This window comes from Oryx dammah, unplaced genomic scaffold, assembly GCF_014754425.2.
Source record: "Oryx dammah isolate SB20612 unplaced genomic scaffold, SCBI_Odam_1.1 HiC_scaffold_5, whole genome shotgun sequence".
Classification (NCBI taxonomy): Eukaryota; Metazoa; Chordata; class Mammalia; order Artiodactyla; family Bovidae; genus Oryx; species Oryx dammah.
In genome coordinates, this window is record NW_024070189.1 from 89,015,384 (window position 1) to 89,085,803 (window position 70,420).

General features: G+C 50.6%; 1 protein-coding gene across 3 annotated transcripts; it reads left to right on the forward strand.

The window, feature by feature from the left end:
- The first annotated feature begins 385 nt into the window (after nucleotides 1–385).
- On the forward strand, nucleotides 386–50,568 carry CELF5 (CUGBP Elav-like family member 5). Of its 3 annotated transcripts, none has more exons than XR_005721232.1 (13): nucleotides 392–650; nucleotides 18,845–18,927; nucleotides 29,359–29,410; nucleotides 31,215–31,343; nucleotides 32,758–32,837; nucleotides 34,495–34,641; nucleotides 35,517–35,658; nucleotides 35,762–35,908; nucleotides 37,690–37,752; nucleotides 38,518–38,601; nucleotides 41,292–41,394; nucleotides 47,178–47,345; nucleotides 48,648–50,568. XR_005721232.1 is itself a non-coding variant. In XM_040241912.1 (13 exons), the coding sequence occupies exons 1-12, from the start codon at nucleotides 392–394 to the stop codon at nucleotides 47,303–47,305; spliced, it is 1,458 nt and encodes a 485-aa protein (XP_040097846.1). In that variant the 3' UTR covers nucleotides 47,306–47,345; nucleotides 48,648–50,568. The 3 variants fall into 3 exon arrangements, 2 of the variants coding, with proteins under 2 accessions (XP_040097847.1, XP_040097846.1); XM_040241912.1 differs by having other exon boundaries at nucleotides 41,251–41,394; XM_040241913.1 differs by having other exon boundaries at nucleotides 386–650; nucleotides 41,251–41,394; nucleotides 47,178–50,568.
- The last annotated feature ends 19,852 nt before the right edge of the window (nucleotides 50,569–70,420 follow it).

Below are 70,420 nucleotides of genomic sequence, written 5' to 3' on the forward strand. Positions count from 1 at the left end.
TCGGTCCTGCCTAAAGATTTGCCGTCACGCACCCAGAAGGCAAGGGTTACGAGCCCGCTGGCCTCAGTTTACCGGTCCGGACTGGGCGGCCAGGCGGGATGCCGGTTGTGTGGGATGCAGGATGTTCCAAGTGCGATTCGCGATAGAAGGTGCGCGCGGGGGCGCCGCCGCGGCGAGGCGCGCTCTGGCCGCCAGGGGCCGCTGCGGAGCCGCCCTTTTGTGGTCCTGATGCTGGCGCGAGCGGGCGCGCGGAGGAGGGAGGAGGGCGCGGGGACCGGGCGGGAGGGAGGCGGGAGGCGGTGTCCGTCGCTCCAGCTGCGAGTCCGCCCGCCGCCCGCCGCCGCCGCCGCCGCCGGCTCGGTCCCGCGCCCGCCGCCCGCCTTCGCCCGCCATGGCCCGCCTGACGGAGAGCGAGGCGCGCCGGCAGCAGCAGCAGCTCCTGCAGCCGCGGCCCTCGCCCGTGGGCAGCAGCGGGCCCGAGCCCCCCGGGGGGCAGCCCGACGGCACGAAGGACCTGGACGCCATCAAGCTCTTCGTGGGCCAGATCCCGCGCAACCTGGACGAGAAGGATCTCAAGCCGCTCTTCGAGCAGTTCGGCCGCATCTATGAGCTCACGGTGCTCAAAGACCCCTACACGGGCATGCACAAAGGTGGGCGCCCGGCTCGCTCCCCTCCCCTCTCCTCTCCTCCCTCGGCCTCCCCACCCCACCTTCCGGCATCTTCTCCCCGCCACCAACCTTCCTCTCCTCATCTCCTCCCTCCGTTTGCCACTGCCACGGCATCATTTCTTCCCCCCCCAACCCTGTTCTACCCACCCCCTCCTCCCCCCTCTGGGGGTGCAGCTGACAGATCCGAGCTGGCCCCCTCCCCTCCTCCGCCTCCACTCCCTCCCTCCCCACCTTCCGGCATTCTCTCTCTCTGTCTCTCTCTCCCTCTCCCTCTCTCTCTCTTCTCTTCCCTTTTCTCTCCTCTCTCATCTCCCCCTACCTCCCATCCTCCCCCACCCCCAGCATTCTTCCCTCTCTCCCTCTCCCTCTTATTCCCTCTAGACCCCCACCCCTTCCTCCCTCCCTCACCCACTCTTTCTTGCCCCTTTGCTGGGAAGCTGCCTAAACACTGCCACCCCCCCCCGGCCCCCCCCCCCCCCCCCCCATTCATTCGGCCTCCCCAGGCCCCGTCGGGGAAGTTTGCACCACTGGATTTCATTGCTTTGGTCATTTTCACAAAGCCAGGCCGGCGGGGCAGGTCCAGCCGGCCGCGGGGGACACGGATGCTCAGGATCTCTGGCTAATCGGTAACTACAAAGAAAGCGGGTGGGGGGGTGGGGGTGCAGGCAGCTAAGCCAGTCAGGGGGAGCACCGGCCTCTTGGGTGGTTCAAAGGCTACCGTGTGCCCTCCCCGCCATGCCCACCCTCTCTGTTTGGATCTGCATTCCCCCTCCATTTCTCTGTGCCCCCCACTGGCCCCCTCCGCACCCAGACTGCCGCCTCCACCTTTGGCTCAAGTTAAAACTGGCCAAGCCTGTTAGCAGTGTGTTGAGGGCTGAGGCCAAACACGATGAGCTTGGGCTGTCCATCTGGCAGATCCCAGATCCTGGGGTGGACGGGGAGGTGTGGGCGACCTGTGAGCCCAGCAGAGGAGGCAGGTCGGGTAGGAAGGCCTGCCTGCCTCCCTGCCACCTGATTTTCTGTTGGCATGCTGAGAGGGGGTGCTGGGGACTGTGGCCCCAGCCCTGGGCTCAGATCACAGCACAGTGTCTGGATTGGGGTGGCCCTGGCAGTTCTCCTGACAGGGGATGGGAACTGGGGGGTGGGGACGGTGAAGACTGTGCTGACACCCTCGGTGGGACCCTGGAGGGGCCTTGGGGTTGGATCAGGGCCCGTGACCTATTTCAGGCTGCATTCATCCCCGTCTTCCTCTCTGTGTGGCAAGCATGGTAAGCATGAATACGTGTTTGTTGAATGAATGAATGAATGAATAATGAATGAATGAATGAGTCAATGAATGATAGGTTGGGACAGGCCATTGGGAGGATCTGGTGGGTTGAAGTCCAGGCCTGCCACTTCAGCTAGCCCCTCCAGCTGGTACCCAGGGAGAGGAAAGCATTTCCTCCCATCCCCCATCTCTTTCAAATCCAACCATCACCAAAAAAAAAAAAAAACTGGGCCTGGAAAATCTAACCGCTCCCTGTGGCCTAGGAGGGCAAAGGGCTTGTGCTCACCCATGAGTCAGGCTGAGGGATCCACGGCCGTGTGAGGGGTCTTTCCACAACCCGAACCCCCGGTGTGTCCCAAGGGCTCATTTCTAGAAAGATTCTGATGGAGGTGGTGTCCATGTGCCCCCCCCCCCGCCAAACGTTGAATGAAAGGCTGCGGGCGAGCTCTGGGTCTCGGAGACAGATGGGGCGTGGGGAGATGGAGCCACCCGATGGTCCTCCCTTCTTTTCTCATTTTTAAATCTCTCCTGGAGAACCCTACCACCCCCACAGCATGGAAGGGTAAGGGAGAGACTGGCTGGATTTTCACTGACCTGAGAGCCTCAGTTTACCTGTTGTCGACAGAACAGGGTCTCATGAATGCAGGTTTTTTTTTTTTCTGGCTATAGAATGTTGGGACTGGGGGTGCCTCAGTGTGTTTCCCATTTGCAATCTTTCCTTGAAGGGTGAAAATTAAGAAGCTGGGTGTCCATGACATCTACTTTGCAGGAGCCCTAGGCAGGTTGAAGCCCCAGATATAGGGCCTGGGGGTAATGGGGTGGAGGGCCTTCTCCCCATATCCACCTGCCCATCCCAGTACCCTCAGGACACCAATGGAGGCTCCTCCTTATCCCACCTGTGCTGGGCCTGGTAGGAGCTTATCTGTGGGAAGAAGTTGAGGGGGTGTTGAAGGTGGGAGTTGTCTCAAGGGCCAGAAGCTGGGCTGGAGGCCTGTTGTGGGGGTGCTTAGCTGTGTGACTTCTGGCGAGTGGCTGTCCCTCTCTGGGCCTCAGCCAAAGGGAAGTGGAATGATGCGTGGGGAGTTGTGGCATGGTGGGGAGGTCCAGGCACCTCCTGCTAACACTCATCTGGTTTTGTTTCTGGGGAACCTGCAGGGTGCAGGGTGCCTACTGAGGGTGCTGGCTGAGAGCCCAGGGGTGGGAACGTGGACGTCAGGTTGTGGAGAGAAATCCCCAGAGAGCCTTGGGGGTCCCTGGAGGCTGGGCACCAGGGGAGCTGAGAACACCGACTGTGGCCCCGTGGCCCCTGCAGCCAGCAGGAGAATGGACATCCAGTATTCCCACGATCACTGTCTCACCCTTAATTTTCACACTGGGGGGCCTGGTTGATCACTGCTGATGGGATCGTGACTCCCACGGGCTTGTGAGCATCTGTGCATTTCATGTGGAAGGGAAACAGGCCAGAGGGGCAAATACTGGGTCCCAAGGACTGACCAGAGCTGCCCCTCACCCAGCTGTCACACACCTGTCTCCCATCCAGGCCAAAGAAGCAGAAATATATCTGTGGGATGAAGGAGTGACAAACTGAGGCAGGACCCCCACCTTCCCCAGGGGTGGTGTTGGAGAGGGGAAAGGAGGGGGGCGGGCTATGACATCGGACGGCCACAGCCGGGGGGGGGGGGGGGGGGGGGGGGGGGGGGGGGGGGGGTGAGGTGGGGGCATCCCCATTCCTAAGGGTCTGTGTAGGGGGCCTCCCTGCTGGGACCAAGAGAAAGGCAGGGAAGAAGTGGAGGTTTCTCTGGAAGAGGGCAGATCCATGGGTGCTGGCTGTTGTTTTTCAGATAGAGAGATGGAGACAGAGACAGAGGTGGAGAGACACGGCAAGAGCAGAGGAGAGAGATACACAGAGACAGGGGAGGGGGGACTGAGAAGCCTCCCCGCACCCCCACCCGCAGGGGAAGGCAGAGAGAGGGCGGGAGTGGGGAGAGAGCTGGGGGGCAGGGAGGCCGCGAGACCGCTTCCCTCCGCTCAGATTTGCGCCTCATCTAGAGAAAGGCCTTGCCTGGTGCCCCCAGCCCAGCCAGGGGCTCAGGCCAGGAATTAGGGGGGCTCCCACTGATCAGGGTCCCGTCATCGCCCCCTCCAGCCACCTGCTGTGGGGACGGGCCCCCTCTGGGACCCTCCCTCGGAGAGGGCTGGGTGCACGTGCCCTCCCTTCCTCCCAGGTGCCTGGTGTGGCTCGGGCCCTCTGTGGCGCGATCGGCTTGAATATTAATACCCGCCCTGCCCGGGGCAGGCGCCCGCGATCGCTTCGTCCGCTGCCGCCGCGCGGCCCTCTTTATGGTAATCGTATATGCATTTGCATGTTAATGACAATATTTGTCTTAAAGCGGAGGTTGTGAAGGGGGCCGGTGGGGGGGGGGCGCTGGTGGGGGCCCGCAGTTTCCATGGGAGCACCAGCTGCTCGGCTGGCGGTTGGGGGTGACAGAGGGTGGGGGGAGAGGCTGGAGCACGCCGAGCTCCAGGCATGAAATTCCGTGTGTGACGTGCCAGCCCCAGGGAGCCGGCGGGCCGGGCGGCCGGCAGGCGCTGCCCGGTGGGGAGGGACGGAGGGAGGGGACAGCGGCGGGTGGGCAGGGAGGGGCTGGGGGGCAAGCCATCAGGGCTGGCTGTATGGCTTCGAGCTGGGCACGCCTCCCTCCATGCCTCAGTTTCCCCAACCACTCCATCCTCAGGGGGTTAACAGGCTTTTATGAAGCGCTGGGGGCCTTATGGGTGACCGTCACATCGTTTCTGCCTTCCGTTAGGTGGAGTGCATTGGTTGAGCGCCTGTTGTGTGCGGGTCTGAGAGTCCAGGCAAACATGAATTCCTGGGGGGCATGATGGAGTCAACAGGCTGTGAAGCCACCTGCTAATAGAACCACTATTTCTTCCAGACTCAGGGTACTGTGTCGGGCAAAATAGAGAAAAATCCTCTCCCAGACTCCTCCCACCCCCAGATCCCATTTGGTGGTGATGTGTGTGTTTGGTGGGGGGCGGGGGGAGGGCACGCAGTGAGGAACCGGAAGTTCCAAGGCATTGATGTCAGGGCTGAGATGGTCGACGCACATCCGCAGGGACGATCCAGAGGAGGCCCCAGCTGCTGCAGGTGTGGAGACCAGGAGGGCTTCCTGGAGGAGGCAGTTGAAAAGGGAGAGCAGTTAGGATGTCTGATTTTTCTGCATCTTCTTGGCTATGGAAACTTGGGCAGCTGCTTCAACTTTTCAAGGCTCAGTGTTGTCATCTGTAAGAGTCATGAGACCAGTGGGGACTCCCATCTTGAGGAGAGTTAAGGGAGATGAGGGCCAGAATAGTGTTTTAAGCTCTTGACACAGGGCTGAGTGCAGAGCCTATGCTTGTTATGCTACTAGGCTGAGACCTGAAGGATCTATTGATGGGGAAAAGTGATCCTGGCAGAGCATGTGCAAAGACCCTCCAGGTTAGGAGTGGATGGAGTTTTGCCTTGGTGGGGAAACAGCAGAGGGTCCCTGGAGCCCCATGGTTCCCTTTTGATGATATTTGGTCTCTCTTTAAACCCTGATATTGGCTGATGAGACCCTGGCCATTAGGAGCACTCAGTAGGACCACGCTCATTCATTTAGCCAACACTTCCTGAAAGCCTTCTGGGGCTTTGCACCAGGCAAGAGAGATCTGAGACCCTCCTAATGAGCAGAGCTACACATTGGCACCTACAGCTGGAATGGTCAGGGTGTTTCAAAGGGAAGGGATGCAGTGTTGAGAGAACTGGATAGGGAGTTGAAGGCTCTGCCTGGGGAATCCAGCTGGGTGGAGGAAGGAGATTAGAACTGGGGCTTTGAAGAGTGAATAGGAACTTGCCAGGTGGAGAAAGCATTTCATGTATTTATTCACAGAAGCGCTTTCTATGTTCTGAGCCCTATGGTGGATGTGAAACACAGCAGTGAGCCAGCCAGGTGAATGTCTCTGTCCTTGTGGATGTGGGCAGAGGGAACTGGGTTTGCAAGGGCCTGGAGGTGTGAAGGAGCACAGCTGGAGTCAAGCAGGAGTTAGGTGAGGCATGGTAGCTGAAGGGCTTCCCTGGTGGTTCAGAGGTTAAAGCGTTTGCCTGCAATGCAGGAGACCTGAGTTCAGTCCCTGGGTTCGATCCCTGGATCAGGGAAGATCCCCTGGAGAAGGAAATGGCAACCCACTCCAGTATTCTTGCCTGGAGAATCCCATGGACGGAGGAGCCTGGTGGGCTACAGTCCACGGGGTCGCAAAGAGTCAGACACGACTGAGCGACTTCACTTTCACATGGTAGTTGAGGCCAGGGAGTCAACCTTGAAGTCATGGACTCAGCCCTGAAGGGCCTCTTATGCTGGACTGAGCCTGGACCTTTACTGAGGACACTGGGGAGCCGTGGAAGAATTTAGAGCAGAGGAAGATCTCAGAGCTGTGTGGAAAGAAAGCTTCATGTCCTATAAACTGTCATTGCTACCATCAGCCTCTTTCCAACCTCTCAGCCTTATTTGTAATACACACACTTCTCACACACCTGGGCAGATACAACAGAAGCTTCCCCTTGGGGTGAGGCTCACAGTGTGGGATGAAAGGGACACAAATAAACAGACATATGCTTAGGTCACAGTGATTCTTAGAGAACCAGGTTCCCCGCCCCCACATGGATAGACAAGGAATTGGGGCTCAGAGACAGGCGACACCCACACTCAAGTCACACAGCAATGTAGTTAGGTGTCACACCTCCCAGCCTGAGACTTGACCCACCTTGGAAGATAAATAAGGGAAGTAGGGAAAGAGATGTGATCGTGGAGATGTAGACTCAAGGTGAAAGCCATCTAGGGTTCCTTGTTCTCCTTGGACTGAAGGTGACCAGGGCCAGAGGGAGGGGCTGCTAAGTTTGGAAGACATTGACCTGGCAATAGTCCTGTTGATCTGGGGTCATGGTGATCATCATTGACATGTAAGTTCTGTGAGGATAGGAACCATGTCCTGTTCACTATTTTGAAGTGGAGCATGTGGATGTACAAAGGCCTAGGGGAGGGAGAGGGTGAGGGGGTGCTTGGGTGTGGTGGGGGGTGGCCTGGCCAACAGATGATATGTAAATGGCTGCAGGCACGAATGGATAGATGGTGATGACTTGGCAGGTGGACAAGTGGATTGCTGGATGCAAGAGTGGGTAGGTGGATGAAAGGCTGAATGGATTGATAGATATCTAGGTGGATGAATGGGTGGATGAATAGAGGGATGGATGGATGGAGGAATCAATGGATGGATAGATAGATGGGAAGATGCTTGGGTAGACAGATGATGGCGAATGGAGGAATAGAAGCATAGAGGAATGGACTAGGTGAGTGGATGGATGGATGGGAGGATGGAGAAATGGATGCATGGAAGATGGGTGGATGGATGGAGGAATGCAGGGTCGATGGGTGGATGGGTGGGTGAGTGGATGGATTGGTGGATACTCCTCAACATTTACCGCCTTCCTCCCCACCAGGTGAACGGGAATGACCATCAGCTTTGCAGCCCAAGAGGCTTTGTTTCTATTCCTGACTCTACTTTTCATTTCTGTGTGATCTTGGACAAACCGCCTTATCTTTCCTGAGCCTTAGCATCCTCACTTGTAAAACAGAAGGAGTATTGAGAGTTCTCTTACAGAGTAAGAGGCCTAGGGGAGGGAGAATTACCATTAATTTGTAGAATGCAAATAATGACAGGGTTAATGCAATCCCTGTCAATAGCGTCTTGCACATCATCGGTGTTAATAAATGGTCAGGTAGTCAGACGGTTAACAATTGTCTGTCCAGTCTCTGGGGTGTGCCAGGCATTGTGCCTGGTTTGGGAGGACACAAATCACTCTGGGAGAGAAGAGGGATTGACACCAAATGAGCAAACAGGTAAGACTTGGGTAGGAGCAAGTTGCTATGGAGGAAGTAAAGAGGGATGTCTGTTGAAGGGTGACAACTTACTGCGGGTGACCAAAGATGTCAGGAGGTGACATCTGGGATGAGCCCTGCATGGCAGATGAAAAAGCTGTTGTTCTAAAGCCAAGAGAAAGCCATTCCAGGAAGTGGACACAGCATGTGCAAAGGTCCTGAGGTCAGAATAAGTTTGCAGCTTTGGGAGAATGGGGTTGGAGCAGAGTGAGCCAGCAGGAGAGAGGGAGGAGGGAAGGGCAGGGAGGGGACTTTGAGCTTTTACAGGTAGGTTGGTGGGAGCCCTGGAGGGCTGTGGGTAGGGGAAGGTCAGGGTCCCTTAGGGAGCTCTGAATCTGGGGAAAGTGAACTCTGGGTCCTCCATTTTTGAGGTGGGGAAACTAAGGCACAAAGAGTCCCAGAATGTGGCTGGACATTTCTGCCACCAAAGTTGAGCTCAGCTCCTCTGAGGGGCTTCTGGAAGGTGGCAAGTTGCCTGGAGGTGCCATTAGGGTAGATTGTGTGAGCTCCCTCACCAGTCCTCTCGCTTCCCCCAGCAGCCTTTGGGGGTGGAGTTCCCCACATCCAAGAGGTGAGAAGGGGACACTCATCACATTCTTGTCCCTGACCCTTTGCTAGGAGGAGGGACCTGAGGTGTTATTCCCGCCCCAGCTAGGGGTCTCCAGAGCAACATGATATATGTGGGAAGTACAGGCTCAGAGAGGGGAGAGCACCTTCCCAAGGACACACAAGTTCATCACAGCAGTGTCTGTGCTGGAAGGGATTTGTCGTCATCTAGAGCTACCCCATGTGGTTAGGCAGGGCTGCAAGGTTGTTTACTCACCTACTTACCCACCCCTTCTCTCAACTGGTTTTGGGTTTTGTTTTTTTTTTTTTGAGTCCCTGCTATGTGCCACCTTTGAGTAAACCAGATGCACTGTGAGAAAGTGGACAGAACGCTGAGCAGTCCTAAGAGTGGTGATGTGTAGTGATTTAAAAAGTCAAATCATCTCCTGGTGGGATCCAATAGGGAGGGATCTGGTGAAGTGTGCCTCACCCAGGGCAATCCTTATTCAGGAAACACTGGGCAATGTCTGGGGATATCTGTGGTGGTCATGACTGAGGGGCTTCTGGCTTTGGGTGGGGTCAGGGGTGCAGCTCCATCCCCACAGTGCCCAGGACAGCAACTCCCCCCACACACAGAGGATGACCCAGCCTGGATGTCAGCAGTGCCGAGGGGGATCCTGACCTAGGATCACACTAACATTCTGGCCTGAGCAGTTGGTGGTCAGCGTGGTGTCATGGAGACAAGCCCTCAGTGTGTCAGAACAGGACCGTAGAGTCACTCTGACTCTCCCTGCCTCACACCTCTGCTCCCCTATCCCTCCCTCCTGATGGCTCTGCCTTCTAAACCTCTCCAGCCCATTCATGTCTCCCCACTCCTCTGTCCACCCCATCATCACCCCCTGGACTAGCCTAGTCTCCTCTCCCCTGATCTCCTAGCTCCCACCCTCACCCACCACAGTCTGAACTCCCAGCAAGCTGAAGGTCCCTGTGAGCACCTGAGTCAGGCCCCACCCCTCCTCTGCTTACAGTCCTCCAGGGCTCACACCTGCCTGAGGGTAAGACCCCAAGTCCTCCCCATAGCCCATAAGGCCCTTTATGACCTCTCCCCTCCTTTATGACCTCTCCCCTCCTTCCTCTCTTTCCCTCTCTCACTCTGCTCAAGACACACAAGCTCCTTGCTGTTCCTTCCACTCCTTCCAGGAGTGGTCCTGCCCCAGGGCCTTTGCACAGGCTGTGCCCACTTTACCATACTTCCTCCCTTATCCTCTGTAAACCACACCTTCTCAGTGAAGTCACCCTGCGGACCTAATTTATAATCTCAGCCACTCTCCAACACTCCACATCCCTTTTTCCTGCTTCCTTTTTTTTTCCTCTGTGAAAATGAAAACTTCTGATGTACTGTAGAGTTTATTTATTTTATTTGTGTTTCTCTCCTCCCAGTAGACTAGAAGCCCTATTAAGATGAGGTATTTTTGCCTTTTGTGTTCACTGCTCTGTCTCCAGTGCCCAGAACAGTGAGTGCCTGAAACTTAGCAGGTGGATGGGTGGATGCATGGATGTATGGGTGGATGGAGAGATAGCTTGACGTATGGGTGGATGGATGAATGGGTAAATGAGTGAATGGTGGATGGATACATGAATGGATGATAAATGAATGGATAGAAGGATGGTTGAATGTATGGATGGATATAAGGATGGACAGATGGATGGATGGATGGACAGGTGAATGGGTGGATGGATGGGTGGGTGCCCTGATGGAGTAACCACTGGTACAGCGATGATGACTAAATCAAATCCATGGGAGGAGTCAACATGAGTGCAGGCAGAAAGTCATAGGTCCAGATGAACCCTGAGAAGCCCTGTTTGTAACATGGAGACAGAGGAGGAGGCAGAAACAGAGGCTAAGGAGCAGCAGCCAGGGAGATAGGAGGTCAGGCTAGAACAGTGTGCCTGATGAGGCGTGAGCCCTGGGTCCTAGGTCTTGCCCTCCTGGACAGGAGCCAATGAGTCCATAAGTGGAGGGAGGGACAGTGGATAGGGGAGTGGGGTCCATCAGCCCCTCTGTCCCCAGTTAAGTGGGGGACAGCTTCAGGATGAGAGGATGGAGGAGGAGGTGGAGAGGGTGGCCAGGGGCAGGGGTGGTGGAGAGGTGGCCCCACAGCGGAAGGGAGTGTCGCCTATAGTGCTGAATGGATGATGTTGTGATTTTATGGATGAGAAAGTGGAGGCTCAGAGAGGTTAAGTGGCTGGCCCTAGAGCACACAGCAGGAAGGCATTGGGCAGGGTTAGATCCCATCTTTAGTTACCAGTTTAGAGCTGAATTTAAAAAACTAGAATTAGGGGTGTTAGTGTGTGGTGAGGGGGTGGGCTCAAAAGGGTTTGAGATGAGGGTTTCACACAGTTGGTTATAGCTGGCGAGGGGATGTTGGTGATCAGAGAGAAATGAAACAGGTTGTCTTTCCTGCCTCTGTTTTCCCAGCACACCTGGTGCATGATCGGTACTTGGGAATACTGACTGACCCCATGCTGGGCATGGTGAGGGCGGGCAGGCAGGAAAACAAATCAAACGGAGTCGTTGCCCACCAGGTGGTCTTGATATTAGCAGGTCATCTTGGAAGCAAAATCATTCATTTTGCAGTCAGTATTTACTGAGCACCTACTGTGTGCCTGACACTATTTAGGTACTAGGGACCCCAAACTGAACAACCTCCCCCCGCCCCATTCTCTTGGAGTGACATTTCAGTAGGGGAGAAACAAGAAAAAAAAAAAAGTGACATTTGAGATGGTTCTAAGGGCACTGGAAAATATAGAACGGGGAGGGGGGCATGTTTGAGGACTGTCATTTGAAACGAAGTGCTCCAAGGAGGTTTCACTGGGGGAGGTGACATTTGAGCCAAGACCTTAAGTAAGAGAGTAAACTGTGCAGAGATCAGAGGGAGAATACATCCCAGAACAGCTCATGCAAAGACCCTGGGGCAGGACCATTCCTGGTGTGTGGAGGAACAGTCAAGAGGCCTGTGTGTCTGGAGCAGAGTGAGCGAAGGGGAGAGAGGAAGGAGGGGAGGGCAGGGAGAGGAAGGAGTTAGTTGTGCAGGGCCTTGTGGAAGGACCTGGGCTTTTCCCCCAGGGAGGTGGGAACCCTGGAGGGCTGTGGGCAGAGGAGGGGCGGGGCCTGACTCAGGCGCTCACGGGCGCCCTCTCGTGGCTTCTCTGGGGAGGACAGAATGTGGGGACTAGGGCGGAGCCGGGGACCAGTGGGGAGGAGAAATGAGCAGTCCAGGTGGGGCTGGACAAGGATGCAGAGCATGTACAGTGGCCAAATTCTTCCTGGGCACGGACTGTGTATTGGGCCCAACGCTGAGTACTGGGGACACATCAGTGACATGGACGCTACCTGTCGCCAATCCTCCTGCCCCAGCATCAGTCGGGGATGGGGAGATTTCCTGGAGGAAGAGTGACTCAGCTGGGACCTGAAGGTTGAGGAGAAATGAGCCAGGTAAAGATGAGGGTGAGGATGTATGGACCAAGGAAATGGCAAATTCAAAGGCAGGTCAGCGAGGGGCCAGGTGTATCTGGGATCAGGGTGCACACAGGGACACCACCAGGGTCCATCGGGATCAGTTCCTAGACCTGTCAACCTCCCTGGGAAGTGACAAAAATCCCAGACTTATGCCTGAATGTGAGAGCTATGAATAGTAAAAAGGAAAATAATTGTTTTTCCTTTTATTTATTTTTTGAGTGTATTTTGTGTTTTCTTGGTGGGGTTTTGTATGTTTTGTGTGTTTCTTGGTCACACTGCATGGCTTGTGGAATCTTAGTTCCCTGACTAGGGATTGAACCCAGGCCCTCCACAGTGAGAGCACAGAGTCTTAACCACTGGACTTCCAGGGAATTCCCTGTTTTCATCTTTAAAACAATTTTTTTTTTAGTTCATTAGGTCAGTGTATTAAGCTCTCAAGACCTAAGTCATCCCCAGTGCTGTGGAATTTTATGGGACTCAGAAGCCCTTTAGCCACCCCCAGTTTGCCTTTAGTAGCAGGGGTTGTTTCCGACTTGCTGTGTGACATCAAGAAAGCAGCTCAGCATCCCTGGACAGGGGTTTGCTCACCTGTAACATGAGGATAAAAGTAGTGTGAAGCTCCAGGGATGATGGAGGAGGGGCTTCAGCAGAGCTTGGCTCCATGTACACAGCTGGTACATCTTCCTGGGCCTCATGGGGGGTTTTTTAGTCAGTCCTGGAGGGTCCTTTCCATAAAGACCTGCAAACCCTCAGATTCAGCAGGGCCCAAATTGGGTTCCACATCTTCCTTCCAAACCGCTTCTCCTACTGGGTTCCCATCTGTACTGGTTTGTTGGGGTGGCCGTTACAAATGACCACAGATTCTCAGTCCAGAAGGGCAGACGTCTGAGATCAAAGCTCTGCTCCCTCTGGAGGCTCAGGGAGGGTCCCTCTGGCCTCTTCCAGCTTCTGGAGGCTCCACGCATCCCTTGGCTTGTGTCTGCATCCGTCCAGTCTCTGCTTTCATCTTCCCCTGTTCTTCCATCTGTCTCTCCTCTTTTGTCTCAAATAAGGATGCTTGGCATTGGATTGGGGTCTACCTGGTTGTCCAAAATGACCTCATGTCAAGATCCTTGATTACATCTGCAAAGACCCTTTTTCCAGATCAGGTCCCATTCACAGATTCCTGGAGTGGATGTATCTTTTCTAGGGGGATCACTATTGAGTGCCTGAAGATGCTCCCAGCCCTGTATCCCTCACTGTGTCTTCCAGGCTGATGACACACAGGGAGGTGTGTCCATTTCTGTCTCTACCCAGCCTGGGAGCCTTAGCATCACCCATCAGTCAAAGTGTTGTCCCCAGAGCCCCAGCTGAACAGAGGCCTGTTGCTGTGGAGGGACCATGGCCACTTCTGCTCCCTTTCTCAGAGAGGAGCATCTCCAGGGCTGGAGAGAGGAGCATCCTTGTGGGCTGGGGGGAGAGCCCTTTGTCATGGGTCATGCAGATATGGGCTTAAGTCCCAGCTCTGTCATTTCTGTGGATGACCTGGGCCACTGGGAACCTCAGCCTCCTCATCTATAAGATGGACACTCTCCTCCACCCCCTCACCATTGAAGGCTCTGTGGGGTCACCCTGGGGCTCCACTTTTGGGAAACCTGTATCGTTAATGATTCAGTTTATTCATGCATCAAACAACTGGTGTCTAGATTGTCCATGGCCCACAAGGGTCTTTTCATGGAAACACTTAAGGCCACCTTTGTCTTGGAGTATGAAAGGTTTGAAGTGAGTTTTATGGAAGATGGTAGAATTGGGTGACTCTACCACTCCAGGGACCAAAACCCTAGAGGTGCAGTGGATGGGAGGGAAGCCCACGGCATCAGATATTCTTGGCTTCAAATTCCGTCCCCACCCCTTACCTGCTGTGCAGTTATAGGCAAGTCACTTTACCTCTCTGAACCTCAATTCTTCCATACTGTGCATCACATCCACCCCCAACAGGATTCCTGCAGAGAAAAGAGGGATGTGAAGTAAAGTACCCAGGACAGCGACTGGCCTAAAGGCTCAGTGAATTGGCTGCTTACTGGTACTATTATCATTATCTTATAATAATGGGGGATATTGTGGTACAGAAGGGTTAGGACTGGGGTTAAATTTCAAGGGTTCAAATCCTACCTCTGTGTGACTTTGGGCAGACAACTCAATGTCTGTCTGGTGTTTCAGTTTCCTCATCTTAAAATGAGGAGAAAGATAGATACAATGGTATCAATTCTTTCTTTTGGGCTAGGCTGAGGGTTCAAAGGGTTCATATGAGTGATGTCCCTGTAAGATGCTTGGCACTCACTGGACTTCAATTATTACTATCATTGTTACAACTTTGATTCGTGAAATCCCAAAAGCTCTGATCTTGGAGCAGAGAACAGAGGATCTTGGTGAGAGGAGGGGTCCTCAGGATTTCCCAGCAAAGAAATTTCCTCTCTAGGGGATCTGCTGCTTGCTTAAGCAGCAGTGACAGGGAGCTCCCTCCCTACAAAGAGCATCATGATGAGATAGATCAGTTGGTAGACCGCTTTCATACATTGAGGAAATCTCTTGTTTCCCAAAGACTGCCCTGCCTCATTAGTCCCTGCTCCACCTTGGGTATCAAGAGGTCAACCTTTGTCCAGAGTTTGAAGATAAGGGTGTGTGTGAAGGAAATCATAGGGTTGAGCCTTTTGGGCAATTGGTTCTTGGAGGTAGGGCTGCCTTCTTGACTCAACCCACCTCTAGAGAACCCCAGGGCTTGGCCAGCATGGGGCTTGGGGTGTGTTTTGCTGAATACCTGACCCTACTCTTGTCATGGGGCTTCCCTAGTGGTTCAGATGGTAAAGAATCTGTCTACAATGCAGGAGACCCCGGTTCTATCCCTGGGTGAGGAAGATCCCCTGGAAAAGGAAATGACAACCCACTCCAGTATTCTTGTCTGGGAAATCTCATGGACAGGGGAGCCTGGTGGGCTACAGTTCATGGGGTCACAAAAGAGTTGGACACGACTGAAAGACTAACATACTCACTCTTATTGTGGACAAGTCTGGTGTGTGGAGTGAGGGTAACCAGGGTTGGAATCTCTGAGAAGAGGCTCACTCAGTGTGGGCATTGGCTGGGCTGAGAGTTCCCTGCGAGGGTCACTCTAGGACTAGGACACAGCAAACCAGACCCCCAATCCCCAACTGAAATGTGTTCCACGGCCTCTTCCCCATTGGATCCAGTCCCAGATTATCTCAGAAAGGTGAGACTATTTTAAAGTTCCTTTCAGGGCAAGGTAAGGCAAGGGCCTGTGGTCCTCCCCATAGGCCCTAGGAGAAATTTTTAGAAAAAATACAAATTCCAGGTAGTTGTATCCAAGTGGTTAGCACACATTTCACAGTGCCTCTGATGTTCCACTGTGTGACCCTGGGCAAGTCGCTTCCCCTCTTGGTACCACAACCCCTCATCTGCAGAATGAGGACGATGCTAACAGCTCCTTTGTGGGGTTATTGTGAGGGTTAAATGAATCAATATTCAGTATAAGCTTATTAGCATTAAAAACTAGGGAGCTTTAGGAACTTTCCTGGTGGTCCAGTGGTTAAGACCCCACACTTCCGATTCAAGGGGCCTGAGTTTGATCTCTGGTCAGGGAACTAAGATCCCACATGCTGTGCAGTGTAGCAAATAATAATAATAAAGAAAAAATCTAGGGAGCTTTATTAACATCATTAGATGTCTGTAGTCATTGGGAACTGTATTTGTTTGTTAGGGCTGCCGAAATAATGTGCTTAAAAAACAGAAATGTATTTTCTCACAGTCCTAGAGGCCAGAAGTCTGAGATCAAGGTGTTGTTGGCAGGGCTGGCTCCTTCTGAGGCTGTGACTGGGAATCTGATCCAAATCTCCCAGCTTCTGGTGGTGCTGGAAATCCTTGCTGTTCTTTGGCTTGTCAATATATCATCCAGATTTCTGCCTTCATTCTCACATGCCATTCTCCCTGTGTGCCTGTCTCTGGATCAAAGTTTCCCTCCTTTATAAGGGTATCAGTCATATTGGATTAGGGTCCACCCTAAGTGTGATTAGGGTCACACTTCCAGTATGACCTCACCTTAACTGTTATATCTGCAACGATATAAGATCATGTTCTGAGGTCCTGGAGATTAGGAGAATGAGTTGAGTAGATGGAGAAGGGAAACAATTCAGCCCTAATAGAAACTGAAATTCAAGGCTCTGTTTATCAAGAAATGGGTAAATATGACACATTTTCACCAGTTAGAAAAAGAAGCTAAGAGGCTGGAAAGATAGGGCCAAGAAAACAAGGAGACATTTCAGTACCAGGGACAGCAGCTCGCGTGGGTTTTTTTTTTTTTTGGTGGTTGTTTTTTTCCGTCTATCTGGCTGCAAGCCTTCCCGACAGACCCACAGGCTGGCAGAAGGTTGTTCAGAGGTTATACCTACCCTCCTAGAGCCGACACACTCTGTCTTCTGCATAAAGGGCTCCACGGGAAAGAAAAGGCTCAAGCAGAAAGGGCTTTGCCCCTCTTTTATACCTCCCAATTTCTTTCCAGCCATGCCTAATGTCTCTCAGGCCTTATGGCTATTTTCTTAGTACCTCTGCATTCCTTGAAGACCCTGGAGATTCAATGCAGAAAATAGAAACGCAAAAAAAAAAAAAAAAGGGGAGGAAGACGTGTATTGGGAGAAGATATGGGCATTGAATATAACCAAAAAAGGATAAGCACACACAATATATAAAGAGGGTGTGTTTGTAGTATCTCCCATTACAAATTTTTATTCTGGTAAAATATGCATAGCAAAATCTGCCATCTTGACCATTTCTAAGTCCACAGCTCAGTGGCACTGAGCACATTCATATTGTTGTGCAACCATCCCCACCATCCAGAACTTTCTCATCTCCCCAAACTGAAACTCTGTCCCCATGAAACACTGACTCCCCATCCCCTCCCCCAGCCCCTGGGCCCACCATCTACTTCCTTCTCTCTGTGGATCTGACTCCTCTAGGACCTCCTTTGAGTGGAATCATACTCTAAATGTCCTTCTGTGTCTGGCTTATTTCACTGAGCATCATGTCTGCAGGGTTCATTCATGTTGTAGCAGGTGTCAGAATCTCCTTTCTTTGTGGTCCTTGTATAGATGGACAGCGTTTTGTTGTCCATTCATCTGTTGATGTGTGTTTGGGTTGTTTCCACCTTCTTGCTGTCCCGAATAACGCTGCTATGAGCACCAGTGTGCAAATATCTTTTCGAGTCCCTGCTTTCAATTCTTTGGGGATATATACCCAGAAGTGGAATTTCGCTGGATCATATGGTAATTCTATGTTTAACTTTTTTGAGGAACTGCCAAACTGTTCTCTACAGCCGCCGCACCATTTTACATTCCCAACACAATTTTTAAAAAAATGAATGTTAGAAGCTGTCCTCAGCTCTGCCTGGTGCCCCTTCCCCAGGGCCCCAGGGCCCCTCTCAGGCCTGGGTCAGAGACTCCTCCCCACCACCAGGCCCAGCTGGTGGGAGCAGCCGGCGAAGTGAGTGCAGCCCAGCAGGATGCAGCTTTAATTAACTCCAGCCTGGGGCGAAAGTGGTGCCCCCAGAGCTGTTCCCAGGGGCTCTGCACAGGGGGTCCCCGTCGGGGGAAGCTGAGAGACCATGGGAAGGGAGCTGGGGGTGGAGGACCCAGGACTCGACAGCATCACAGCATCAGAGCAGCCGACAATGGTCTCATTTCAGTCAGTGAAACTGAGGTCCCCTGGGGTTAGAGAGCCAAACCCAGCTCTGAGGCCCGGATCCCTGTGTCCATCCCAAAGAACTTGCCTGCATCTCCCGCCCCACAAAATCTTTTAAAATATCTTTAATCTCATTGGCCTTTCTCTGGGCGCCTCCCTCTGCTCGGTTCTCTTCGGTCTCTGTCTTTCAACCTTTCTTGTCTCTATGGCTCTCTTGCCTCGCACCCCCTGCCCCCACTCAGGACGTCTTCCAATCACACCCCGGCTCTGGACCACTTTAGAGCCGGCCCCGCCCCTTGCCTCTCCGGATTGGTCCTTCCGTTTGACGCCACGCCCCACCTCTCTAGCTCCGCCCCTGCACCTAGGTTGGTCCATTCCACTGCACCCTTCGAGCATCTGTTCTGATGGGGAAAACTGAGGCGCCCACACAGGTGCAGCGGGCCATCCGAGGCCACAGAGTTGGTTAGTGGCAGAGTCACTGTGCTCCTCACTCCAGTGCTGAGGCCTCTTCTGGTTCCTTGGGGCTGCTGGTACCCCTCACTATCCTCCTCCCTGAGGTGGCAGCTCTGCCGCTTCCCCCTTCCCCCACCCCCCATCTCACCCCGCTTTTTAGCATCAGCCACAGATTTAATTGACAGCTGAATCGTCTCTCTGCCTTTCCCGTCTCACCCTTTGGGAAGTGTGAGTATGGGAGGGGAGAGCTGAGCTACTCCTAACTGCCCCAAAAGGGGGCTCCAGCCTCCTTTTTTCTATTTTTAAAATTATAGTGAAATATACATAATTTAAAATTACCACCTTAATCACTTTTCCTTCTTTAATTTCCTAAGTTTTAAAAATTGTGGTTAAATACACATAACAGAAAGTTTGCCATTTTAACCATTTTTAAGTGCAGAAATTAGTGGCTTTAACTACACTCCCATTGTTGTGCAACCATCTCCACCATCCATCTGCAGAACTTTCTCATCTTCCCAAACTGAAGCTCTGTCCCCATTAAACACTGACTCCCCATCCCCTTTCCCAGCCCCTGGCCCTCACCATCAACTTTCTGTCTCTGTGGATCTCACTCCTCTACGGATCTCCTGTGAGCGGTTCACAGTGGAACTTCCTGTGAACGTGGGTGCACGGCCTCCTTTTCTCCTAACACCTCTATTTGTCTCCCCTCCAGGCTGTGCCTTTCTCACCTACTGTGCCAGGGACTCCGCCATCAAAGCTCAGACTGCCCTGCACGAACAGAAGACCTTGCCCGGGGTGAGTGCTGGATGCTGCTGGGAAGTGAAGGGGCAGATGGAGGGGATGCTGTCAGTTCGGGGAAGGCTAAGTTCCTTCCTGGGATCAGCTGTGAAGCTCATCTGCCTCTGAACTCAGAAAGAGACGAATGGAGCAGAGACAGACATCATCACCCGGATGGGCATGTCTTGTGCGTTAACTGCATCCCAGGCTGTGCACTTCATGTCAGGGTGGTTGTGTGTGGTTGTGGAGGCTGCACACTGCCCAAGGGCACCTGACTTCACATGAGAGTGTCATTGGAGGATAAGAAAGCATTAGCAGGCAGAGGGTCAGCAGGGGCAAAGGTCCGGGGGCAGGATGGTGCCTGGTGAGTTGGAGGATCAGCCAGGAGGGCCGTGTTCCTGGAGCAGAGAGAGTGAGGAGGGGAGGTCAAGGAGAGAATGGAGGCAGATGGTCAGGGCCTTGTGGGCCTCAGGGAGGAGACTGGACCCTACCTACCTCTCACCATAAGAAGGGAGGGGATTTTCTTTCCTCTTGTCCTTATGGAGCAAGTAAAGCTATGGCTCTTTATGAGATATTTCCTCCCTAGTGGAGGCTGGCCCAGGCTCTGGGCTTACTGGTTCTCTCCTGTCATCCCTGTCCTCTTTGGGTGGGGAGGAGGTCCCTGCCCCCAGGAAAGGATGGAAGGTCCGCCTCAGCCTGCCAAGCCAGGTCTTCAGTGAGATCTGTAGCAACCCACTGCATGAGTTTGGGGGCAGGGGGTGTCGCCCTTCCCTCTAGAAATCCCAGGGACCCTTCAGGATCAAGGGGCTTCAGAGGATGCTAGGGTGGCATCTTGCCATTCCTGCTGGGAGCATGGATGCTACATGGCTGAGAGTGGACAATCTGGGGTTCACCTGCCAGGAACAAGAAGCTGTAGCATGAGTTTGACTCAACTCTGAGCAAGCATCCAAAGGTTTGGGGGGTGGCCTCAACCTTCCCTTGCAGAGCAAAGAGCCCCTCTTTGAAAGATGAAGCGGCAGAAGCGAGAGCATATGCTGTGGTGGCCACATCAGCGGGCTCCTTGCTTAGTTTCCACCTGGTGTTGCCATGTGGCAATGAACCAGTAACTCAACCTCGCTGGTCTTCAGCAGCAGAAGAGTATAATGCGGTGGGGCAGAGGGAAGAAACTGTTGAGGAGGTCACTGAGGGCTTCACTGAGGAGGTGGCATTTGAGAAGAGACTTGAAAGATGAGGAGGAAGGACATGCTAGGAGAGGGGACAGGATATGCAAAGGTGAGCAAACACCGTCTGGAATTCACTCTTCTCCCTCACTTGGACCTTCTGCCAACACCTCCCCAAACCAACAGGAAACTGGAGGGCAGGTCCATCCATAGCACCCAGGGGCACAGTGGAGTTCTGTGGATTCTATTAGTTATCTCCCGATGTGTCACAAATTACTCTTCAGGGATTCGCCTGGCTGTGCAGTGGTTAAGACTCCACACTTCCACTTCAGAGGGCACAGGTTCGGTCCCTGGTTGGGGGAACTAGGATCCTGCATGCCTCACTGTGTGGCCAAGATTTTTATTTATAAAAATAAATAACAAATTACTCCTTAACTTAGTGGCTTCAAACAATCAGCATGCATTGTGTTACAGCTGCCAAGGGTCAGGAACTGGGACATGAGTTGGCTGCATGGTTCTGGCTTCTGGTTTCTCCTGAGGTTGCAGTGGAGTCATCAGCCAGAGCTTACTGTGGCTGGCAAATCTGGCCCAGTGCATGGCTATTGGCTGGAGGCCTCTGCTCCTCTTCATGGGCATCTCCCCAGTGCTTGCTACTTGAGGGACCTCACAGCATGGCGACTGGCTTCCCCCAGGGCATGTGATCTAAGAGTGAGCCAGGAGCAAGCCACAACATCTTTTTTTAAAAAGTTATGTATTTATCTATTTATTTGACTGCACTGGGTCTTAGTTGCGACATGCAGGATCTTTAGTTGCAGCATGTGGGATCTAGTTCTCTGACCAGGGATAGAACCTAGACCCCTGCATTGGAAGCATGGAGTCTTAGTAACTGGACCATCAGGGAAGTCCCAGTCTCAGAGCTCTTTGTCCTCTCTCTGCTCACTCTCCTAGCACAATCCAATTCTTTCATCCATATCCATCCTGCCAGCCAGCCAGCATCCTTTTATTAAGCACCTACTTAATAGGCCTGATGCTGCACTTCTCTCACCAGTTCTGTGTACAGAAGACGCCCCTTGGTGACTCCTTCAGGCACTCCATACCCAGCAGAGCTCAAACTGCCCACAGCATCCCCTTTGAATCAGTTTTTCCTCCCTTCCCCTTACCCCGCCCTAGCTTCTTGCAGTCGCTGGCAGTCCTTGGCCTGTAATCCTTCCAATTCCTGCCTCTGTTGTCAGGTGGCCTTCTCCTCCATGTCTACATCTCTGCCATCTCCACCGCCTTTCTCTTCTGAGGACACCAGTCCAGTCCTGGACACCTAAATCCAGGATGACCTTGTGCACAGATCTGTCACTAATTACATCTATAAAGATACCATTTCCAAATAAGGTCTCACTCATAGATTGCAGGGGTTAGGTATCAGATACGTTTTTGGGGAGGACAGCCATTCACTTCACTGCATGGGGTGACCACAAAATGAACAGCTGGATGGAAGGGTGACTGGGGAACTGCATCTCAAGGGAGAACCAGGTGACCTGTGGTGATGACCTCATGGAGGGCAAACAGGGCAGCTTTCTGGAGGGGGAAGCATTGGAGCCTAGTCTTGAGTGATGGGGAGGGTGGTGGCAGATGGGGGTGGTGTGAGCACGGAGCGTACTGAGACGTGGAGGCAGGAGTGCGTGTGGCAAGCTGAGTGTGGGAACGCATGAGAACCTAATGGAAGTTTACTGCCCCCAGAGACACTGGGCAGTGTCTGAGGACATTTGTGATCATCTTGACCATGGCATCTCACGGGTAGAGGCCAGGGCTGCTGTTCCACACCCTACAGTGCGCAAGACAGCCCCCCACAACAGAAAATGATCCAGGCCAAAATCAGCAGTGCTGAGGTTGAGGAACCCTGTTTAGGAGAATAAGGAGCTGGTGAATGTTCTAGAAAACTGCTAAGATAAATATATAGAATGCATACCACACAGCATTTAGATTTTTCTAGGAGCAGCATTTAAAGAGTAGAAAGAAACAGGTGAAATGAATTTTAATGCTTTCTTTTATTCTAACCCACTGTCTCCAAAATTCTATCAAGAGGCTGTCAGTAGGGCCCATGTAAAACTTACTAATGAGATAGTTCACATTCTTTTTATTTCATCCTAAGTGTTTGAAAATCTGGTGTGTGCCTTGCACACACTCAATTCCTTTCAACCAGAACACTTAGTGGTTATCAGAGATGCTCAATGTGGAGTTGCATTTTATAAAATTGACAATTGAAAAAGTAGATTCCTTTGCTCAAGTTGTTGTGAACCTACTCAGAGCTTTTCCAAGAATGGAGTCAGTTTTTAGACTTTTCTGTAAAGGATCAGAGAACAAATGTTTTCAGCTTTGCCAGCCATATAGCCTCTGTTGCATCTGTTGAAAGCACAAAACAATCACAGTGAGTGTGGCTAAGTGCCAATAAAACTTTATGAACAAAAATTGTCTGGGGTGGGGTGCAGAAAAGGGCTGTAGTTTGCCCATCCCCATATTGGGCTATCACCATCCAATAGAATTTACTGGATGTTCCGTCTCTGCTGTCCAGTAAGGTGGATACTTGCTCCGTTTGGCTATGGAGCCTTTGAAAAGGGGTGAGTGTGCTCAGGGACTGAGTTTTTAATGTTATTTAATTTTAACAGATGTAAATTTAAACTTCCACTGGCTACATGTGGCTAGAGGCTACCGTCCTGAACACTGCAAAGTCTAGAATGTTCTAGCTCAGGGATCAGCCACCACGTTAGACAGTGCAGATCTAGAATGTTCTAGACTGTTTGACAGTGTAGACCTAGAATGTTCTAGACCCAGGAGCGTGGTGCAGCATCATTATATGTCTAGGTTAGGGAGTTGTCTGTCTCTCTTTGACACCAGATCACAGCTGAGGAGGGGTCAGGGGCCTCAAGCCATCTCTTTTCCCCTCAGGGCTCAGTTTCCCCAGTATTATCATTGTCCCCCAGCACTTTGGGGGCACTTCTTCCAGCTGCCATGGCAGCAGGGCCCTGGGTCTGCTCTGACCCCATGTGACAGGCAAGGGGACTGTGGTGAGAGAGGAGGGGACTTGTCCCAGCTCACCCAGGAGGGTGAGCACCATGGTTCCACCCACCCTGCTTCACAGACCTTGAACCTGTGGCTTCTCTGGTTGAGTTTCCTGTAAGCTGCCCCCTGTGCCCTGGAGGTGAGGGCAGATGTTTGATAAATAAAGAGGTGGCTCAGAGCTAGATCCTGGGGACAGAGGGGCTTGGCTTAAATTTTTTTCTTAAAATTTGAAAAATACTGCAGATTTAGTGAAAAGTGCATGCAACCCAACTGACTATAAAGCAAGCACCCCATTACCACTGTGCACCCGGAAACCACCCCAACCCATGTCCCCAAGCCCAAGCCCTTCTCTTCTCTTCACATTGGAGGAACCACTGTTCTGACTTTTATGGCAATCAGCCGTTCCTTTTCTTCTGTTACCATGAGGATGAGATTCAATATGATGCCTTGTAGCTTTGTGCTTTGTCATTGCTGTGTGGTATTCCACAGCCTGGATGCACCATTTATTCATCCCTCCTCCTGCTGGTGGTCATGTGAGTTGTCTCTAGTTTTGCTGTTAAGGCACAGAGATCCTTGCCAGTGTTTTGCTCTGGGCGGACACATGCCACGTTTGGGTCAGTCTCATACACAGGAGTTCGGGATCCCTGAATATGTGTGTCTTCCAATTCTGATGAGAGAAGGGGTTAACTCTGGGGGTGAGCCTCCCTCCACAAGAACACCCACAGAAATGGAACCAGTCTTACAGTAGGAGAGCTGGAGCCTTGCTCACTAATTGCACACGGAGACGTGGGGTCTATTGGACAGGAGGACCCTTTGCCTATCAGCATGTCTGAGCACAGGAGTCTAAGCCTCCTCCCAGGTGTCAGTGGCAGAGGATGGAGTCTTGGCTGCAGGAGAAAGCCTGCCCTGCAGGGTCACATGCTGCACGTGCCTGCGCGCTGCCTGGGAGACAGGGGCCCTGGGTTGGGCCGTGTTAGAGACAAAGACAGCCAGCACCTTTCCTACCCCTGTGTGTGTGTGTGTGTGTGTGTGTGTTTGTGTGCGCGCGCCTTGGGGGACACAGTACAGATCGACACCTCTGTCTCTTCGTCTTTTGATGAGTGAGGGAGTGGTCCCAGTGGTTTGCTAGCTCAGTGCATCTTCCCCCACCTTGGCACAGCCGACGGCCCCTCCCCCACCAGTGCTGTTTTCTGCAGCAAGTGACACACACTCCTTCCAATTCCCACCTCGAATGTGACAGCAGAGTCCATGGGGCATGCAGTTTAATCAGATCTCAGCATTCTGGAATAAAATCCTACAATGAATAACAGAATCCCAGAATAGAACCCAGAATGGACCACAGGACCCTGGAATCCACATGGGGCCAATGCCTCCGATTGTCACAGGGATTCTCTGCTGGCCTGTCAAACCCAGGGTGGGGATCCTGGGGATGGAAGAAAGTCCCACTCAGGCGACAAAAGGCAACAGGTCCAGTTCCCACCTCAAGGATAGCAAGGGGCTGGGTGGCCATTTGAGGCAACACTCTTTCTTTGTGAAGCTCTTGGGAGTGAGGGATGAGCCAGATCGGGGAGCAGCCATGCAGCTCATCTGAGCATTCTGGAAAGGGATGAGATGAGTTTGAGTTTGTCAGACTGTGAGCCCCCCACCACAGGCCCCTCCCTGAACCCCTGAACCCCCTTCTGTGTACACAGGAGTATCTGAGGTAGTCCCTTTGCAGAACCCTCCCCTACATCTCATGACTTGGCTCAGAGTCAAGCCAGTCCTGGGAGTGAGCAGGAGGCCCCTGAGGTGCCAAGTGTCTCAGGATATGGTTTTTGAGGCCTCAGTGTCCTCATCTGTAAAATGGGTTTGTGGTGTGTTTTGAGGGTCCTGTGAGCTGGGACACACCAGAGGCTGAACATACACTTGGCAAATACACAGCCGAATGAATGAACTCACGGTCCCAGGAGTCGAGCTGTGGGACTCTGGCCAGTCACGTCTCTTCCTGAGCTCGTGTTCTCCCATGAAACGGGGACAGCTCAGACACGCCTGGCACAAGCTCTTGGGTTACTTCCCGTGCCGGGCACTCTGCCCAGCACGCCTGCCCCACTCTTGCCTGTGGGACAGGAGTCTGGAAACCGTAGGTCTGGTCTTGTCTCATCTCGTTTGCCACTTGTGGACCCTATGCTGGGTCTTTCTCGGGAGGAGGTCTTAGAGCCCCTCACCCCAGCCCTGACCCTGGGAACCCCTCCAAAAGAGGAACAGAATGTGTACTAGGGTGGGGGGAGATGCTGTCATCAAGGCAATGACTGGGCAAAGCAACTGAAGCAGGGAGGATGGAGGGGAAGGCTTTGGGGGGGAGGTCACATTCCAAGGGGCTTGTTGGGCAAGGGTGGGGTGCACATGGGTGTGTTCCAGTCCATTGTCCTCAGGGTTGGGGAGGAGAAAGGGGCAGGAATGATTGGGACAGAGCAACAAAGTTGCCTCGGATGCCAGGGTGAGGAGTTGGCACTCTACCCCAAGGGCAACAGGGAGCCATGGCAGAATCTAGAACAGGAGAGGGGCTTGCATGGGAGAGGAAGAGCATGGAATGCTACCCCAGACAGCCCAGATAGGGGTCCACCTGCTTCATCCTCCTCCACACCATCCAGAAACAACCCAGTCAGGGCTTTCTCTGGGCCCCCACACTTTCAAAAGGCACAGCTTTGCAAACCCAGGAGAATATTTGGGGCCCCAGCCTGTCTACTAAATGGTCTTCCTGCAGTCCTTCCCCCAAGTGGCATCAGTTTCCCCATCTCTCATATACATAAGTCAGACATAAAGGACCTTATTTTCCCAACGGTGTATGGCTTGGTTGTAGTCATTTAGCAAGAGCTGGGTGGCAGAGCAAGGACTGGATTCCAGTCACTTAAATTATGCCCGCCCAGAGCCCTAGTCCACCTGATCCTTGGCTGGAGGGATAGCTGGGTTCTCAGAGACCCCCACTCACCCTGAGAAAACTGGCAGGAGATCTGGTCTCTGCTTCTGATTTTCTCCTCTCCCTTTTTGATTTCCCCATCTGTAAAAGGGGCACATTTCCATTTCATAAAGTTGTTTGGAGATTAAATAAATCAATGGACATAGGTGTTGCTCCAATTTGTTCCTCACCCCCCTCCCCCGCCATGAACTCCTATTCATACTTTAAAACCCACTGCAAATTTTCCATCTTCAGTGCATCTCCAGGAAAGTCTTTGGGTCTTCACTGTTCTCTGCTCTAGGCTCTCCCAGCGCTTGACCCCATGAGTCTGGAAGTGTCTGTATATCCTTCTGTTTTCCCCACTGCCTAACTAGTGGAATGCTCCCTGAGGTTGCAGAATTACTCAGCTTGAAGCACATGAGAATGTTGTTGAATAAGTGCAAAGAGGGAGGGAAAGGGCAGGGAAAGGATACAACAATGGGGAGCCAGGGAAGGTAGAGGAGCAAGGAAGGGCATTCGGCAGAGACCTTGGTGGGACAGATGGAGAGAGGGAGCCGGAAGGAGGTGGGCAGAGCCAGATGGGTGGGCAGGGGCGACAGGAGGGGTGGGGTGAGGGGAAACCCAGCTCTCCTCGGCACGCCTCCTCCCGGCTTGGGCGGGCAGCGCGGGCAGGGCCCGGCCTCTGGCGTGCGGATTGCCTGGGCATTGGGTGCGGAGAGCGAGGCGCGGAGCCCGAGCGTGCGCGCGTGTGCGCGCCTGTGCTCTCAGGGCCAGCCGGGCGGGAGGCGGCACATGGATGCCAGCCTGGCGCGCATCTCTAGGCCGGTGGGTAAGGCGAGGCGCGGGTCTGCGGGATGTGGATGGCCGGGCCTCAGAACCTCGACTTTCGAGTGGGGGACTGGAGAGGAAGGGGATGCCCACCAGGCTTCTTAGAGCCAGGCCAGGACCCCTTCCCTCCCGCTGAGCTGACCCAGGAGGGGGAAGGGGCCTCCTAGTAGGAGGCGGAAGGTCCCAGGCTCTGCAGCAGGTGGGGGAGATGGGAAGCAGGTATCCAGGCCGAGAGAACGGGTAAGGGTGGAGGGTGCCCTGATGGGGGCAGATTCCCTCCCTGTGGTCCTCCTCCCTCGCTCCCTCCCTCGGCTCATCCATCTCCAGAAGATTATATTTAAATATCTCTTTTGTGCAAGGCAGGAGCTGGGCTCGCCCCTAAGAGGCGGTTTCCATGGCAACAACAATTGCCAGCTTCCGTGTGGTGAATCAGCGTTGCCATGGCAACCCCATCCTCATCTGCCCAAGGTGCTGGGAGGGGGGGAGGAGGTGAGGGCCAGCGGAGGCGGGTGGGAGAGGTAGGGGAGAGGGAGAGTGGAGCCCAGGTGCCCCCTCCCCCCCATCTCCCTTCACTACTTCAGTCTGCCCTCCGCCCAGAAACTGGTCCCATCTGGTTGAAATAATCTCTCCTCAGGCCTCCAGCTAGAGGGGTGTGGTACCCAGGTGAAGAGGGTCTAAGATGTGTGTGCGCGGGCGCATGCGTGCATATGTGCGTTTGTGTGTATGTGTGTGTGGTGGGGGAAGGGAGATGTGGTTGGGCCTTTCCCAGGTGGTCAGGGTCCCTCTGAGGGTGTGGTTGGGTGGCAGGAGGATTGCTCTGGGGGCAATGGGGGCCAAGATGGGGGAAATAGAAACCCTTTGAGTTCTGGGGCTCCCAAGGCTGAGTTCACATTGAGGAGGCCCATATATGCTTCAGACACACACTTGAAATGGGGGAGCATATCAGATGAGGGGGCCCACCAGGGGAGGGGGAGCAGAAAAATACCTCTCCAGGCCTTGATTTTGACATCCGTAAAAAATGGTAAAGATTGTGCCTCTCTCTCTGAAAACTTGCTGGGCAGCTGTGTTGTGATTAGAAAACACTTATCATCAAGTACCTCCGAATGGCTATGGGGATCTACTCCAAGACTGACTTGGGACGGGGCTGGGTCCAGCACTTGTTCCGACCCCAGGCCTGGTGGGGAGGGACCAGGCGCCTTTCTGTGATGGCAGGTGTTGACCACTTCCTTCTGGTCACTTCAGTTCAGCAAACTCCTTTGATTCTCTCCTGTACCCTGCCCTGAAGGGTGGGGAGTAATGTGATGGTCTGTCTGGAGTGAAACAGAAACATGGAGACACCTCCTGCCCTGAGGCAGAGAGAGGAGATTGCCTGCATGGGGGCTTTTGAACTGGGATGAACAGCTTACCAGAGACACCAGGTTGGGAAGAAGATTCTGTCCTAGAGCCAAGAGAGAAGTAAATGCCACCCAACCCCACATCCCTCAAGTCTGTTCTGAAATACTTGCGTTAGCTCATACCCAGGGCTGGGTAAGTTGCAGGAGCGGGAATTAGGGAAGAATTTCTTCCACTGAATAGTTCATTGGTTTCTTCCAGTTTCAGTGCTGGAGGGTGGTGGACAGACATGTCCAGAACAATGAGGCCAGATTGAAGGCTGGTCCATTCAAGTATGACAGTTCTCCTGACTTGTGGCTCAGGGAGCTGGCTAAAACTAGCTGCCTTGGTGTACCAGTCAGCTGGTGCTGAGTAATAAGCTGCCTCAATCATTTTATTTATTCAAGATTCCATGGGTTGGCAAGCCCAGGATGGGCTTAACTGGACAATTTGGCTGATTCGTTCCGAGTCATTCATGCAGCTGTAGTCAATTGGGGCTTGACTGGGGTTAGCTGCCTGGCACCCCCATGAGTTGTCAGCAGGGCATCTCTGTGCATGAGATATCATATCCTCCGGTGAGTCACCTGGAATTATCCACCCTGAAATCTCCAGGGTTCCAAGACAGCCAAGTCTCTTGAGGCCAAGGCTTGGAACTCCCACTACTTCACTTCCACTATATTCTATTGGTCAAAACAAGTTGCATGGCCAAGTCCAGATAGAAGAGGTAAAGAAACAGACTCCGGTTCTCAATGAGAGGAGCCACAATGTCCCATTACATACAGGGACCACAGGAGTTGTGCCATCTTGGCAAGCAATCTATCATACTTCGGGGAGCGGGGGTGGGTGTGGCAGGGAGACTTCCTGGATGAAGGGGTATTGTTCCTGGGTTTTGAAGGCAAAGTAGGAATTTTTCAGGTAGCAAGAGTAAAGCCCTGGAGGTAGGACCATGTGTCATTGGGTGTGACTGAGGTGCTGGTTGCTGCCAGAAGCTGGTGGGATGCTGAGGCTGGGGAAGTGGGCAGGAGTGCCTGGCAGGGCTCAGATGAAGCTCCCACCACACTACCCCCACTGTCCACCTTGACCTCCCTCCTCTTCTCTTCACAGATGGCGCGGCCAATCCAGGTGAAGCCTGCGGACAGCGAAAGCCGTGGAGGTAGTTGTCATCTCTCCATGGCTGCCAGGCTGTGGGTTGATGGAGGAATGGGAGGAGGGAAATCCTTGCACAAAAGGTGGTGGGAAAGGCAGAGGCCCCCGCAGGGTGGGGTAAGGTGGTAGAGAAGGAAGGCATGGGTCCCTCCTCCTAACCATAGGGACACAGGCCCAGCTGTGGAGGGTATGGCCAGGCCCTGCTGCTTTCCCCTAGAACTTGAAATACCTGATTCATTTCAGGTTGCAATGATGGATATCTTCAGATGCAGAGGTACTGGGGGACCCCAAAGGACTACGGATGGTTTTCTGGGTTGTGTGTGTGCACAACTGGATATATGAGCCAGTGCATATGTGTGTATGTAAGCATGCATTCCTGGGTATGCCTGTGTGCAGATGTGTATGGGTGTGTGCACATGGGCATGTGTTTTCTGGCTGGTTCAGTGCCTGTCTGTGTGCACATCTGTGTGCCTGGGCTGTGCATAGGTGCGTAGGTGTATTTGTGCAAGCGTGTGTGCTTGACTGTTCTAGGCTGGGAGTGTGGGTGTGCAGGCTCGGTCTTGTGTCTACGTGAGGTTGGACCTCAGGATGGGTGTGTGCCATCAGGAGATGCTTGACTGTCCCCCATAGGATCCAAGACTAGCCATTCTTAGATCCTTTGACCCCTCCTCCCCATCTCAGATGGATTGCGGGCCTGAAGGAGAGCACTCAGCCTTGGAGATGGTGTGTGGGGCAGGGCTGTTAGGACCTCTGTGTATGCAAAGGAGCGTGGTAAAGCCCATCTGGGCTGGGAGCCCATTTTCACACTCTCAACCTGGCTTCCATTGGGGGTCAGGGATTGGAGAAGGGGCTCTGCATGTCTTCATTTCTGTCTCTCTCTCTTTGTCTCTCTCATTCTCTCTTTCCCTCTCCCTCCATCTGTTTCTCTCTCAACTTTTTCTCTCCTCCTATCTCTGGTTCTCTCAGAGCCTCTCTGTGTGTCTCTCTTTGTCTCTTCCTGTTTCTCTCTTTGCCTATCTCTGTCTCTTGGTCTCTCCCTGTCCCTCTCTCTCCCTCCCACCCCCATGAATGACAGCTGCCAGAGAACGGGTTTCCATAGCAACCCAACTCAACATTCCTCTCAGAGGAAGCTACCCGGTCCCTGATTACTGGGGAGCAGTGCAACTCCCCCGGGAGGCGGGAGAGGGCTCTACTCCCTCACCTGGGAGAGGCTGGGCCAGACTGGCCCCTGGCCTTAGGCTTGGACAGGTCCCAGCCAGGCTTCCAGCCAATCCCAGGATCCCCAGACACCTGGTCTCTTGCACACACATGCTTTTATTCATTCATCAGACATTGATTTTTTTGGCTTCTCTGGAGCCCTGGGAAAGTCCGATGGGGAGCTCTGCTGGGTACTGTGAGAATGCAGGCGCCCTCAGTGCTCACCGCTGCCTAGAAAATTTAGATGGCAGACAGACATGGACCCAGGCCAGGCAAGGCTTAGACCCTAGTACTGTGTGTGGGCTTTCTGAAGAACTCAGAGAGGTGGAGGAGCCCAGAGGCGGGAGTAGCCGTTTTGCCCAGAATGGGGAGCAGTTGGGCAGAGAGGGCATTCTAGGCAGAGGGCACTGAATGAGGTGAGAGGCCTCAGGCACGTGGGCGGGTGAGAAACACAGGCAGGGAAAGCGCTAGGCTGCGTCCTCCTTCACACGCGCAGAAGAGGGCCCGGGGGAGGTCCAGGGTCCCCGCTCCACGCCCGGGTGCCTCCAATTTCTGCTGGAGGGGTGCGGAATTTCCCGGAGGCTAGGACTTGGCTGAGGTGGTGTCTCCGCCCACAGGGGACCGGAAGCTGTTTGTGGGGATGCTGAACAAGCAGCAGTCAGAGGAGGACGTGCTGCGGCTGTTCCAGCCCTTCGGGGTCATTGACGAGTGCACCGTGCTCCGGGGACCTGACGGCAGCAGCAAAGGTGACCGGCTGGGGGCGGGGCTAGCTCCGGGGGCGGGACTATAGGAGGGCGCGGCAACGTGGTTAGCAGGCCAGCCGGATGGGGTTCCTGTAGGCACACAAAAGGGCGAGGCTAGCCCAGGGGGCGGGGCGAGCAGAGGCTGTCTAGTCTCACCTGGTCCCACCCGCCGGCCCAGGACGTCCGGGGCTGTCTCCTGTGTCTGTACCCATCAGACTGTTTCTGTCTGGATTTGCCTGTCTTCTGGACTATCGGTCTACCTGATCCTACTTACTCCACCGTTCCTATAAGGTTGTACCGTCCAGGAATGATTGTTTTATGATATCCAGCAACTTGTTTTCTGGTTTGCTCTGTTTCGGTCTTCAGGTGTCTGGTGATCTCTGTCTACCCGATTCTATTTGTTCAGGTTTATCTGTCCAGAACTGGCCTGTCTCTGCCCTTGTGACTTTATCTTACTAGGACTGAATATATTTGATGGTCCTTGTCTATTTATTTGCCTGGCTCTTTTCTAAAAACTGAGATATGATCACACACTGTAATCACATACTGCCAAGGCAGGAGGCGCAAGAGACGTGGGTTTGATCCATGAGTCGGGAAGATCCCCTGGTGGGGGAAATGACAACCTACTCCAGTATTCTTGCCTGGGAAATCCCATGGACAGAGGAGCCTGGCAGGCTACAGTACAGGGAGTCACAAAGAGTTGGACAAGACTGAGTACACACACACATACTGTAAAATTCACCTTTTAAAAGTGGACAGTGGGAAAAAAAAAGTGGACAGTGAAATGTTTCACAAAATTCACAGAACTGTGCAACTGTCATCATTATTGAATTCCAGAACGTCTTTACTCCTCTCCCTCAAATTCGTGTGACCCTTCCATAGCCCTCTGTCTGGAACTGTATCCTATGACCATCTGTCTGGATCTGCCTGTGTCTAGTGGTCTCTGGTTGTCTGTCTGCCTGATTCTGCCCTTGCCTGATGACTCTTCACCCCCATCTATCCAACTCTGGTCACATGGGTGTATCCATCTGGGTCTGAGTGTACCTCTGCCCGAGTGTGTCCACGTCTCTCTCTGTGTCTGATGGTTTGTCACTTTAATTCTGCCTATCTGATTACAACTCTGGATCTTGTGGTATTGGTGGCTGGTGGGTGTTCTCTAATCGTGTCCCCTTCACTTGTTCTAATGGGCAGTTCCTGCCTCCCTACCCTGGGCACCGCTTCACACCCTCTGATGATGTGTTGGACAAACAGTTGTCTTACTGTCTGATTCTTTGTTGTCCCACTGTCTGTCTGAACATGTGGCTGCCTGTCTCTCTGTTGTCCGACCTGTGGGCTGCCCATGTCCATGCTGACCTGCTATGCAGGGCTGCCAGCCCCTCTCCTGTGTCCCCTCACCCCTCCCCTTCTCTCGGAGCAGGCTGTGCCTTCGTGAAGTTCTCCTCCCACACCGAGGCTCAGGCGGCCATACACGCCCTGCACGGCAGCCAGACCATGCCGGTGAGTCAGAGCTGCCCTGGGCGATTTGGGTCAGGGTAGGCAAGGGGGAGGGGCCTGGCCTGACCATCCTAGCCATCTGGTAACCCCTGGCCCTTCTTCAGAGAGGGGACAGGGTGGGGAGAAAGAAGTGCATCTCTGACGGTGGTATGACTGGGTATACGTATGTACTTGTGTGTGTGTGTGAGTGTGCAAGTGTAGACTATGCAGAATGTCCTGCCAGTGTTTGGCTGCCCATGTGTGAGTATGTGTGGGCCAGTGTGTGTGTTGGTGTGCACACATGTGCATGTGCCTGAGAGTGTGCTTCCATGTCTGTATGTGAGTGTGTTGTTGTAAGTAGGTGGGTGTCAGTGTGCACATGAAGTGTGTGGAAATGGATATATGTTCTCATGTATGCTGATGCATATGCACGTGTATACACTGTGACTGCATGCATGCAAGTGTGTTGAGTGGGTGTGCTCATGTGAGTGCACATATGTAAGTTATATAGGTAAGTGCACATATGTGTTTGTGTGTGAGTGTGCCCCAGTGAGATGGGGGGAAAGTGTGCATATGTGTGCATCTGTAAGAGTATGTGAGTGTGTGTGGAGGGGTGAGCACATGTGTGTGAATGTAGACAAATATGTGTGTACATGTGTGTGAGTATATGTGCATGTATTGTTGAGTATATGCATGTGTGTGAGTGTGAGTCACTGTGGGTGGAATGCATGTGTGTGTGCAGATATGTGTGAGCCCCAGAGGAACAGGAAGGGATGGGGCTGGAGGGGCCTGCAGTTCAAAGCCAAGAAGCTTGGGATTCCTCCCAGGGCAATGGGGAGCCCCCCAGGGTTTCCTCAGGAGAAGGAAGGGGCAGGCCATTTGGAAATGTCTCCGTGAGGCCAGTGTGGGAGATAGGCAGGTGGCAAGTCTAAAACTGGGAGCTGGCGGGCCTGCAGCCATGAGAGGCTGGAAGAGACCACTCGGGTCTTGGAGATGGCCCTGCCACCCAGAAAAGTGGCCCTGGGAGCCTCCATCACTGTACAAAAATGTCCGAATCTGCCACAAGGAAGACAGGCCTCGGGGAACCCACTCTCCTTTCTCTTGTTCTGCAACATGGAATGAAGAGCAGGGCAGTCTCAGATCCTCCCTTCTCTTGCTCTCTGGGTCATTGGACATCAGTTCTAGTCCTTGGATAGGGAGGAGTCAACTCAATCCAAGGTCAAGCTTTCTCCTGCTCAGAGCTGTCCACTGACGGAGCTAGTGAGTGGAGAAGTAGTGAGCTCCCCATCAAAGGAGGTATTCAATTTCTCAAATGATTGGAACTTCACCTGTTCTCAGGTGTGGGCAGCTATAGAATCCTCTGTATGGGCCTTCATTGTTCCTCTCCAGCACTTGGGTTCTCCACCTTTTTTGAAATTATGGCTGACAGTCAGGTCCTCCTCTGCTTCCCAGAGGCAGCCCCAACTGGGCTTGGATGCCCCACTTGTGTGCATGGCAGCCTACAAGGTCAAGTGTGAGACCCAGGATGCTGATCTCCAGACTAGCCTCACTGTGGCCCCTGGGACCTTGAGGGAGGGGCTGATAGTTCATGCCACCCACACCCCTACACTCCTCCCAAGGTACCTCAGAGTCCTGGCAATGTCCCCCTTCTTTCCCTCCCTGCTTGCGGCCGCCCTTGCAGGGTGCCTCCTCCAGCCTGGTGGTCAAGTTTGCAGACACAGACAAGGAGCGGACGCTGAGGCGCATGCAGCAGATGGTGGGCCAGCTGGGCATCCTGACTCCGTCCCTCACCCTGCCCTTCAGCCCCTACAGTGCCTACGCCCAGGCTGTGAGTGACCAGCGGACACACTCCTGTCTCCAGTGGGGCTCCTGACACCGCTGTTTTGAGGGCCCAGCTCAGTGTCTCTCTCTTTCTTTCTCCATCTAGTCTCTGTCGAGTGCCTCTGCCTCTCTATCTTTCAGTTTCTCTTGCCCACTCTCTGACTCATGGCCTTATTCTGGCTATGGCTAAGTCCCCAGATCCAGTCCACTTCCTGATCTCAACCCCAGCTTAGCCCCCCACCATGAACTATGCTCTGAGCCCAAGCTGAACCCCAACTGACAGGACCCCAGACTCAGCCACCAACCCTGGGAGAATGTCAAATCAAGACCCAGTCTTGGGTTGACCTCCAGATCTGGCTGTTCCCCAAATCTAGATAATCCCCAATTCTAGCTAAACCTCCAGGCTGACTCCAAACAGACCCAGCCCTGAGTGAGTTCAACACTGGCTGAGCTTGGGACTTCCCTGACAGTTGCTATGCCTCCATGCCTCCATTGCACGGTACGCAGGTTCAATCCCTGGCTGGGGAAGTAAGATCCCACATGCCGTATGCATGGCACAACCAAAACAAACAGAACACATAAAAGAAACATTGGCTGAGCCCTGGTCCCAGACTAAGTTCTGATCATAGACTGAGCTGCAGTCCCTGGCTGAGCTCTGATTCCTAAATGATCCTTGAACATAGTCTGAGCCCTGATCCTATGCTGAGCCTTGATTCCGGGCTGAGCCCCAATTCCTAACTGAACCCTAACCTGACCTGAGCCAAGATACCTGGCCTGACCCCCTGCCCCTGTTTCTGGAGGACTGGCCCCTCAACCCCATGAGCCATGCTCTAAGGCCAGGTGCCACTTGGACTGTGTACCTGACTCCCTCTCCACCCCCAGCTCATGCAACAGCAGACGACGGTCCTGTCCACATCAGGCAGCTACCTGAGCCCCGGCGTGGCCTTCTCACCCTGCCACATCCAGCAGATTGGCGCTGTCAGCCTTAACGGGCTGCCTGCCACACCCATCGCCCCTGCCTCTGGTGAGAGTCTGCCAGGGGCCCACAGATGGGGGGCAGAGCCGGGGCTATGACTCTTAGCCTTAGCTGGGGCTAAGGCTCCCCATGATGCTCTTCCGCTCCCCAGGACTGCATTCGCCCCCGCTGCTCGGCACCGCCACTGTGCCCGGCCTCGTGGCCCCCATCACCAACGGCTTCGCAGGTGTCGTGCCCTTCCCTGGCGGGCACCCTGCCCTAGAAACCGTATATGCCAATGGCCTTGTGCCCTACCCAGGTAACTTGGATGGTCCCCTGGGGCTGAGGAGAGTGGCAGGGTGCAGGGAGGGTGTCCCTGGGACAAGCATGAATCCCTTTGCCTCGGTGTCTAGGGAACAAAAGTACAGGAAGCAGGGACTCTTAGGTTAATAGATACTAGCTATGGGTGCAGAGGGGCTTCCCTGGTAGTTCAACTGGTAAAGAATCCACCTGCAATGCAGGAGACCCAGGTTTGATTCCTGGGTCAGGAAGATCCCCTGAAGAAGGGATAGGCTACTCACTCCAGTATTCATGGGTTTCCCTGGTGGCTTAGACAGTAAAGAATCTGCCTGCAATGCAGGAGACCTGGGTTCAATCCCTGGGTTGGGAAGATCCCCTGGAGGAGGGCATGGCAACCCACTCCAGTATTCTTGCCTGGAGAATCCCCATGGACAAAGGAGCCTAAAGGGCTATAGTCCATGGGGTCACAAAGAGTCAGACACGACTGAGCAACTAAGCACACACACACATGGGCACAGAGAAGGGCGTTAAACATAGGAAGTTTGCAGTCATACCTTCCTGGCTTCAAATTCCAATTCAGTGGCCCTTGTGGGGAGCTTCTTTACATCTCTGAGCCTCAGTTTGCTCATCTGGAAAATGGGACAGATAATATCATTCATCTCATGATGTTGCTCTGATGAGGCAATCAGTCTGTAAGATGCTAACCCATCTCCTGGTACCAAGAAGGGTACCATCAATCTTTACTATTAATCATTACCATTTGGGATCAGTGCCCATATTCATTCATTCATTCATCCAGGATTGACCATGCACTGATTTGTTGCACTGGTCTCTGCCCTACTGAAGCAGAGGTCTCACCTTTCTCTACCCTATATCCTGATTTCAAGGCAAATGTCTTCCCACACCTTGCTTAGGTGAAGTTTGTCATCTGGGTTTCCACCACTGAGAATCTGTTTATTTTTATTTTGTAATAATTGGCGCTCACAGGGAGTTTCAAACATAGTACAAAGAGGTCCTGGTTACCACTCTCCCAGTGTCTCCGGATGCTAACATCTTACATAACAACAGTATGTTGTCAAAACTAGGAAACTGGCATCAGTACAGTACAATGAACAGACCCTGTTCAGACTTCACTATTTACAGGCACTTGTGTGTGTGTGTGTGGTTCGTTCATTTAAGTCATTTCATCACAGGTATAGTTTTGTGTAATCACCACCACATTCAACATACAGCACTGTTCCATTACTATGAAGTAATTCATTCATGTGACCCCTTTACTGGCTTATCTCTCTGCCCTCACTACCCTATCTTCTAACAACCTCTCTCCATTCAAGGAGATTTTTAGTTGCCTCGACAAGCCCTCTCCTCCCCCTGTGTCCTCCACTAGGGACTGTTGGAAGGTCACAGTCACACAGGGGATCCATAGGCTGTCTGATGATCAAGGTCTGGGGAGAGAAAAGGGGGAAGAGATGTGAATGGGTGGTGATCAGGAGCAGAGACCTGGAGCCCTAGAATATCCAGAGAAAAAAGGGGGAGGAGCAAGGGGGTCTGGATGGGGACAAAGAGTTGGGAGTTAAACCTCTCTGGAGTCAGAAAACTGGAATCGAGTTGAGTGGCCCTGTGGCAGATGCTGTTTTCCCACCTGTAAGAGGTTCCCTGAGCTTCAGTTTTCCTCACCTGTGGAATGAGGGTCATACCTATAACATGTTTATGCAGAAATGAAGCCGGGGTGGATGCTGTGGGGTGGATGGAAGACTTCTGCTGCCCCCACCCCACTGAGCCCCTCCGTCTGCCCCGCAGCTCAGAGTCCGACGGTAGCCGAGACCCTCCATCCTGCCTTCTCTGGAGTCCAGCAGTACACAGGTAGGGAGGCAGTGCGGCGCCCCAACGCGGGGCACCCCCCTACCCCTGCCCTCAGTTTCCTCCCTGGGCTAGCCACTCCACGCCCCTAGCTGCACTTAGGTCTGGTTCCACCCCTCAGGGCCGCCCTCTCATTCTACCTTCCCTCTTCTGTCTAGCCATACCTCCTACTTTGTGGCTTGGCCCCCGCCTCACCCTCCTTCGACATTTGGCCCTGCCCCTCATAACCTGCGTTTGGTCCCTCTTGTTGAGTCCTGCTCGGACCCGCTCTCGAATGTGACCACGCCCCTTCATTCTTCCAAAGACCCGGCATTGGCTCCGCCCTCAGCCATGGTACCCCACCCCTCAAATATGGCCCCGCCCATTAAACGCTTCCCTGACCCATCCGTCTCACCCCCTCTGACCTGTCGTGGCCCCACCCTCAGCCACAACCACGCCCACTCTGCTTTTTCCTGGGGCCTTGGCCCCTCCCTCAGACTGCCTCTCCCATGTGACCACGCCCCCTCCTTCTTCCTAAAATCTGCCCTTGGCTCTGCCCTCAGTCATGGCCCCACCATTCGATTATGACCCCTTTCCCTTCTACTCTTCCCTGTTGTCTTGGTACTTCTCTCAGACCAACTCTCCCCTGTGACCACGCGCATCCACCGTCCCAAGACCCATCTTGGCCCCACCCTAGGCTGTGACCTCACCCCTCAGTCTTAGCCCCGCCCCACGCGCCCCCCGGCCTCACCCCAGTTCCGCCCTGTGTCTCGCTCCCGGTCTCTGCAGCCATGTACCCCACCGCGGCCATCACGCCCATCGCGCACAGCGTCCCCCAGCCGCCGCCCCTCCTGCAGCAGCAGCAGCGAGAAGGTGAGGGGGCCGCGACCTCCCCTGGGCACCAGCCCCGCCCTTTGACCGCCCCCCTCCACCTCCAGGACCGCCTGGCTTCGGGGAACTGCTCGGCCTGAGGTCCGGAGAGACGTGCGTTCAGTTCCGGGCATCACCTGGGTGTTTGGGAGGCAATTGACTCTTGGTCTCTCAGCCTCCGTCTTCTCCTCCGGAAAGTGGGATCCGGGCTAGTCCCGACCCCATAGGGGTAGCAGTGACCCTGTCCCCACCAGGAGCTCTCTCCAGAGTGGAATGACTTTTTTTGAGTTTGAGGTCAGTGGGTGGGGTGATGAGGTTCTCTAGTGAGATGAGGATTCCTCAGTAAAGTCAAGTGGGAGAGGAGTTAGAATCTGGGTCAGACCGCAGGGATTCAAATCCACCCAGTGCTGACTTGAGGCATCGTCAGGAAGGCACCTCCCTGCTCCGTGCCTGTTTCCTCATCGGCCACACAGCGACCACCCTGCCACGAGGCCTTGCTGGGGAGTGAGCAGCACGGTTCCTGACACATAGTAGGCACTCAGTCTGGGAGGCTTTTCCTCGCCTTAATCCATCTGGTCGGGGTGGTGGTGGGGGAATTGGGGCCAGGCGACCAGCCAGAAAAGTCCCCCAACCCTCCCAGGACATGGGAAGTTTATGGATGGCCTGGCCTGTAGACTGAGTTCTGTGAGGTTCTGTTCAATTCCTTGCCCAGCCGGGTGCTGTGGGTAAAAGCTGGTTCTGATGCCATCGGTGCTGCTGTAACAGGACAGGATATCTGCTTTCTGGAAAGCCACCCGAGTTCTAGAGCCTCACAATACCAACTGCAAGGCTCGTGGGGGAAGTTGGGTCAGGGTACACCACTCAAAATGTTGCCTGTGGGAGTTCTCTGGTGGCCCAGTGTTTAAGACTCTGTGCTTCCACTACAGGGGGCACAACTTCAATCCCTGGTTGAGAAACTAAGATACCTCATGCAGCCCTGGTGTGGTCAAAAATTTTTTTTACAAGTTGGCTGTTACATGGAAAAAAAAAAAAAAAGATAAGACCCTAATAAAAATGGTAGCACAGTTTTATGCATGTTAGATGATTAAGAATCCATCAATAGTACAATAAATTGGGCATTCGAAGTTTGCACAGGAAAGTGGCGTCAGATGGGTTGTAGCATGTGAGTTACCGTGAAGTGATGGAAAGCTTCGTCTGAAATCAGATGGGAACAGGTCTTCCTCCTGATACCCTTGGAGAACTGAGAAAGGTGGTGGATGTTGCAACTGTGTTTGCATATGTGTGTGCATTTTGCTTTCTTATGAAGCTCAGTTCAGCTAGGTGTGGTTTTCTGCCTTCACCTAGTGTTTCTTGGAGTTGAGCTAGCACACAAGCAAACACAAAATTCATGTTTGCTCACAATTGTTCTATAACTTATCAGTTGTGTGGAAACACACCTGTATTTTAAAAACAAGCACATTAGGGAATTCCCTAGAGGTCCACTGATTAGGACTTGGCGCTTTCACTGCCGTGACCCCGAGTTCAATCCCTGGGCGGGGAACTAAATGCAGGCAGACCTTGCAACACGGCCAGACAAACAAATAACCAAACAACAACAGCAAACAAGCACATTAGCAGAACTGTGGTCCCCATCAGGAAGGTAAGGGTGGATGTGAATGTGTAATCTTGAATTTTGTATTTTCTGGGGTGGGGAATGTTCATCACGAGTGTTGGGATTTCTTGGTGGTTTGAGGGTTACCTTTGTTTGGAGAGACCTAGGAGAAGATTGTCTGTACGTTCAGGATTAGCAGCAGGTTTGAGGACTAAACTGGGTAATCAAGGTTTTAAAATGCTCTTATTATTTATAATTCTTATATGAGCCATGCACTGGGGATTCTTCGGGAAGGAATGATTCTGACTGTTAGCTGTGCTTTAAAAAATTATTTCTGGTTGGTATAGCATATCATTTAAACATGACCAGTGGTTTCAGGATATCTGAGATTCGGGACTGGAAAATGATCTTTTTATTTCCCTACATTTTATTTTTGCATCAGTTTTGAAATTATCCAAGCTTTTAAAAATTGGCCAAAGTTTGGAGGGTTATCCAAGGTTTTGAAAATTATCTGGATGTTTGGGGTTTGGGACCGGGGAGTTACTTGTCTTATTCTAATCTGTGATCATTAGACTTTCAAAAATGAACCTTTCCATTTAAACCAATTTTAGAGATATAGAGTGATGGCAAAGACAGTACAGAGTTTCTGTTATACCCTACAACCAGTTCATCTAATTTCTGCCAATGACCAGGAGTTTGAGGTTTAGGGGTTTTCTGGGGGGTGTTGAGGTTGTCTGGGAGTTTTGGATTATCTGCAGCCTAGGATGAAAGTCTTTATTTCAGTTTGGGGGGCTAGGGATCATCTAAAGTTTGTCAGTTCTCTGGGGCCTGAGGATCAGCAGAGGTGTGGAGTGTCTGAATGTGGGATTTTATAGACAAGGGCTCAGGGCACCCTGCCTCCCCTCCCCGCTGTTTCCACGCCCCTTCTTTCTGGGTGTCAGGGTGCACCCCTCCCCCAATAGCTAGAGACACCAGCTGTGGGCTCCGGACCCATGCCCCTCCCCCGGGGGTCGGCCTCCTCTCCTTGGGGGCTTTATGTCTTTCTCTCCCCCCACCTGCAGGTCCCGAAGGCTGTAACCTGTTTATCTACCACCTCCCCCAGGAGTTTGGAGACACGGAGCTGACGCAGATGTTCCTGCCTTTCGGCAATATCATCTCCTCCAAGGTGTTTATGGATCGGGCCACCAACCAGAGCAAATGTTTTGGTGAGTCCTTGCTGTTGTCGCCCCTTCCTTCTTGCTGCACCCTGAACCGCAGGCCCCTTGCCCTGGGGGGGCGGGTGTGGTCAGCCATGAGACAGGTCTGGTCTGAGACAACCACATTCGGGGGCTTCCCTGAAGGTCCAGTGGTTAGGACTCTGCCCTTTCACTGCTCAGGGCCCGGGTTTATCCCTGGTTGGGGAAGTAAGATCCCACAAGCTGTGCAGCAGGGTCAAGGGAAAAAAAGAAAGAATCACATTTATGACCAGAACAAGCACTTATTAAGCACCTACTGTGTACCCAGCACTTAGCATGAGTCATTTCTAAGATTCCCTTGTTCATTCATTCATTCATTCAACAAATAGACACATAGGGGCTTCCCTGGTGGTCCAGTGGTTAAGACTTTGAGCTTTCACTGTGTGTGTGTGGGGAGCACAGGTTTGATCCCTGGTGGGGGAACTAGGATTCTGCATGCCACAGGGTGCAGCCAACAAATAAATCAATAACACGTGCCCTATATAGGATTAAACAAAAAAACCCAAGTAGACATACAGTGCACCTACTGTGTGCCAGTGCCCAGCACAGTGCCTGGCACAAATCAGTGAAGGAAGCCAACAAAAATCACAGCCCTGCCACCCTGCTTGTAGGACTTTCTCTGAGGAGAGAAATAGTCTATATCGCCACTGTCTGAGCCGTCCACCCCATGTAACTGCTGAGCATTTGAAGTGTAGCTAGTGTGGCCAAAGCACTGAATTTTTTATTTTACTTAACTTTAATGAATTTCAGTTTCAATAACAACTCATGGCCAGTGGCTGCCAACTGAATTGGAAAGCACAGGTCCAGGGGGAGGAGGTGGAAATAAATAGGCAAGAATACCGGAGTGGGGTGCCATTCTCTCCTCCAGGAGATCTTCTCAACCCAGGGATGGAACTCGAGTCTTCTGCATTGCAGGCAGATTGTTTACTGTCTGAGCCACCAGGAAAGCCCAGGATATAGGCCAGGGTGTTATAAATGGTATAGAGAAAAATAAAACTGGTAAGAAAATATAGACTGATAGGAGGAGGCAGTGCTTCAACTGAGGCCTGAATGATGAGGAGCCAATCATAGCAGTGTCTAGGGGAAGAGTGTTCTAGGCAGAGAGAACCACATGTGCAAAGGCCCTGGGGCAGGACAGGGCCTGGTGCGTCGAAGGAGCAGTGAGGAGGCCCGAGTGTCTGAAGCAAAGTGAGCCAGGAGGAGAGAGGGAGGAGAGGAAGGCAGGGACGGGAAGGGCAGGTCGTGAAGGGCCTTGTGGGCTACGGGGAGGACTTCCTTGACCCCAGACACAGAGGATGTTAAGGCTCAGAGATGTGTAGCTTGCCCAAAGTCACAGGCAAGAACCTAAATTAGAAACAATCTGTTTGACTCCAAAATCTAGACTCTGAACCCCACCCTGTCCTCTCGGAAGGGTTGATTCTTGACTGTTTATTAAGCTCCTGCTGTTTAGTCACTAAGTTGTGTCCAATTCTTTGAAGCCCTATGGGCTGTATACAGCCAGGCTCCTCTGTCCATGGGTTTCCCAGGCAAGAATACTGAAGTGGGTTACCATTCCCTTTTCCAGGGGATCTTCCAGACCCAGGGATCGAACCCAGGTTTCCTGCATTTGCAGGCCGATTCTTTACCACTGAGCCACCTGGGAAGCCCTGCTATATATACTCATTATCCAACCATAAAAGGGAAGAATTGTCCCCAATTACATGGGGAGGAAGGAGAGGTACAGAATGGTCAAACAACATGCTTGAGGTCACACAGAAAGTTAGGAACAACACGCCGGCCCCGACCCAGTACCCAGCCCCCCTGCTCCCACATCTTGCTTCTCAGTTCAGTTCAGTTGCTCAGTCGTGTCCAACTCTTTGCGACCCTATGGACTGCAGCATACCAGGCTTCCTTGTCCATCACCAACTCCCAGAGCTTGCTTAAACTCATGTCCATGAAGTCGGTGATGCCATCCAACCATCTCATCCTCTGTTGTCCCCTTCTCCTCCTGCCTTCAATCTTTCCCAACACCAGGATTTTTCCAATGAGTCATTTCACATCAGGTGGCCAAAGTATTGGAGTTTCAGCATCAGTCCTTCCAATGAATATTCAGGACTGATTTCCTTTAGGATTGACTGGTTTGATCTTCTTGCAGTCCAAGGGACTCTCAAGAGTCTTCTCCAACACCACAGTTCAAAAGCATCAATTCTTTAGCATTCAGCTTTCTTTATAGTCCAACTCTCACATCCATATATGACTATTAGAAAAACCATAGCTTTTGACTAGACAGACCTTTGATGGCAAAGTAATGTCTCTGCTTTTTAATAGGCTATCTGTGTTGGTCATAACTTCTTCCAAGGAGCAAATGCCTTTTAATTTCATGGCTGCAGTCACCATCTGCAGTGATTTTGGAGCCCCCCAAAAGAAAGTCTCTTGTGGTTTCCATTGTTTCCCCATCTATTTGCCATGAAGTGATGGGACCAGATGCCATGATCTTAGTTTTCTGAATGTTGAGTTTTAAGCCAACTTTTTCACTCTCCTCTTTCACTTTCATCAAGAGACTCTTTAGTTCTTCTTCGCTTTCTGCCATAAGGGTGGTGTCATCTGCATATCTGAAGTTATTGATATTTCTCCCGGCAATCTTGATTCCAGTTTGTGCTTTATCCAGCCTGGCATTTCGCATGATGTACTCTGCATATAAGTTAAATAAACACAGTGACAATATACAGCCTTGATGTACTCCTTTCCCAATTTGGAACCAGTATGTTGTTTCATGTCCAGTTCTAACTGTTGCTTCCTGACCTGCATACAGATTTCCCAGAAAGCAGGTAAGGTGGTCTGGTATTCCCATTTCTTTAAGAATTTTCCAGTTTGTTGTGATCCACAGAGTCAAAGGCTTTGGCATAGTCAATAAAGCAGAAGTAGGTGTTTTTCTGGAACTTTCTTGCTTTTTCTATGATCCAACAGATGCTGGCAATTTGATCTCTGGTTCCTCTGCCTTTTCTAAATCCAGCTTGAAGATCTGGAAGTTCACGGTTCATGTACTATTGAAGCCTGGCTTGGAGAATTGTGAGCATTACTTTGCCAGCGTGTGAGACAAGTGCAATTGTGTGGTAGTTTGAACATCCTTTGGCATTGCCTTTCTTTGGGATTGGAATGAAAACTGACTTTTCCAGTCCTGTGGCCACTGCTGAGTTTTCCAAATTTGTTGGCATATTGAGTGCAGCACTTTCACAGCATCATCATTTAGGATTTGAAAGCTCAACTGGAATTCCATTACCTCCACTAGCTTTGTTCATAGTGATGCTTCCTGAGGCCCACCTGACTTTGCATTCCTGGATGGCTGGCTCTAGGTGGGTGATCACACCGTCGTGGTTATCTGGGTCATGAAGATCTTTTTTGTACAGTTCTTCTGTGTATTCTTGCCACCTCTTCTTAATATCTTCTGCTGCTATTAGGTCCATACTATGTCTGTCCTTTATTGTCCCCATCTTTGCATGAAATGTTCCCTTGGTATCTCTAATTTTCTTGAAGAAATCTCTAGTCTTTCCCATTCTATTGTTTTCCTCTATTTCTTTGCATTAACTAAGGAAGGCTTTCTTATCTCTCCTTGCTATTCTTTGGAACTCTGCATTCAAATGGGTATATCTTTCCTTTTCTCCTTTGCCTTTAGTTTCTCTTCTTTTCTCAGCGATTTGTAAGGCCTCCTCAGACAACCATTTTGCCTTTTTGCATTTCTTTTCCATGGGGATGGTCTTGATCACTGCCTCCTGTACAATGTCATGAACCTCCGTCCATAGCTCTTCGGGCACTCTATCAGATCTAATCCCTTGAATCTATTTGTCACTTCCACTGTATAATCATAAGAGATTTGATTTAGGTAATACCTGAATGGTCTAGTGGTTTTCCTTACTTTCTTCAATTTAAGTGTGAATTTGGCAATAAGGAGTTCATGATCTGAGCCATAGTCAGCTCCTGGTCTTGTTTTTGCTGACTTTATAGAGCTTCTCCATCTTTGGCTGCAGAGAATGTAATCAGTCTGATTTTGGTTTTGATCATCTGGTGATGTCCATGTGTATGGTCTTCTCTTGTGTTGTTGGAAGAGGGTGTTTGCTATGACCAGTGCGTTCTCTTGGCAAAACTCTTAGCCTTTGCCCTGCTTCATTTTGTACTCCAAGGCCAAATTTACCTGGCCACATATCTCTTGCCTTCTTACTTTTGCATTCCAGTCCCCTATGATGAAAAGGACATCTTCTTTGGATGTTAGTTCTAGAAGGTCTTGTATATCTTCATAGAACAATTCAACTTCAGCTTCTTCAGCTCTACTGGTTGGTGTATAGACTTGGATCACTGTGATACTGAATGGTTTATCTTGAAAACGAACAGAGATCATTCTGTCGTTTTTGAGATTTGCATCCAAGTACTGCATATCAGACACTTTTGTTGACTGAAGGGCTACCTCATTTCTTCTAAGGGATACTTGTCCACAGTAGTAGATATAATGATCATCTGAGTTAAATTCACCCATTCCAGTTCATTTTAGTTCACTGATTCCTAAAATGCCAGTGTTCATTCTTGCCATCTCCTGCTTGACCACTTCCAGTTTACCTTGATTCATGGACCTAACATTCCAGGTTCCTATGCAGTATTGTTATTTACAGCATCGAACTTTACTTCCATCACCAGTCACATCCACAACTGGCTGTTGTTTTTGCTTCTGGAAGCATCCTGCTTCTAGGAAGAAGAAAAAAATTTCTGGAAGAAAACCTCCATAACATTCAGCAGTCAGGGGGTCACATGCCTTCTCTGAGCCTCAGTTTCCTTGTCTGTATAATGAGAGGTGTGTGTGATATGAAGACACCCCCCTACCTCGTTTCCAGATTCCCCTGTGGCCCCCCATGGGCCTCAGCCAGACCCCTCAGCCCTATCCCACCATCTCTCTGCCTGACCTGTCTGCCTCTCCCACAGATCTCAGGTACCCTGCCCCCAAATGCTCACACATGTGGTTCCCCTCCCCCTGGGGTGGCCCCCAGCCCCTGTAGCCTCTGCAGAGCCCCCCAGGAAGTCTATGAGAATGAACAGGTAAGGGGTAAGAGTAGGGCTGGGTAGAGGGAATTATGTGGTGGAAGCTTAAGGTGTGTGTGTTAGGAGGTGGTGTGCTGGAGTGTTTCTCATGGTCCAGGTTGGGGGATATCTGGGGCTGGAATGACTGATGGTGGCAAAGAGAGAGACAGACACAAAAAGAGAAAAGAGAGGGAGGGAGAGACATAGAGAAGAAACACGAAGACACACACACAAGGAGAGAAGAAGAGAGACAAGGACAGATAGACACAGAGACAGACAGGAAGAGTCAGATGGACAGACAAGACCCCAGATGGATGGAGGGCTTAGAGGAGGCGAAAGGTAGGGATCCAGAGCCTAGAAGGAGGTGGGCCTGGGGTGGAGGAGGGAGACCGTGGCGTTCCCTGGACCCCCAGAAGCCCCACCTGTCCCCTTCTCCCCTCATTAGTTGGGAAGCCTCATCAGAGCAGAGCCCAGGTAAGGAGTGAGTGCCCTATCCCCAGAGGCATGCAAGCCCCCAGGGTGTCAGAACCAGATCAGGACTGCTGTGCGTGTTCTGGGAAGCCCCCCTACCTCCCCTGGGTCGTCTGCTCCTGCGAGCGCACACCCCCGCCCCCAGGACCCCACAAGCCGGGCAGCCAGGGCTGCAGCACTGGAGCGAGCAGAGGACGCCCGCGTTGCCCACCATCGTGGGTCCACCCCGGTCTCCGCAGGCTTCGTGAGCTTTGACAACCCGGCCAGCGCACAGACTGCCATCCAGGCCATGAATGGCTTTCAGATCGGCATGAAGAGGCTCAAAGTGCAGCTGAAGCGGCCCAAAGACCCAGGACACCCCTACTGACCGGGCCCACAGCCACTCAGAGGCTGCGGGCTTGGCCCAGGTGAGCCGCTAGGCGGCCCTGCCCCTACCCCACCCCTACCCCGTCTTGTCCGCACCCTTTCCTCATTCTCCAAACCCTCCCCAGGCTAGGGGGATGCTGCAAGAGGCTTCAAGGAGCCCCCAGGTTTGGTTGACAGGGACAGAGCTGGATGAAGACACCCCCCCCCAGTCTGCTCAACCCCCCTACCCCCACCCCATGGTCAGGGCTGGAACTGGAGCAGTAAGATGGGGATGGGAAGGGCAGTTAGGGAATCTTTCCTGGAGAAGGCTTTGAAGGATGAATAGAAGTTCACCTGAGAGGCGGGCATGGTCTGGGGTGAGGCGGGCCGTGGGGAGGGGCTTTTGTCCTGTCCTAAGAATCAGTTCTCCCGGCTAGGCCCCTTTGGGAGCCCTTCCTTTGGCACAATTCACACCCAGTGGGTTGATGAAAGAGTGGAATGTTTTTCCCACCCAAGGGCATGCCGGGGTGAGGGGGGGCGGAAATCCCCTGAACAAACAAACAAATCCCCTAATGTCTGCACCATCAGAATGAAGGACCCTGTCAACTCATCACTTCTTTGGAGGCATGAACCGTGAGCCTCCAGGGCCAGTGGGGAAACTTATAACTGTGCTCCAGCCTCGACAAGCCTCATGTGTGAAATGGGCTCATGCACGTCGCCTCCCCCAGGGGCTGCGGGGTGGATTCACACGGGGCACTCGGTGTTTTTCCAGCTGAGCCCAGGACCTGCCACCTGGAAAGCTCTTGATAACTTATTTCGATTTTTCTCCACTAAACCCTCTATTGCCGCGGTCATCACAGAGGCTCCCCACCTTGGGGTCTGGTGTGAAGTAGGTGTTCAGTGAGGGTCTGCTTCCAGACCCTCTGCCAGGGCAGCACCCACAGATTTGAGGGTTGTGGGTCTTTGGGGGCATGCTCGGAGACTCGCCACCCGAAGCCAACATCTGTGATCCGCGCGCTTTGAACACTCTGACAGCAAGTCTTTACTAAGCACCTACTGTGCACCAGGCGAAATGGGGGCGGGGCGCTGCTTCGTGGAGCGACAGGGAGCAGGGGAGAGGAGAAAGAAACATATTTGTGCCCGGTGGCCAGACGAGGACATGGGGCTTAGCGACCCCTCCAAGCCGTGTGTGTCAACCTCCAAACTCCAAAATGGACTCTTTCTGCAAAGATAGGGGTCCTTGGGGATCCCAGATCCCAGTCTGGCCAGGGCAGGGGAGTGGGTGGGAGGTGATTTGTTGGCCTACGTGCCCACCCTCCCCCTCTCTTCAAGCGGCGCCCTAACGCCCCTCCCTTCTCCGCCAGGTGAGGGGCCTTCCCACCCCAGGAGGGTTTCCCGCTTCCAACTGATCCAGGACTTTTCCGTAAATTACAACAAAGTTTGGACACCAGCCCCCTCCCCTCCTCTCCCTACTCCCCTGCTCCCCTCCCCAAAATGTGAAACGCTGCCCAAGGCCCCATGGAGTGGGGAAGGGGCTTTGTGGTCTTCGGGGGACTCCTGAGGTGGGGGCCAAGGATTCACTACCCCCTCCATGGAGATTTCCTCGCTTCCACCCCCTTCCCACACACGCAACCTTCATGGCTTCCCCAAACGAAATTGCAACTTTTCCTATATATATATATGCATATATATATAGAGCTATAGACAGTATATATATTTTTTGAGTATAGATCATGGGACCAAACTTTTCCGACTTCTTTCCATCCAAGAGAAGGTGACCCTGGGCCAGTCACCCAGCAGGGACGCTCAGAAGGGCTGAGGCTGGCGGGGCAGCCCAGTGTCCCCCCCCCGCCACTGTCATGTCAGACCAGGGCGCCGGTCAAGCACTGGGAATCAGCCGACGAATGCGATATACCTCCAGGACTTTTGACCCCCCCGCCACCGATAATTCTCGTGGGCCTGAGGGCTCAGCCGGCTTCAGTGTCCCTGGTCCTAGCTGCAGCTTCCTGAGCCCTGCCCCCGTGTCCCAGGGCCCTGCCTTCTCCGGATGCGGGCACAAAAGAGACCCCTTGGCCTCCCCTGACCCTTTCCCCCACCCCCAGTCATAGCCTTACTCATGTGGCCAATAGCCCTTAGCTTTCCGTCGGGGGCAGACAGGGCCGGGGGAAGCCCCCCACCCCGCGAGCCCCCTCCCAAGGGCAGGCAGCCACCCTCCCTGCCTTTGGATCACCAGCCTGGAATTCACTATGTCATGACCAAGATCGCCACGTGCACCGGAGGAGCCCAGTGTGCGCTGGCCCAGCACCCCTTCACCGGAGATACCTCTATAAAGAATTTTCTTTTATTTTGGTCTTTCTGAGCAGGTACAAAGAAGAAAAGAAATGGGGGGGGAAATCAAACGACAATGGATTTTTTTGTTTCCTAGTTGGGGCGGGGAGGGATATCCCGTGGGGCGCCTCTGTATAGCTACTCAAACCGTGAAAACCCCCCTTGAAGCACAGAGTCAAGTTCTTTTTTTTTTTTTTTTATTGGACGTCCGGTGGGGCCTCACGCCAGATGAGGCACCAGAGAACTTCATAAGCTCAAGAGAAAAAGAATTTTTGAAAAGAAAAAAAAAAAAGCATTCCCTTTTGTTTCTACCAAAATGTGTTGACGGACCCAGAAAAAAAAAAAAAAGGCAAAAAAAAAAAAAAAAGAAAGAAAAAAAAAAATAGAAAAAAAAAAAAAAGAAGAAGAAAAAAAAATCTTCTGACAAACCTGTTTCGATATTCCAGAGTTTGATAATTGTTCCAAGACCCTCTCTAGTGTGCCTGTGTTTTGTGAGTCTGTGTGTGTGTGTGCTCAGGGGTCGAGGGGCTTTGGCTATGTCCTGCCCCACCCGGCCCCCGCCAGGCCTGCTTGGGACTGCGTGCCGGCGTGCAGTGGTGTGTGTCCTTTGGTCCATGTTTACTGGCTGTAAATACCATTTTTATACTCCACATCAAAGACCGACGTGATTTGTACGATGTACTTTATTTCTGCTACGAGTAATTTCATGAAGTTTCAACTTGCAAAACTGACTTTTGGAGACAAACCGCCACACACACACACACACACACACACACACAAAGAGGAGAAAAAGACTTGGAGGGAACTTTGAGTTGAGTTGCTTTGAATCTCGAGGTCCTTGTCACTGTGGCGTGTTTCAGGTGAGAAGCTGCAGTCATCACCTTCATGTCCAAAACACCTCTCTTTGGTCTGGAGAAACTGAAAGTTTATTTAATAAAAGTTTTACTTGCTAAAGGACTGGGCCCTCCCTCATTTGCCCTCCTCTCCTCGATAAAAGACCATGTGCTTCCGGTCAAGTCGGGTGCCTGGGCTAGAGATGAATCTGGATTTAGAGTGAGGGGTGTGTGAGGAGAAGGGTTTGATGTCCCCGCAGCTGAATTCCGACAGAATCATCCAGACGCTGAAGAAATGGAGCGTTCTTTCTCATGAAGAGCAGGTGCCTAAGTGTCTTGAGTCACACGTTCATTCATTCATTCAGCAAATGTCTACTGTTTGTTGAATGCCAACGGGTGACTGTGGCTTCCCTGGTGGCTTAGTGGTAAAGAATCCACCTGTGAACACAGGGGGTGAGGGTTCAACCCCTGGATAGGGAAGACCCCCTGTAGAAGGGAGTGGCCACCCACTCCAGTATTCTTGCCTGGGAAATGTCATGGTCAGAGGAGCCTGGTGAGCAACAGTCCATGGGGTTGCAAAGGAGTCGACACCACTCGGCAACTAAAACAGCAACGACTGAGTGACTGACCCCATGCTGGCCATCAGGGACGTAGCAGTGACCAGATGGTTCTGGGCTCTGGCTTCAAGGATTCTGGGCTCTGGCTTCAAGGAGGCAGCCAGGGGTGGGGCCAGGGGAGACACTGTACAGTACATATTTTTGTAATTAGGATAAAATTTACCATTTTCAAGTGTACAATTCAATGTCATTAAGTACATTCACAATGTTGTGCAACCATCACATCTATCTAGTCCCAGACAATAGAGTTCATCACCCCAAAAAGAAGCCCTGCCCCCATGAACACTCATTCCCCAGCCCCTGACAACCAGGAACCCACTCTCTGTGGATTTGCCTGTTCTGGACGCTTCCTATCAAGGGAATCACACACTGTGTATCCTCTTTTTCTTTAAAAAGTTTTATTATTGTGGGCATAGCTGATTTACAGTGTTGTTTTAGTTTCAGGTGTATAGCAAAATGACCTTGTGTCCTTTTTAAAAAATATATATGCTTGGCTGTGCTGGGTCTTAGTTGCAGCACATGGGATCTTTAGTTGCACCGTTTGAACTCTTAATTTCGGCATATGGGATCTAGTTCCCTAACCAAGGGTAGAACCCAGGTCCCCTGCATTAAAAGCACAGAGCCTGAGCCACTGCACCACCAGATAAATCCCATGGCTTTGTGTCCTTCTGTGTCTGGCTTCTCTCACTGAGCATTGTCATCGTGTTCTCAAGGTCTAGCCACATTGTAACGAGTGTCAGTGCTCCTCTTCTTTTTAAATCTGAATCATATTCCAGTCTGTGGATGGCCCATCCATCCATTGATGGGCATTTGGGTCTGCTTTTTGGTCGCTATGAATTACACTACTATAATTATTCATGTGTGAGTTTCTGTCTGAACACTCAGCTCAGTTCTCTAAGGTACATACCTAGGGGCAGAATTGCTGGGTCTTGGTCACTCTGTGTTCCCACCAGCAGCTCATGAGAGTTCCCATGTCTCCACAGCCTCACCAATACTTGTTACACAACAGATTCAAATTGGAATGTGGAGGGAGAAATCCCCCCATTGGAGCTGAGGTAGTCAAGGACCCAGAAGTGTCCTGAAGAGGTGAGACCTGAAGGAGGTAAGATCCAAGAGAGGAATTGACTTTGGCTGAAAAAGCACATAGAAGACAGCCTGCAGACCCTGCCCTACTCCGGTGAAGTCCTCAAAGGTCCTAAAAAAAAAATCCTGAGACCTGGGATGCAGAAGAGTGGGCTCCAGGGTAAGAGGCTGTAGTGGGGATGTGAGTAGAGGGGGGTGGCCACACCCAAGCTGGGCCTTTCCAAATTCATGGGAGGGATACTAAGCACTTGATTTAATGAGCCACTCATGTCCTGCCAGGGGCTTTGCAGAAACTATGTTTTTTAATCTTCTCAATGACTCCATTTTACAGTTCAGGAAACTGAGGCTCAGAGACAGGAAATGCTTGGTCCAGCTCCAGCAGAGAGGCCCAGCTCGGGTGGGAGTTGGAAAGGTGAGTCTGAGTCCACCTGGAAGGGTTTTCTGGGTGGAAGGAAGAGCCTGGGCAAAGGCTCAAAGGCTTGGGATGTGGTTTTTAGTTGGGCCACTGGCTAAGACCTCAGCACTGGGTGAAGAGATGGATGCAGAGGTGATAGGTTACAGAGGTTCTTTTGTGACAGCACTACCATGTGCTGGACCTTGTCTCTGCCCTCCAAAGTTGCAGTTGAGGAGAAAGTACTTATAGGACCCCCCCCAAAAAAAAACAAAAACAAAAGTACTCCATCCCCACAATAAAAAGTAATTTGCAATGTGCTAAAAGTTGTAACCACAATGAAACCAACAAATCTGGGACATTACCTTTTTTTTTCTTTTGGCAATGGCACATGGCCTGTTTGATCTTAGTTCTGCAACCAGAGATGGAGCACACGCCTCCTGCAGTGGAGATGGGGAGTCCTAACTACTGGACCACCAGGGAATTCCCTGGGACATTATCTTGATGTCAATAGGGAGTCACAGAGGATTTTGAACAGGGGAGGGGCATGATAGGACACCTCAGGTGACTTTTGTGCTGCTGTTGAGGTGTAAATTGGCATTCTGGAGAACAACTGGGCAGGGTAATATTTCTATCAAGCATTTATTAAACACTTACTGTTTGCCAAGTGTTGTTTCAAGCCTATGTCATCCACTACAGTAGCCACTGGCCACCTGTGGCTATTTACATTTCGATCAGTTTATCAATCTATAATTTCCTCAGTCACACTAAGCCACATTTCAAGGGCTTAAGAGCCACGTGTTCATCACTTCTGGAGTTTTCTCGGACGACACCAGTCTAAACATTGTACGTGACATAACCTGCCACAACCTTGTGAGGTGTGTCCTATCAATAGCCTCACTTTATGAGTCAGTAATCTGAAGCTCAGAGAGGTTAACTAACCTGCCTGAGGCTGCACAGCTGGAGGTGAACCCAGGATCTCAGGTTGGTCTCAACCACTGTGCTATCCCATTTCCCTGTACTGTGTAGTGGCTGAAATGAGATGTATTAGATCTTAGTTCAAGTTGTTATTTGAGATAGTCCAATTTAAGCTTTTAAATTTAACTCAAAGTCATCAAACAATTAAAATGTGCACCTGTACAATACAGCAGTTGGACCTGAGTATCTCCATAGAGTGACTTAGGGGTGTGCTTGGGATGGCTGAGTCCTGGTTGTGAGGTAGGGTGTTCATCCTGGGAAAGTAGGCACCCAGGGTGTATCAGTTAGCTGTTGCTGCATAACAAATATTCTATCTTCAAATTAGCTGCTTAAAACACCCCACACATTTATTACCTCACCCAGTTTCTATGGATCAGAAATCCAGGAGTGAGTAAACTGAGCTGTGGTTCAGGGTCTCTCACAAAGTCAAAGTTAAGACATCATCTGAGGCTCGACTGAGGCTGGAGGAGCTACATCCAAGCCGGCACCCTAGCATGGTTGTTGGCTGGAGGCCTCGGTGCCTTACTGCATGGACCTGCCCACACGGCTTCTCATGCCATAGCAGCTGGCTTCTCCCAGAGAGCGCATGATCCAACATGGGGGAGAGAGAGAGTTAGAGAGAGAAAGAAGAATATATATATTTAAAACATTCTCTCTGGGGACATGTATATGGTTGTAAGAATGAGAAGAAAAGACTAGTGATGGGGGTGGTTTTGGGGAAGTAAAGAATTGGAGGCCAAGATTAAGCAGAGTTGAACCTCAGCTGCAATCTTTACAAGGTGAATAAATTATTATTTAGGAATTTAAGAATTAGTTTTAAATATTCTTCTTTAAAAAAGATTTTTTGATGTGGACCATCTTTAAAGTCTTTTATTGAATTCGTTACAACATTGCTTCTGTTTTGGTTTTTTGGCTACAAGGTGTGGGGGATCCTAGCTCTCTGACCATGGATTGAACCCACAACCCTTGCTTTAGATGTGAAGTCTTAACCACTGGACTATCAGGGAAGTTCCCAAATATTCTTTTTTTTTTTTTTTGAAGATAAAAGAATGGAAATGACAGGTATGAGAGTTATTTGGGGGAAAATACCTACATTTAAATCAAGTGCTCCACTGTCCTTCAGAGAGGCCCTCAGGGCAAGGAATGGGGTGGGGAGTGGGGGCTGCCTCCAGCCAACAGCCTGCAAGGAACTGAAGCCTACCAGCAACCACTTGGGCTTGGAAGTGGATCCTGACCCAGTCAAGCTTTCAGATGAGACACCACCCCAGCACAAGACATTGATTGCAGCCTGTGGGAGACCCTAAAGCAGAGAACCCAGCTGAGCACCCCTAGATTTCTGAAACTAGTCCATGGGGTCGCGAACAGTTGGACATGACTGAGTGACTTCACTTTCACTTTTCACTTTTCATGCATTGGAGAAGGAAATGGCAACCCACTCCAGTGTTCTTGCCTGGAGAATCCCAGGGATGGGGGAGCCTGGTGGGCTGCCGTCTTTTGGGTCACACAGAGTCGGGCACTACTGAAGTGACTTAGCAGCAGCAGCAGGAAGTGGTTTAAGCCATGAAGTTTTAAGGTAATTCATCGTGCAGCAGTGGTAAATAACACATCAGCAAAAGCTCATCAGCTATGACATGGACTACTAAGTACCTGGAATAAACCTCAGAAAAACCCGGAGAGAGAAAACGGTAAGATCTTACGGAAAGACATAAATGGAAAAGCAGACAGGTGGTGAACGGGGTGACAGAGGTACCTGGGGCAACTCACGATCTTAAGGGATCAGTTCTCTCCCAGATGAACCTTGAACTTCATCACAATTCAGATCCCCACAAAGTTTGCTTGGAACTGGATAGGCCAATTCTCAAATTCATGTGGATCTTTGAATTGTAAGGGAAGCAAGGCTGGAATGTCCTGAGATGAATGGCTGTTTATTGAGCATATACTATGTGTCGGGCACAGTTCCGGGTGCACTATTAGGTTTAACTCATCTATCACCCCAGGAGGTGGGATCTCGTTTACAGATGGGGAATACAGAGAGATTGGGTGACTGGCCACAGTCTGCCCATTGAACTGTGATAGAGAATCCACACGGCCCTGCAGAACAGAAAGACATCTTATAAAACTATAGTAACTAAAATTATACATCATCAGTGCCTGCCCTGTTTTATTTGCTTTTTCTGTTCCCTAGATCCCAGTACATAGTATCTGCTCGCTGACTGTCCTAAAATTACAGTGTTTAAATCTGGAGGCTTAAGCTTAAATCTAGAGACTGCCCAGGGTTTGACTCTCAGTTATGACATTTATCAGGCCAGTGGCTCATCTCTCTGAGGCTCAGTTACCCCCACGGCTGGAATAAGAGGTTTAATGGGCACACACTTCTGAGCGTTGTTGTGTGAATGAGTAAGTTAATATCTATAAAGCCCAGAGTAAGTGCTACTGCTGCTGCTGCTAAGTCGCTTCAGTCGTGTCTGACTGTGCGACCCAATAGACGGCAGCCCACCAGGCTCCCCCGTCCGTGGGATTCTCCGGGCAAGAACACTGGAGTGTGGAAAAGAAATCAATCCCATAGAAAATTCACTTTCCAGAGGCTTGGCTCCTGGCCACCAGCAGGGGGCAACAGAGACTCACGCCTTCGTTCAGTAGTATTGGCGCCTTCACTTGAAATGGGACAAGCGTTTACTGAGCACCCAATGAGGCTTCCCAGGTTGCTCAGTGGTAAAGAATCCGCCTGCCAAACTGGAGAAACGGGTCCGATTCTTGGGTCGGGAAGATCTCCTGGAGAAGGAAATGGCAACCCATTTCAGTATTCTTGCCTGGGAAATCCCATGGACAGAGAAGCCTGGCAGGCTACAGTCCATGGGATCGCAAAAGAGTCAGACACGACTTAGCGACTAAACAACAAATGTGTGTTGCACGCGTGCTGGGGGCTGGATGAGGTGGTGAAGGAGACCCCTGGGCTCTTTCCTGGGACATGAAAGCTACCTTGCTCAAATTTCTTAGCCTGTCCCTTAAAGCCTGTGGGATCAGCCCCACCTCCCTTCTGCCCCCTCATCTCTCCAGCTGCCAGGCCCCTCCATCTGTGATTTCCTCCACTGGGAAACCCTCCCACTCTGGAGTTCTGAGGTGCTGGCTTGGGGTGAGGGCACAGGAAATCTTCCGAGTACAGGGAACAGAACTGGCCGAGGTGGAGAGGTGGCAATGGTCTAGATCCTAGTGACAGAACAGGGAACCTTTCACCCTGGTTGGCCTCAAAGCTACACGGAGGATGCAAGCAGGGCATGTGGTGGTTAAACATGGCGACACAGGATGTGAAGCCCACGAGGACAGAGACCAGTATGCTTACGTCTGGGTCCTTAACATTTGTCACTCTCTCTCTAAGCCTCAGTTTCTTCATCTGTAAAATACTGTGCATCATCCAGGATTGTTGAGACAATCAAGATTAATGCATACAAATAACAGCCGTTGTCATAATACAACACTTACAGACAAGACAGTTCAGTTCAGTCGCTCAGTCGTGTCCGACTCTTTGCGACCCCATGAATCGCAGCATGCCAGGCCTCCCTGTTCATCACCATCTCCCAGAGTTCACTCAGACTCACGTCCATTGAGTCCGTGATAAGATCTCCTGAATCAGAAAAGTGAACACTGTGGATTCGAATGTCAACAGGCATTTATTGAGCTCTAGCCGTGTGCCAGGCGCTGCTGTAGGTAGGTCTTGGAGACACAGCCGGGAACAAAATGCACACACACACACACACACACACACAGCCCTGACCACGCCCCCAGCCCCTCACCACGATCCCGTCTCATCTCCGCCCCTCTTTTTCCTGAGCCTACCAGAACGAGGTGGAGGTGGGGATTATCTACATATTCATGAGCGCATCAGCCAATCCACAGCCTAAACTCAAGCCTGTCTTTAGAGCCTCGGTGGTTGTGACCTCAGAAGTGACGCAGTCAGCGATACTTAAAGGCGCAGTAACCTCCTGAAGAGCAGGGAGTTTGGAACTGACTTAGAGTAACACATACTTGCCTCATTTTAGGAGCCTGTACAATACAGGTTGGGAAACCAGCGCATAATAACAGCAAAGAAAGAGCGTTGCCGTTGTGCATGAAGTCAGGGATATGTTTGGAGCGCACACCCCCTGCCAGGCACTGGAGCTGGAGTTTCAGCACCTGGGGTCGCGGACAGCTCCGGAGCCCAGATGGAGGGCCCTGAGTGGGTGGGTGTACCCGTTTGTAGAGGGTTCTGGGAACAAGGTCCAGAAAAAGCTTCCCAGACCCTCAGCCAACCCACAGGAACAAGGGCCTACTCTCTTTCTGCCTGTCTACTCCACCCCCATGCTATGCTATGCTATGCTAAGTCACTTCAGTCGTGTCCGACTCTGTGCGACCCCATAGACGGCAGCCCACCAGGCTCCCCCGTAGACGGTAGCCCACCAGGCTCCCCCATCCCTGGGATTCTCCACTCAAGAACATAGGAATGGGTTGCCATTTCCTTCTCCAATGCATGAAAGTGAAAATTCAAAGTGAGGTCGCTCAGTCGTGTCCAACTCCCATAAAAAGCCTCAAAGGAGCCCAGATGCACGAGTCCACTTGACATCTTCGAGTGGAAGTTCCTCAGGTCGAAACTATTCCTGGTCCCTAGTCCTGCTACTCCGACGTCGGCTCCATGTCAATAGATGGCAGTTCCATCCTTCCACGTGCTGGGCCCACGTATGTCAGTGTTATCCTTGACATTTTGCTTGCTCTTTCCATAACCAATCTATTAGCAAGTCTGTCGCCTCTGCCTTCAAATATCCTAACTTTCCCACCTGGACCAGTGCAGTCCCCTCCATCCAGGTCCTTGGCTCATCTTCACTGCCCCCTTCCCCCAACCCATCTGTCCTACCTGAAGCACACTCCTCAGAGGGTGCTCATGAGCACCTGAGTCAGGCCCCAACCCTCCTCTGCCTTCAGACCTCCTGGGGGTAAAAGTCCAAGTCCTACCCCCGGCCTGCATGACCTACCTTGTCCCCTCCCTGTCTTCTCCTCCTCCCTTTCTCCCCCTCGCTCACTCTGCTCCAGCCACACAGGCCTCCTCACTGCTTCTCCATCATGCCAGCCATGGCTCGCAGTCTCTGCACTGGCTGACCCTTTGCCTGGAACCATCTTTCCCTAGATAATCACCACCTTTCCACTCACAGGAACTAGCCTGGAGGGAGTGGGGGTGGGATAAGTTAGCAGGGGGTTAACTGTCAGGCATCAAAGGCCCTGGAGACCTGGTGGGGATGTCAGTCTCTGTCCCAAAGGCAATAGGGAGCCATGAAGGGTTTTTTAGGAGGGAGGGGTGAGGTGTGCGGTCACATCTGTATTGTTTAGTCGCCCTCTGGCTGCTTTGTGGAGAACAGAGTGCAGGGGAGACTATGTAAAGAGAAGAGGCTTGTTCCAGCTCCCATGTGGGCAGTGCTGTGGCTTAGATGAGGTCAGGGCCCCTCCAAATTCCCCTCGGCAGAATCTGGGGTCTGCCTTGGTTGTGCTATGCTCAGTACAGGGCCTGGCATACAGCAGGTGCTTAACAAAGGTCTGATAAAGGAAAGAAGGAAGGAATGTCCCATGCTCAGAACCCCGGCTTGGAAACATTTGACACTGGATTGACTCTCACAACAAAGCTGCAAAGAAGACATTGTTGGACCCATTATACAGATGAGGAAATTGAGTTTCAAACAAAAGAAGGGATTTGCTTGAGCAAACCCAGGCTGATTCAAGACTCAAGTCCTCTGGAGGTCATGGAAGGTTTCCAGGGGCCAGGTGGCATTTGGGTGGAGCCTAGAAGGATGAGGATGAAGGTCAAGGGCCAGAGGTGGGCACTCTTGGCTATAGAAAAGGCATGAGCCAGTGTTAAGTGGTGCGATGGAAGGAGAATGAAAGCCAGTTGGAAACCTGATGGGCAAGGTTGGATGGTCAGGGAGAAGGTCCTGAGCTGGGAAGGTCTCTGCAGAGATGAGCTTCTGTGTCAGTCCCGCCCACAGCCCTGTCATCACCCCTCCCCTTGAGTGTGGACAAAGCTTGTGACCTGTCCTAAGCAATGGAATATACAAAGTGATATATCAAGGTGATGGCCTCATTCCCATGGTTAGGTTACTTTTTCTTCTCTTGTGGTTTTTCCAATTGTAGATAAATATATGTAACATAAAATTTACCATTTTAACCATTTTCAGAGTGCAGCTCCAGTGACATTAAGTACATTCACCTGATTTATAATATAAGCATTTAATGTTATCATTTTTCTCCTAAACACTGTTTTAGCTGCATCTCACAAACCTTAATTTTCATTTTCATTGAATTAAGTGTTTTCTCATGGTACTTCCATCTAGGTTATTAAGAAGTCTATGGTTTAATCTCAAAGTTGTTGGAGATTTTTTTTCCACATAGCTATTACTGATATCTAGTTTAATTTTGTTACATATTTTGGTTGGTTTGACTTCTCTTAAATGTAGGGTTTGTTTTATGACCCACCTTGATGAATATGATTAAAGAATATGGCCTGTCTTGGTGTATGTTCCATGTTCACTTGAAAAGAATGTGTCTTCTGCTGTTGTTGGGTGGAATGTTCTAGAAATGCCATTTCAAATTGGTTGATAGTATTGTTCAGGTTTTCTAGATATTTGAAGATTTTCTGTCTACTTTTTCTATCCATGGGGCTTCCCAGGTGGCACTAGTGGTAAAGAACCTGCCTGCCAGTCCAGGAGATGCAAGAGACACAGGCTTGAACCCTGGGTTGGGAAGATCCCCTGGAGTAGGAAATGGCACCTTACTTCAGAATTCTTGCCTGGAGAATCCCATGGACAGGGGAGCCTGGTGAGCTATAAGTCCCTGGGGCTGCAAAGAGCTGGACAATGTTGTTGCTGTTTTCCGTCAACTCCTGGGAGCATAGTTTGAAGTCTCCAAGTATACACGTGGATATGTCCGTTTTCCTTTCGGAATCATCAGCTTTTTTTCTTGTCTTGACTGTGTATTGTTGGATTGTTTGCTAGTTGTATGTGGCAAGAAGCATACCCATTCGAGATCAGTGAATTGGCCCTTTTCTCATATATGTCCCTTGTTAAGATGTCTGCTTTGTCTGATTTTAATATAGCCACTCCAGCATTTTTATAAGTTTAAAAAGTGTTATATTGGTTGATTTACAATATCATTCAGTTTCAGGTGTACAGCAAAGTGATTTAGTTATATATATTCTTTTTCAGATTCTATTTATTACACAATATTGAATATAGTTCCTTATGCTCTGCAGCAAATCCTTGTTGTTAGTCAACTTTTTTAAACAAACAAACAAAAACCTTGGTATTTTATTCATCATGGATTTTTGTATTATATTTTCTTTTTAAAAAAAATAGTGTAGGAAATATTGTTTACTTACTGAGTTGTCTTTTGTGGGCTTCTTTTTTTTCTTTTGGCAGCTCCTGGTGTATGTGGGATCTTAGTTCCCCAACCAGAGATCAAACCTGAGTACAGTGGGAACTCAGAGCCTTAACCACTGGACCCCCGGGGAAGTCCCCGGTTAATCTCTGTTATATAGAGTGGTATTCTGGTGCCTCTGCTTTATTTGCTTTGGCTGCACCGCATCTCCCTTGGCATGTGTGGGCTTTTCTCTAGCTGCAGGCAGTGGGGGCCGCTCTCTAGCTGCAGTGTGCGGGCTTCTCATTTTGGTGGCTTCTCTTGTTGCAGGGCATGGGCTCTAGAACATGGGCTCAACAGTTGCGGCACCCAGGCTTAGTTGCCCCAAAGCACCTGGAACCTTCCCAAACCAGGGATTGAACCCGTGTCCCCGGCATTGGCAGGCAGATTCTTAACTACTGGACCACCCTCTAGTACTTTTTAAATGCTTATTTTCTTGATATATTTCCCACATACTTTTACTTTTATCTACGTCTTTATATTTAAAGTGGGTATCTTGCTAATCATGAATTTCCTCTGTTTTTGTTTGCTGGAAAAGCCTTTATTTCTCCTTCATTTTCAAATGGTATTTTCACTAGGCATAAACCTCTAGCTGGCCAGTATTTTCCTATCAGCACTTTAAAGATATATATATATTTTTTTTTTTTCCTTACATAGTTGAGTCTGATCATTCTTGTCTTTGGCCCTCTGTATGTGTGTGTCTTCTCATCTGCCTTTGAGAATTTTCTCTTTGTTTTTAAATTTCTGCATTTTGAGTGTGACATGTATGGGTCTGTTTTAGGGGGAATATTTGTCCTGTTTGGTATCTTCTGAGCTTCTTGGAACTGTGACTCCATATGTTTAATTTGGGGAAATTATTGGCCATTCTCTCTTAAGATAGTCTTCTGCTTGCTTTTCCTTATCCTTCTGGGATTCCAATTACACATCTATTAGATCGTTTGATCTTGTCCTGTGGCCTTCGGGGGCCCTGAAACTGACGTCAAGAGCAAGCTTCAGGCTTGTTCTCTGGTTAGAAGTTGGACAGGATTGAGGAGGGTTTTTTTTTTTTTTTTTTTTGGTATTTATCTTTTCGGCTGACCTTGACTGGTGGCAGCCTGTAGTGGTGAGCTGTAATTTTTAAATACCTCCAAGTCTTTTGGTAGAAGTGGTTGGATTGCAAGAAAACTGTTCAGTCATACTTGGATACAGACAAAAGATGGAGGGTGGTCTGAGTGGCAGGAGGCTGAAGGGGGCTTCCCTACTTAACCTCCTCCTTTAAAATTTTTTAAATTTATTTACTGTCATGGTCCGGGCGTGGGCTAGAAAAGAATTTCCAGACATGAGACAGAATGAGAGGGAAATAAAGCTTATTAGAGTGGGAGACGCTGTTAGAACAGTGGGCCAACTCAAGAGAGAACCGACATTGAACAGGGGTCCTTACTCCACCTTTTTTTTTTTTTTAACTCCACTTTTACAGCCAGCATACAAGGAGTGGGATAGGGGCCTTGCGGGTCATTTGCTTATTGGGTGAAGCACATATACTGGCTTGTGGGAAAGAGTAAGCCAAATACCTTCTCCCTGTGGGGTAGGAGGGGAGAGAGGTTATACTGCTCAGGAGGATCTGAAATCCATTAATAGTTACAGCATGGGGGAGGGAAGGACGATAAGGGTCTGGTTTTTCTGTTCCTGCATTCCGAGACCCTCCTTGGTTTTCTCTGCTCTTTCGTCCTTGGGTCACCACATTCCTCCCTCTCTTTATTTTTAGGGCCAATTCTTCGGCCCCTTTTGATGCTCTACTCATGTCTATATCTACCTCTTTCCCTTCTCAGGCATTTGGGAACCCAGTCTCAAAGAAAAAGGGACAATGACAGCTCTGATTTCTTCAGGCTGTACAGGGCGTCGTGGGGCTCTGGGTTCCCTCTGCCTGCTCTCTGTCAAGGTGCATTTACGGAGGGAGATGAGAGGCCATGGAATGATAAGGTTACTTGTTTCAGCATCGTCTGGCTGTTGGTCAGGGAATATTCTTGTCGTACTACCACTTGAGATTTGTTGTATTCTAGAAGAAACAAACTTAACAAGAAAGTTAAAGGTACGTGGCCCCAAGATTAATAGAAGTAGAAAAGCTGCTCAGGGGCTATCAGGAGAGCCAGCCCAGACACTGGTCATGACATTAGTGTTTCACTAGGTACAAAAAGATGCAAAACTTTGAGCTCATAAAATCTTTACCTGAAAACAACTGACTGTCTTCTGGGTTCTTCTGGGTGTTTCTCAGAGCACAGAGTGCCTTATTTCTAATCTCCACCCTGAACTCCTTTCAGGGGGTGTTGAAGTTCATCAGCTTGCAGTGGTCATGATGTAATCTTTGTAGAGGCAGCTGGCAAATGCCAACTTCCAGTCAGCTGGGTCGCTTCACAGCCACATATTTGACCATGCTTTGGGGGCATTTCATGCCCGTTGTGCCCTGCAGTGCTGGGAAGGCTCATTCCCAGGTCTAGGGAAGATTCCACTGATAAGCCACTCAGTGTGCTGTTATTGGACCAGGCCTTGCAAGTAGCAGAAGTCTCTGGACCATACCTGTCTTACTAGCCTCTTGGTCCAGGAAAATATTCCCTCTTGTTGCTTCTTCCAATATCTAGAGTTACATGATTACAATCATTGCTCTCATATGGAGTAAGGTAAGGAACAATCTTCTGAAACAAGCAACATAGAAAATAATATAGCTCGCAGTTACTAGTAAGATCACAAGCAAGAATTTAAGTCAAGAACTTTCATTAGGTATACCCTAGTATTCCTCAGGTCATCTGACTTAGTTAAATGATTGTAGCAAGGTGTGAATCTCCTGGTTGTACTTCATGGAGCATCTGACCTTTATCCAAAGATTGGTTATTGAGATTTGCTTTAGAAACAAACTTAGAGTGGCCTTTTTAATAACTTAGTTAATTAAACCTTTCAGCAATATAACATAGCAACAAGGAACTATCTCAAGAGGGAGTTGTAGTAAACACAGAGCTTAGTTAACAAAACTAGAGCTTAACATTAAGTGAAATATAATTTTTTTGTTATTGTGAGGGCATTAACCCTGTAGCCAGGGAAGGTTTTAACCTATCAAATAAAAATGAGGTTTGTTAGGGAGCCAGGAAAATCCAAGGAGCCGTCTTGGATTTCCCATAGCCCTGACTCTTTGATTTACAGTTATTGTCCACCCATTTTTAATTCCCTGATTTAGGAGTAGACTGTAGCCATGTTTTAAGGATATCAGGATAGAAAAAGTCTAACTGAGAGGGCTTATTTTTTCGTAGAAGCAGAATGAGCTTTGTCTACATGTACCATAATCTTAAATAATGTTTATTTACTTTACCAAAGTAACAAAAGATTTTAAAAACAAATATAAATCACTTAAAGGCAAAGAAATTCATAATCTGTTATCGAAAGCTTCATTCTCAGAAAACTTTGTTCTCTTAACATAGACAGTAAGTTTACCAGATAACAAACAAACAAAATTTGTTTATTGCTTAACCTTAGAAGTCTTTTCCATAAATCTTGAAGTGGCAGTATTCTTGCAAAGGCATCAGAGTGGAACCATAGAAGGCATATTTAAAACCTGATGAAATTGCAATTGACAAAGTAGCCTGGTCATTGCTGTGAAATGTAACACCTTAATATGATAACTAGAATTATAGCTGACAACATTTTACCAGGACATATCAGATTTTCATGAATTTCACATAATTTCTAGGATATCTATGTTGGTAACATCAACCATACAATATAACCTGAGAAGATTCATCACTCTTCCAACAATACTTCCATGTAATTTAACATGTCAAATGAACTCAGGTAGTTTAATATCTCTCTTTGGGATGTTTCAGGGGCTCTCTGAAGCATCCCAAAGTTAGCTAGAAGTCAAATGATTTAGGAAGTGTTTTCAATAAATATCAAAAGGGTTTATAACACTCAGTCAGATAGGATCATATAGGTCACTGTGAAACAATATATTCATTTAGCCAAAGTAACAAAGATTTCAAAGGTAAACACAGAACAGATCACTTCAGAGGTAAAGAAACTTAAAATCCATTATCAAAGGCAGTTCAACATCTCAAGAAAACTTGCATTTATGCACAAAACTCTTCCCTTGGGGTCCACTTTCCATAAAACTTATCACTTTCTGTACCCATTACTTGGTTCTCCCGTCCTGAAACAGCCACCTATAAGTCAGACCTACTTCCTTTTCCCTTCATAAAATGTAATTTCATTCCTCATACCTTCTTTACTGAAAACACACACCCTACTTTCCTTAAGCAACCAAGAACTGACTTTTATATTAGCATTCTATAGATTGGTGAACATAAATACCAGTGATAATTCCTTAAAAATTTTTTTTTTGCTTTCTGATAGAGAACATCTCAGGATGGCATCAAACATTATTCACTAATAGCCCAAAATCTTTAGTTTCTCTGTAAGAGGAAGTTAGTGTTTAGTAATGAATGTTTCAGAATCTTACTTTATTTGGAAATGACCTAGCTATTCAATAAACTTCTGTCACTTAGTTTAGCACAACCCTAGAAATTCAGGTTACCAAAATCTAGAGAGACTGTTTTAGACAGACATTTTTAATCTTAATAGAGTTTATCTAAAAGCTCATATCTCATTTACATTTTTTTTGAAGTTTCTTCACTGGAGGTACCTTCTTGGCTGAGAAACTTGCAACAGATATAATAATATTTAACAATATAACAGTATTTAACTTATAATAAACCTAGGCATGATGAAAATATTATACTTAAGATTAATGACTCTTGGACATGTCTATATTAGATTTGCAAACAAACATTTATACTAGATATTTATTTATTTTTTTTTTATACTAGATATTTAGTATTGTATTTCCAAGTTCATTCATATGAATCTGAATTCATTTAGGTTAATTTCTCTTGTATTTAGAATTGTCTGATTTGTAAGTGCTTACTTTTCTTTCAGTTCAGTTCAGTTCAGTTGCTCAGTCGTATCTGACTCTGTGCGACCCCATGAATTGCAGCACGTTAGGCCAATTAAATTAGAACTCATTTACAACTTCAGCAATATTATTAAAAAAAAAAAACCCAAAAGACACACACTGAGACATACATAAATCCAGATAGAAAGGCAGATAGAGATCTCATAGTTTTCTGCTTGAGATTTAAAATGTCTCTTTAACAGCACCCCGCCTCTTTTTTTGGCTTGAAGTTCTAATTTGCTCAAGGTTGAGGTCTCAGTCAAAGTTGGCTGTGTATTTCAAGGACATGGAAGGGGTTAACTTCAAGTTTTTCCCTAGGCAGGCCTTTTAACAAGCTAGTTGTTTTTAATTTCATATCCAAAAAGAACCAGTTTTGCAGTTTCCAAGAAAAAAAAATTCATGTTAGTTTTATAGCTAAAATATAGACCAAATAGTATTAAAATTGACTCTGATATCAGGGGCAGATCAGCTGATAAAATCTTGGATTGTCTCTCTGGTGGGAAGTGAGGTCTTTGTCCCATCAGAAGAATCTAAAGGGTTAAGGAAATCTGCAAGAGTCGGGGAAGCTTGGTCCTTCTCCATCCTGAGAAACAGGAGTAGTTAGAAGGGAATTCTTTAGGATGTTCACGAATGGGGGAAACTTGGTTCCCTCCCCACCTGAGAGATAAGCTAGTTAGAAGGGGATTCTTTAGAATGTTAGGAGAGTTTTTGATCCTTCAGGCTTTTGAATATAGGAAAAAGACCTGGACCAAAGGGAACCTCAGAATCCTTTCCTAGAGATCATGTGGATATGAAAGGTCGAGTAGGGGTTGTCTAGGAAATCTGATGGAGAGAGACAAAGGGGAACAGGAGATAGGGAGGCAACAGAAACACATGAACCGTGAATCCCTCAAATCTGGATTCTGACTGAGGGCCATGAAGGACTGGATGAAAGGAAATTCTGAGTCCTTTCCCTGCTTTTGACAAAAGCTAGTGTGCCTTTCCAGAGAAGGCAATGGCACCCCACTCCAGTACTCTTGCTTGGAAAATCCCATGGGTAGAGGAGCCTGGTGGGCTGCAGTCCATGGGGTCGCGAAGAGTCGGACACAACTGAGCAATTTGCCTATCACTTTTCACTTTCATGCACTGGAGAATAAAATGGCAACCCACTCCAGTGTTCTTGCCTGGAGAATCCCAGGGACGGGGGAGTCTGGTAGGCTGCCATCTATGGGGTCGCACAGAGTCGGACACGACTGAAGCGACTTAGCAGCAGCAGCAGTAGCAGTGTGCCTTTCAGAGGCCATTTTTGGGGATCCCCAGTTTGTTTTGGGGCCAGGCCTTTTGCAGGGTCAAAATTTTCCAGTTTCTGAGAATGTAGTCAAAGGGTGAGTCTGAGAGAGGCTCCGGAGATGTACTCGCACCATGTGACCCAGGCAGAGAAAGACAGAGCTCCCTGGGAGCAGCCGGGTGACTCACTGTTCGGCGATTCCTTGAAACGTGGAAGGCACTCTTGGGATGGCTCAGAGGCAACACCTCGGCTCCTGTAAATCAATCCGGACCGAAAGGGAAAGAAATGAAAGTGACAGGGAAGAAGGCTGAGGAATCCGCCTTACAATCCTATCGGGGAGGCAGTGGTCAGGAGACAATTGTCTCTGTTTTGCTTCAACCACTGTGTGCCCGACATGGTGCGTGGAAGTTGTCTTGCTGGGGGCAGATGCCCTTGTGGCCTGATCCATTCTGTGTCCCTGTTATCTTCACACGGGAGTCTTCGTGTGGCAGGCGCCCTAATGGCTTTTAAGTGCCTGACCTGTGCCCACACAATATTGGTTGGCCTAGTCCTCAGTTGGAGAGAAGAAAAGGGAGAGACCCTCTCCCATTCGGGCAGCAGCTACTGGGGCGCTTTGAGCAGTGGGACATTTGGAAAACACCAGAGGGTAACCCTGGCCAGAGTTCCTCAGTTGCTTCCACAGCACTTGCCTGTTCGCAGAGGGTCGCTATGAAAAAGGAGAAGTGAGGAGGTGGGGAAAGAGACCCCAAGGTCTCTTTCGGGCCACCAAAAATGTCGTGGTCCAGGCACGGGGTTAGAAAAGAATTTCCAGACATGAGACAGAATGAGAGGGAAATAAAGTTTATTAGAGTGGAAGATGCTGTTAGAACAGTGGGTCAGCTCAGTGGGCCCCGACATTGAACAGGGGTCCTTACTCCACTTTTTTTTTCTTAGTCCATAGCCAGGGTACAAGGAGTGGGATAGGGGTCTTGTTGGTCATTTACTGATTGGGTGAGGCACGTATACTGGCTGTGGGGAAGAGTAAGCCAAATACTTTCCCTCTGTGGGGTAGGAGGGGAGACAGGTTGTACTGCTCAGGAGGATCGGAAATCCATTAATAGTTAAACGATAGGCGGGAGGGAAGGATGATAAGGGTCTGGTTTTTCCGTTCCTGCATTCCAAGACCCTCCTTGGCTTTATCTGCTCTTTCACCCTTGGGTCACCACATTTACTTATTTATTTATTTGGCTATGCCAGGGTCTTAGTTTTGGCTTGTGGGATCTTTAGTTGCAGCACGTGAACTCTTAGTTGCGGCATGTGGGACCTAGTTCCCTGACCAGGGATAGAACCTGGGCCCCCTGCACTGGGAGCTTGGAGTCTTAGCCACTGGACCACCAGGGAAGCCCCCTAAGCTCCTTCTTTTGCAACTAGGGAAACAGGCTCAGAGCGACTCTGGCCCTGTGCCCTCGGGATCAGGGGATGGGAAGTCAGGGGAGGTGCTGGGAGGCCCTCACTGGGCTCTAGTCCAGCTCAGCTGCTGCTGAAGGCTTGGGCATCCCCTGACCCTCAGGGGTCTCAGTTTCCCTGGGTGGAAGCACAGCTGATGAACCAGACCCCTCGATTGGTGTGTAGGTGACCCAGCAGCCCAACCACCTACCCTGATGAACAGGGAGTGGATGAGTCTCTGAAAAGTGAAGCGAAGGAGTTAGTCACTCAGTCCTGCTGACTCTTTGTGACCCCATGGACTGCAGCCCACCAGGCTCCTCTGTCCATGGGATTCTCCAGGCATGAATACTGGAGTGGGTTGCCATTCCCTTCTCCAGGGAATCTTCCTGACCCAGGGATCAAACTGGGGCCTCTTGCATTGCAGGGGGTTTCTTTGCCATCTGAACCACCAGGGAAGCCTGGCTGGGTCTCTAGGTCTTCCTTGTTCTCCTTGTGTGTGTGTGTCTTTTTCTCAGTTTGTCTTTCTTTGTCTCACTCTCCCTGTCTCTCTCTCTCTCTCTCTGTGAAGTCGCCCTCTCTCCCTTCCCATTTGAAAGCCGCCTCCCACATCTGTCTTCCGCCAAGGCCCGGGCTCTGACCCGCCGTCTGAATGCCTCACTCCAACCACACATCTGTGGGGTAATTGTCTCCTACGACCACAAGGTACTGAGGCAAATTATAGTTACGGGGCGGGGGCCTCCATGTGGGCGAACCCGCGTCCGCTGGGCTGGGCCCTGCTGGCCTCAGCTGGGCAAGCTGGCCAAGGCGTGGCCCCGCTTGTTCCTTTGGTTTGTTCGGGCCCTGGCAGCAGCCAGGCCCAGCCCCTCGTCCCTTCCCACCCCCACCCCCTTGCCAGACCTGCAGCTTTTGCGCCAAGAGGAAAATGCCTTTGGGGAGAGTCAGCAGGAAATGCCAGTGTTTGCAAAACCCTGACCCGCGGTTCATTCATTCATTCATTCAACAAATAGATTACCGGGCACCTACTCGGTGCCAGGCGATGTTCCAGGCACTGAAGCCAAAGCCGTGAAGAAGACAGACAAAAGCTGACTTCCCCACCTCCCCCCATGCCTAGGGGATGGCCACAGATGAGCAATACGTAAAATGATAAAGGAAAACTAAAATTGGGAGGGGGGCTGTTCATGAAGGGTAGGGGCACTTTTTAAATAATTTTTTTAAATATTTGTTTTATTATTTATTTATTTTGGCTACTCTGGGTTTTAGTGGTGTCATGCAAACTCTTAGTTGTGGCATGTGGTATCTAGTTCCCTGGCTGGGGATTGAACCCGGGTTCTCTGCATTGGGACTTCAGAGTCTTAGCCTCTGGACCACCAGGGATGTCCTGTGGGGAGCACTTTTAAATGGTGGGTGAGGGGTGCTGGGCGGGCTCCTCAGAGGTGTCATCTAAGCTGAGACTTGAGGAGGCGAAGGTGGGAGCTAGGTAGGTGTCCAGCATCCCCCTGAAATTGCAGAAGTGAGCCCTACTTGCTGTGTGTCCCTAGGCTCCTGACTTAACTTTTCTGAGCCTCCATTTTCCTGTCGGTACTGACCTCGAATGGCTCCTGGCATGCAGTTGGTGTCAATAGCGGTGATTGGAATCATCAGGTCTAATCTACACCCTTGCACTTGGTCAGTGAACTTTGGATCCTGTTGCATGCCTCACTAGAGTCCCAGTGAGGGCTTGGACCCAGGTGCTGTCTTCTGGGAGCCCCCAAGCCAGACCCAGAAACTCTCTGTGTGCTTTGGGGTTGGAACCTGGGGCCAGCACGTATGTGT

Bases quoted from the DNA above. Each gene is read 5' to 3' on its own strand.
- CELF5 (XM_040241913.1), top strand. From the start codon at position 392: ATGGCCCGCCTGACGGAGAGCGAGGCGCGCCGGCAGCAGCAGCAGCTC. The intron at 31,344-32,757 runs GTGACCGGCTGG...CTCTCGGAGCAG, and splicing joins ACCTGACGGCAGCAGCAAAG to GCTGTGCCTTCGTGAAGTTC. The intron at 41,395-47,177 runs GTGAGTCCTTGC...CGGTCTCCGCAG, and splicing joins CAACCAGAGCAAATGTTTTG to GCTTCGTGAGCTTTGACAAC.